The sequence below is a fragment of the Quercus robur genome, chromosome 6 (genome assembly GCF_932294415.1).
Source record: "Quercus robur chromosome 6, dhQueRobu3.1, whole genome shotgun sequence".
NCBI classification, from domain to species: Eukaryota; Viridiplantae; Streptophyta; class Magnoliopsida; order Fagales; family Fagaceae; genus Quercus; species Quercus robur.
In genome coordinates this window covers 25,185,709-25,257,797 of record NC_065539.1, presented here as the reverse complement: position 1 = coordinate 25,257,797, position 72,089 = coordinate 25,185,709, and the positions used below count along the sequence as shown (strand labels likewise).

Below are 72,089 nucleotides of genomic sequence, written 5' to 3'. Positions count from 1 at the left end.
AATAACCGACAAATTAAAACTACAAAAAATAAAATAAATATGGATTGAACCTAAATTACAATTCTCAAAACTTTACCCTAACCTCACTTTTCCTCCACTCAACTTCATTAACGCCTCCATCACTGCTGCTGCTATTCTTTTCCTTAGATCAGATTTGGGTGTTGCTGTTGCTGCTGCTCTTTTCCTTAGATCAAATCTGGTGTTGTTGCTACTACTCCTCCTCAGATCCTTGTTCACAGTCACACACGAGTCTGGTAAATCTAAGAAATTTCTCTCCTTTCTCAAGTTCATTTTTTTGTTTTTTTTTTTTTTTTTGTCTTGCTCTGCCTTAGCCGGTTAGCCATCTGCCCTCTGCGTTTTTTTTTATGAACTGTTGTGTTTGTGATTGTGGCTTTTTAGTTTTTATGGACTGGTCACTGGTGTGTTGTGTCATGTGTGGATCATAGACTAGTTTGTGGTTGTGGCTTTGTATTGAGTAATGTGTAATTGAGGCTTTTTGTGTGGACTGGTCACATGTGTTTGAGTGTTTCCACTGTTTGTAACTTCTTCTTTTTTGGGTCTTGGTTTTATCTATAACGAAGTAAACTGGGACCAGTAGGAGTAGGACCTGAGTGTTGAATTGACAGAATGGTGATAGTGAATTTGAATTTGTGAGACTAGTCTTTGATGAGTCATAAGACTAATTGACCAAAGTCTGGTCTTATTGTTTTCATGTTCTGGTTTTATCAAAAATTGTCTTTCTCACTTTGTGTGATGTGGCTAATATTAATAATATATATGAATTTGTGAATTTTGTCTTTGTCACTTTGTGTGATGTGACTAATATTAGTAATATATATAAACTAGTGCTTGTCTGTTTGTAATTATTTTGGTTTTAGATTTTTTTTTTTTGTTGAGAAGTCCCTTTTTTTAGTTGGTGTATAGAATTACGAAATATGGAAATAATGAAACTTTTTTTTTTTTTTTGATTTGTAGATCATGAGCAAGTCCACTACAATATTAAATTTTTTTAAAAGAAAAAACCTAAATAATTCTGAAGTCATAGCTGATGATACAAGATTGTCAACATTTTTATAATATCAAATGTTTAAGAAATATTTATTTTATATGTAGTGTTTTGTTAAGTATGAAATATATGTTAGTTTTTATTTTCATTAAAAAAAAAATTCTTTTAAGCTTTGGCCCCCCAGGTTTGAATCCAGGTTCTGTCCTTGTTTATAAATTTGGCAATGCCCCTTGACAAAATTTATACAAATATTAGCTATACGACTTGTCAATAGATGAGACAATTTAGAGTTTTTAGGGATTGCTTTAAAATGGAATTGGACCTCAAAAATTAATACTTTGTTGAATCTTAGTAAAACATAAAAATTGGAAAAAAAAAATTGAAAGAAAACACAAAAGTGTTCTTTAAAAAAATGAAAATATAAAATTCAAAACATCTCTACATTTTATTATGTATCTTTTTTTTCTTTTTCTTTTTTTATGCCGAGTCATTATTCAATTAAAGAGAAAGAAAGGGAATAAAGAAAAACCTAACTTTTGTCGCAATTGATTTGGATTTCAAAATTAACATTTGAATAAATCTTAGAACAACAAAACAAAAAAACATTTGTGAAAACGGGAAAAAACACAAACTTGAAAATGCATATCGTTGATATCAATCCTACAAAAGACAGTGGAAATTTTGGTCGATTAAGAGATCACATAGATGTCCAAAAAGCCCAAAAATATGATCTCATAGAGAAAGCAAACAAGACCAATTTGTCTAAAATGTACAAATGCTAACCCACACATGCATGATCTTATTGTATACAGTAAAAAAATTTATATTTGAAGGAACAATATTTTGTTATGCAATGCAAGGCCAGAGTATGAGTCCACTAACCAAGCATCCATCAATTCCACAATCTTGCCTCCTTTCCAATCTCCATGCCTAAAAAATATTGAAACCGATTTGTCTTTGGTTGGTCTAACATATCCTAAAAAGAAGTACTAACTATTAAATATATATATCCTATGTGGTTAAGGCTAAAAATTAAAGATTGAAGCAAGAGATATATAGCTTGGTGCACTACCTTCCTTGGTTTTAAATTATGAATTTAAGAGAGAGATTGAAGAATGCAAAGGTCTAAGAGAGAGAGAGAGAGAGAGATTGAGTTTGTTAATGTTTAATTAGGTGAATGAATGTAATTATTGTGGTCTCCTTGATTTTTGAGTTGTGTGTTGTCAATGAGTCATTTGGCACTAAAATTTAAATAATAATTAGATTATAGATATGGCGCAAAATTGGACTCCTATAGTCCTATTGTAGAAACTAATTGAATTTTCTTTGAGCTTTGACTTTATATAAAGGGCAAGGAGTTGCTGCAACCTTGGTTGTAGCGAGTCTTGCATAACGGTGGATGTGGCAATATGTTAGAATGACACATGTCCATTAGTGTTTCTCACTCTTCTCTTTCACCCCTCTCTCTTAACACTCACCCTTGTCTCTCTCACACATTCACACAATATGCAGGACTTGTTGCAACCAAGCTTGCAGCAATTTTTTGCCCTTTATAAACTAGTATGCAACTCGTGCTTACGCACGGAAATGGTTATTGTAGTTGTGCTATTGATGTTAGTTTGAGTTATTAAATATATATGACATTTAAATGTACTAAAATGGTTTTTCCTTGCAATTTTCATGATATTGGTTACGTCAAGTTTTTTATTACACTACACAATTACATTTACAAATAATCACAATTAAATATATAAAAAATTTGGTTGAATATACACATTAATTTCAATTTTTCATTAAAAAATAAACACTAATCATTACAAGAAAAATTTATATTACGTGCCTTTTTGTTTTTGATAATACAAAAAAAAGATATACATATTTTGACCATATGCTACTTCCTTCATACCAACTAAGGAAAAATATATACATATTTTGACAATATGCTACTTCTTTTATACCAATCAAAGGACAGACTCAACAATCATTAAACAACTACTACTTTATAAGAAGAATCCCTTAATGGAAATGCCTCATTCATTTAAAGCCATATTGTTCAAACTATAAAAGAAATATACAATCAAAACCAAAAAAGAAAAATATTTATTTAAGGTTGCAATTCAAAAAAACTCATTTTTTGCATAAGCCTATGCACCTTAGCTTGCTATGAAGTACCATCAACCAACTGCCAAAGGGTCTCAATAAGTCAAAATAGCATTAGGTTGAACCCTTAAATCAACTAAAGATCACAAATAGCTTTTCTACAACCTACTTCACTAAAACGGATGATACAACATTTATAAACAAAAAGAACCAAGTACAAACAAAAACAAAACTTTAAAATTACATTTATTTGGATCTTATAGATGAGAAATACCACCCAATAAGAATCATAGATGCGATGTGAAAAATTGCATCCAATAGCAATAAAAACATCTTGATTAGTTGAGCAATTGATCATAGATGTATTGAGTTAGATGCTTCACTTAAGTATGGGAATTGCTTGGAAGAGGTTGTAGCAATACATTAAACATGTCTTATCAACACATGGGAGTAAAAAAAAAAGATAAATCCAAATGATTTGCTTATCATAGAATTCAGTGCATTCACTGTAAGAGTACTCAACAATCATAAACCATAATAACAGCAAGCTAAAAACTTGTAGCTGTAAAAGTAAGAAAGAAAAAGAAATGTAGACATATTAAAAGTAATAGGTTTTACAAAAATTAATAGGTTTTACAAAAATTAGTCTCTTTTCACAAAAGGAATGAACCACGCATATCTAAACTAAATCTCCAATTCTTTTAAATCCAACTTGAGCCCATTTCTCTAGATCAACTTAGAAAAAGATATTCAAATATGCATTGCCAGATACATTTCCATGTCCTCTCCGTAGTTTCCATTGTTCAAAATAAAGAACATTCCTTTCAAATTCTACACCAAACACAAAGAATAAACAAAATTAGTCTAATTTCAAACCATATTATTTGCCATTGAAAAAAACATTTAAGATTGATGAAAATAGATAAATATATTAGATCTCAAATGAAGGCAAAAGAACTCTGACCCAAAACAACAAACACTCTCACACCACTCTTCTCGCTCCTTTTGAGTTTGAAGTTTGTGTTGATTCATATTTGCAACCACTACTTGTGCCTGGAAATACAACCACCACAAACTATCAGACCATCCCATTTAAAAGTATATACAAAATTAGGAAATAGATATTAATAGCCATCAAAAGCAAGCAATACCACTAAGTATCAAAAGAAATGGAACTTGAAAACACTTAAAGGATATTAAATGATCATTGCTTTGTGTTAGTTGTAAAAATAATAATCCTTTTGGTTTTCTAAAACCAATGAAAAAGTCTTTGTTAAAACAATGGTAAAAAAAAAAAAGAGGTTTTGCAAATTGAGATTATCCATTACCACTATTTTTTTCATTGTAAACATTAAAGCCATATGTACATACTGTTAGAAACTAAAAAGAATATGGACAGACACCCAAAGTGAGCATGTCCCTTTGTTTGCCTCAGAATGATTGTAACATCCAGGAGTTATAGAGTAATGGTTTGAACCGTTACTCTACCCCACTAAGTCTACTATTTTACTCAATATTAATGGAGTGGTGTGTATATAAACACCAACTGTGGTACCCATTGCACAGTGAACGAATTCTACATTTCTCATAGTGTTTACAGAGTGTTGTGAGGCTCTTAAGTTATGGGTTATGTTTGTATCACTCTAGTAATGTGCAACATCGTCGAAGAAACGTTTTTGGTTTGTGGATTATACAAACTGGAATTTAGAACGTGTTTAAATAGCTGGTCTGCGTGGAGGTTGGCTCTCGACAGTGTAGAACAATCTTAAAGCCCCTGTGTGATCATCGGTTTAGGCCAAGAGAGGTATGCCGAAAAATTGATTACTTATATTCCATTGCAAGTTTCTATTTCTTACATTGGTATCAGAGCGTTTATAGGTTGTTCTCGATGTCATAGGTATATATGATTAGTTCTTAATGCGTTTTATTCTTCTGAGATATGCTATGAATTTCTATGCACCTCACATGGCTTTCAATGGCAAGTTTTGATTTTGAGCATTTCGTGCCTTCAAATTAATATATGTTGTTTATATTGCATGTATTAATATATACCTTAAGTTTTGTAGCAAATTTCTAAGTGTTCCATGAGATATAGTTTAACAAAACTTAGAACACTGAAACTTTAAGGACAAAACTGCTCTTATATGATTTTTATTTGCAAAATATGATTTCATATTATGAATCTATATGTTATAAGTTTTAAATAGGTATATGGTATGTCAAAAACGGATTTGAAATGAAAAAGATAGAAGCCTTTAAAATTTAAGTCTAAAACTTGTTTTTTGCTGAAGGAAGTCGAAAGGATGAAGGTTGAAGACAACCTGCACATCACGTGTCTTTAACTTGCCGAAAGAGCTAGAGTGGTAGCAAATAAAATAAAAGCAAAAAGAGGTCCCACAATAGTTTATTACCTAAATATTGTTTGTATTTACTCAGTTACTTTTAGCATGAATTGTACAATGGGTCCATGTGCCACATTTGGGATCCTTGTTTCCTATGAATTTTTTTGTTTTTGTTTTATGCCTATTAAGCCTATTGCATTTGTTTCACCATTATTTAAATAAAATAAATAAATAAACGTAAGTACATGACCAACTCTATATCATGGTCAGTGATATATTTGCAATAATTTATTTGGATTAAAACTATATTTAATCCATCCAATTGAAACGTATACTATACAAGCCTAGCATCTAGTTCTCATGAAACATAAAAGGTATATGCTTCAATGATATGGAATTGATTTAATTTTGTAAATTATTTAATTCCATTATTATTTCTTAGTGATATATGGTAAATTTACACAACGTTAAATATTATATTTAACGCGACAAGAAAATAATTATTTCTTAGTGAAATAATGAGATGCCTATATGAATTGTTCTCATGAGTTTAAATTGTAATAGTATGTTTGACTTAATAGTTAATTGATAAAATTGGTGAATTGTTTTTAATACATATTTTTTGTAAATATGAAATATAGAATTGTGGGAGTATGGTTGAGTTGCATTATCTCCCATGCATAATTTTGCACAAATAGATTAAAATTAAGCTTAATAATAAACACTAGTGGCGCAAGAGATGATTAAGAAGCTTAGCGAATTTTCGATGTTGTGACGTGTGTTGATTATCTAAGTTTATTTTAGATCGAACGTCAAAATTTTTGAAATGTGTGTGTAATGTCCCATTTGTGAAGTTTTGTAGTGAAGTGGGTTCCAAAGGTATAGTTGCTAATCTCAATAAAGGAGAGAAACTTGATGGTGAAAATCACAATATTTGGCACTACAAAATCCAATATGTGCTGAATGAGCAAGAAGTCCTAGAGACTCTAACTCATTCGTTGAGTAAACCCGATGAGGGAAGCACTGAGCAACACCAACGTGATCTTGCTACCTATGAAAGTTGGCGCAAGAAGGATTTATGTGTGCGCTTTACAATGTTGAGCAGCATGCACAATGACTTGATTGGTGAATTTGAGCAATATACAACTGCACAATACATGCGGAAAGCTCTAAAGCTAAGATATGGAAAGACATCAGCCACTAGATTGCGTGGCTTAACAATGAAATTTGATTTATATAAAATGCGCTCTGAACATACGATGAAGCGGCATCTTAGGGCAATGTCCTCCATGATTCAAGAGCTCAAATAAGCTGGAAACAATCTTACTGAAGAACAAAAAGTTCAGGCAGTGATTTGTTTACTACCAAGTTCATGGGAGACAATGTGTCAAAACTTGACACATGATAAGAACATCAAAACATTTGATGATGTGGCTCGTTACTTGGAACTTGAAGCTGAGCACTTTGAAGCAGCCAAGCCGATTAGTTTTGTGCACATGGTTGAGACTAGCTCGCGTAAGGCATCTAAGCCTAAATGCAAGCAACCTGATTATGCTCTTGGACAAGAGAGACCTAATGGGCCACCGCCTAAGAAGGCTAAGTTTGTCAAGTACAATACTAGAGGAAAACACATAAAGAAGGACAAGTCTAAGTTGACTTGTTATAATTGCGGAAAGAAATGGCATTTTTCTCATGATTGCACTGAGCCAAAAAAGGTAACGCCTAATCCTACATCTCACCATGTTTTTGTAACTAGTCATGTCCTTGTTGCTAATTCTGCTCCTATGTGGATTGTAGACTCAGTAGCAACTGAACATGTAGCGAGTGATAGAGTGGGATTTGTGGAGAACCGTCAGATTCCTGTTGAGAGTAGAGACATCAAGGTGGGAAATGGAGCTAGTGTGGAGGTACTTGGAATTGGTACCTACAAGCTAGAGTTGCAAGGTGGTCGCACTCTATTACTCCATGACATATTGTATGCTCCAGAGATCCAAAGGAACTTAATTTCCGTAGTCACTTTGTTAAGACTTGGTTTCCGGTTTATTTTTGAGAATAATTATGTTTTATTGCATTTGGGAACAATTTATTATGGCCATGGTTTTATTTCAAATGGTTTTTTAATTTTAGATTTTGAATATTGTAATAATGATAGTTCAGTTTTTTTGACTTCATCTGATAATGCTTCTGATAATTCAATTATATGGCATGCTAGGCTTGGCCATATAGGGCAACAGAGGATGACTAGGTTAGCTAGAGAAGGCCTTATAGGCAATCTCGCTAAGGTCACTTTGTCCACGTGTGAACATTGTCTTGTGGGAAAGTCAAAAAGAAAACCGTTTGGAAAAGCCACAAGGGTATCTTTTCCATTGCAACTAATCCACTCTAATATATGTGGTCCAATGAATGTGAGGGCAAGGCATGGAGGTTTCTACTTCATCACATTTATAGATGACTATACACGTTACGGTCATGTCTATTTGATTTCTCAAAAGTCTGAGGCTTTAGATTGCTTTAGACGATTCATGAGATTGGTTGAGAATCAATTAGACGAAAACATTAAAACTCTCAGAACTAATCATGGGCGTGAATATCTATTTGAGCAATTTAAGGATCTCTGTGATGAAAAGGGAATTGAAAGGCAGTTAACGATGCCTTATACACCGCAACAAAATGGTGTGGTGGAAAGGAGAAATCGAACACTGCTAGAGATGGTTAGGTCAATGATGGCACAAGCAAACTTACCAATTTCATATTAGGGGGATGCACTTTTGACTGCAGCCTATATACTTAACCAAGTGCCCTCTAAATCAGTATCTTCCACACCTTATGAACTATGAATCGAAAAGAAACTTGACTTGAATAACTTATGGCCATGGGGTTCAATAGGTTACGTTCACAATACTTCTCATAGATATGGGAAGTTAGGGCCTAGAGGAAAGAAGTGTATCTTTATAAGATATTTTGAGCATTCCAAAGGCTATGTGTTGATAGGTGAACAACCTGATGGAAGTGTGACTGAATTGGAGTCACGTAATGTTAATTTCATTGAAAGTGAATTCCTTAACATAGATGAGGTTGAAAAAAACTTGACTCTTTATGAAATGACAGATCAAGAGGTAGCTGCCCCAAGTAGACTCGTAGAGGACAAGGAAGAAATTCCTGAAACTCCTAGAGACAGTGGGGGTGACTTACAACCTAGTGGGAGCACACCACTAGAAGTTGATCTCCACAACAACCTCAGCCACGTAGAAGCAACCGTGGTAATATTCCTCGCCGTCATTTTGAGATTGAGGGGGGAGCTTTCATGATTGCTTCACAAGATGATGATGAGCCAAAAACTATGCAAGAGGCTCTCTCATCTTCTATTAGTGACGAGTGGATGAAAGCAATGAATGATGAAATGGAGTCTATGAAGACTAATCAGGTTTGAGATCTGGTAGACCTACCGTCAGGGCGAAAAACAATTGGGAACAAATGGCTTCTTAAAATCAAACGCAAGGTGGATGGGTCAATAGAAAGGTATAAAGCTTGATTAGTGGCAAAATGATACACTCAAAAGAAAGGTGTTGACTATGAGGAAACCTTTTCTCCGGTTGTGAGGTTTGCCTCTGTTCGACTCATTCTGGCCATTGTTGCAAACTTGAATTTGGAATTATACCAAATGGACATTAAGACAGTTTTTCTCAATAGAGAACTAGATGAAAAAATCTATATGGATCAGCCTATTGGCTTTGTGACCAAAGGTCAAGAGCACAAAGTGTGCAAACTTAAGCAATCCATATATGGTTTAAAGCAGTCATCTAGACAGTGGTATCTGAGATTTCATCGAGTCGTTCTATCGAATAGGTTTACAATGATCGAAGAAGATCATTGTGTCTATATAAAACGATCCAAGGGAAGTTTCATTATTTTGTCATTGTATATCGATGACATATTACTGGCTGATAATGACATGGAGATGATTATCGCCACAAAAGGGTGGTTGTCCTCTAACTTTGAAATGAAGGACATGGGTGAGACAGATTATATTCTAGGGGTTAAAATCCTTAGGGAGCGCTTAAAGAAACTTTTAGGTTTATCACAACAAACCTACATTAAGAAAGTTCTTGAGCGTTTCCAAATGCATAATTGCAAACCCATAGATACTCTAGTTGCAAAAAATGAGAGCATAAGTCTGGATATATGTCCTAAGACTAAAGATGAAAAAGAATAGATGGTTCGTGGTCCCTATGTTAATGCAGTTGGAAGCTTGATGTATGCAATGATGTGTACTCAGCCCGATATAAGTTATGTTGGATTAGTCAGCAAATTTCAGTCTAATCTAGGACTTGCTCATTGGAAAGCTATCAAGAGGATATTAAGGTATCTTAAAGGGACAGCAGACTACATCCTTTGTTATCAAGGTTCAGATTTGCGTATTATTGGCTATAGTGATGCTGATTGGGGTAGTGACCTAGATGAACGCAAATCTACATCTGGATATGCTTTCTTGCTAAATAATGGTGCCATCACTTGGAGTAGCAAGAAACAACCCTGTATAGCATTATCGACTATGGAAGCAGAGTATGTAGCATGTTTAGCAACTGTTCAGGAAGCAGTTTGGTTGAGGAGGTTCTTTCAGAATCTTGAGGTTGTCAAGGATGCCTCAGATCTCGTTACGGTACATAAATTTAGACACTTTGCGTAAAATTGGACTCTAATTACAAATTTTAATTGGAATGAGAATGGACACTTGGAATGAGAGTTATGGTGTGGTCCATACATAAATTTAGATACATGGAGCAAAATTGGACTCCATTTAGGGGTTTTAATTAGACTTTCACTAAGTTTTGGTTTTTAATATAGGGTTGGGTTTAAGTTACACCTGGTGTAATTCTAAACAATATTACACCACTCAATATCTTGTTATAAAATTACATATTCTATATGTTCTTAACATTCATGCCAATTTTCATGTTAATTGGATATTATTTACCATTTAATTCATAAATTCATCTTTTATGCATTATTTTAAACAATAAAAATTTGAATTTAAACAATTGATTGATGACATGACTATTAATCTTTGATCACCTTGAAATTTTGTAAACATGAAGAATATATAAAGATAATGTAATCTAACGGTGGATTTGTCAAAATTCGCATCAAATTAAAAAATATTGAGTGGTGTAACGTTACTTAAAATTACACCGTGTAACTTGAACTCATCCTATATATATATATATATATATATATATGAAATCTAATTGGATTTCCTTTCAACTTTAACTTTAAATATATACTAGCATGTAACCCACACTAAATATCCGTTTGGCATGATTAATTTTGCCAACTTATTTTACTATTCAGCTTATTTTTACTACTATTTATGGGTCCCATTGCACTTTTTGATACTATTTATGGGTCTCACTGTACTATTTCAACTAACTTTTACCTTTATCTACAGTACCTTCAACAAAAAAATTTCAGTTTCAGTAGAATAAGCAGATCCCAAATAAACCCTATGTGTGGCTACAATTCTACGTACACTGAAATTTATAGATCATATGTTTAGCTATAGTATTTTAATACTTTTAGGTTGTATATTTTTTTTTTTAAGTCTCTTTTAATTTTTTTTTTTTTTTTTTTTGAGAAACAAACGTGCACACACACACACACAAGAGAGGAAGTCTCTTTTAATTGTAGCCTATATTTAACATAATCCATAATAATTCCATGTAATTGTTTTGTTAGAACTTATTTTAAAATTCTATCATAAAGTTCAAGGAGGTGTTTTGATCCTAAGTAATCTAAATACATTGGAAAATAAGTGTGAGTTAAAGATGTTTAAAGCCTATATTGTGTATCCAAGAGTTAGGCCATTTTGGATATACACCATTGTAAGTTTCTTTAAAAACCTTATTCCCTCTCCCTGTGTGTGTATGTGTTAAAAATATTTAGTATTCTAAAAAAAAAAAAAGTAATCTAAATATACTTACAATTTGGTCAATAACAAATATTTATCATTTTTTTGGATACTAAAAGGAAACTTATCAATTGCTCACATAGTGCTTCTAACATGTTACAATCTCCATAAAATGCAACATATTATCCTAGGATCAACCTTAAGGTGGTTTAGATCATATTTATACGAAAAAAAGGGATTAGATTAGGTGTACGATTTTTTTTATATGGTTCATTTAATATTGGACTCTTTTCAATAAATATCTAGGGAAAATTACACTTTACTAACTTAAACTATACACCAGATTATAATTTGCACCCTAAACTATTCGAATGCACACTTTGCACCTTAAACTATCACACTTATCACACTTTGCACCTTGGTATTACTTTTGCTGTTATGGTAGATAGAATTTTACTGCATGTGACGAGCACATGTATCTTGCTTAGGTGGAACAAGCTTAAAAGACTGAGACACCCCTCTTTAAAATCAATTAAAACAAAAACCAATTTTTTCCACATCTCTCTCTGTCTCATGTGCGTTTAATCAAAATACTTACGAATTAAAAGCAATCTAATTAGGTAATTAGGGTTTGTACTGATTTAACGAAATTGGGATTTGGATTGTTGCTTTAGGGTTCCAAAGATTGAATGATGGTAGATGTGAAGGAGTATGAGGTAGTATTCTTTAGGCTTAAAGAAGAAGAAGAAAAAATCCTAGAGAATTTCAAATACCACCTCCAAAAAATATACTACATGAACAATAATGAATCACTTTCTTCTTCCTCCTCTAAAAACCTTTCTAGGGAAGGAGAAGAAGAAACACGCCAAAGTGCAAGCCCAAGCCTAAGCAAAAGGGCCAAGACTGATGGCAACAATGAACCGCTTTTGGACAACCTCCCATACTTAAAAAACCCGAAAGGCTTACCAGTGGGCATATTCTTTTATCGTAGACTTGAATTCACCATGTAAGTTGATTTTCTTCCCTTTCTTCCATTGTGGAAGAAAATTGGCACGCACACAACACAAAGAGAGACAGATGTGGGAAAAATTGGCTTTTGTTTTTTTAATTTATTTTGAAGAAGGGTGTTTTGGTTTTTTAAGTTTGTTCCACCTAAGCAAGATACATGTGCTTGTCATGTGCAGTAAGATTCCGTCTAACATAATAGCCAAAGTAACACTGGGGTGTAAAATGTGATAAATGTGATAGTTTAGGGTGTAAAGTGTATATTTGAATAGTTTAAGGAGCAAAGTATAATATGGTGTATAGTTTAGGGTGATAAAGTATAATTTCCCTAACTTTAGCTTAAAATAAAAAATCTTATATGGTTTAGTTTTGTGCAAACCTTGATATTGTATCGGAGCTCGATCCTCCTCTTATGGTGTTGAATGCATCAAACACCAAAACAAACTCAGTTTCTTCTAATTCTTTTCCCTTAAAAGACCTTTCTAGTTTTTACCCAATGGTGAGAATCCTAGAGTCATTCTCATTTCCCAACTTTTGATGAATAAAACTACCCTACTTGGGCTAGAGCGATGCAAATGTCATTACTTACCAAAAATAAGCTAGGTTTTGTTGATTGAAGCATTACAATTTTAATGCAAATACACTGATTCTAAAACAAGCATGGTCAAGATGCAACAACATTATTTCCTCTTGGATCTTGAACACTCAAGTTGTGTTTGGTTCGATGAAAAATATTTTTGAAAAAAAGAAAATATTTTCAAGTGCTTGGTTGCATTATTGAAAATGCTATGGAAAATTGATGATGACAGAGACTGGCAGCGACATGTAGTCACTGGTGTTGGAGGGTGGCAATTGATGGTGGTAGAGATCGATGGTTGGTGATTGGAGACCAGAAACATTAGGAGGGGTGGTGGTTGGGTGGCTGATAGTGGGGGATGGAACTAGGGTTTGTTTGGTAATTGATTCCAAATAACAATTTTCAGTGTTTATATGCTGAAAACTGTGAGTCCCAAAAAAAAGTGTGTTTGGTAAGGTTATTTAACTAAGAGTGTTTAAGCCACAGTTTTCAATTTAAGGTGTTTAAAGAATTTTGAGAACACATTTAGTTTTTAAGTAACATTACTCAATGACATTGTTGTAAATATTTTGAAACTCATGGGACCCACTGACAAGACAACCCACATTATTTTCTTCTCTCCTTCATGGCTTTTTTACCTTTTCTTTTCTTTTCTCTCTTGCACGAACCCCATTGCTGGCTAGTCAACTTCTTCCTCTCCTTTTTCTTATATTCTACTATTTTTTGTTTCTTCTTCCTCTCCTTTTTCTTATATTCTACTATTTTCTGTTTTGGTTTTTGCTATGGTGCTGCCGTGTTGGTCTTCTTCTTCCAAATCAAACATATCCCATTTGAATTTAATCACTACCAATAAAACAAAACCCATAGAAACAAAATGCCAAACCCAAAAAAGAAAAGCCATATGAGTTTAATCCCCACCCACATAACACAAACCAAATCAAACATTTAGAGCAAACAAAAGAGAAGCAGAGTTGCTGGGACATAGGGCTGAGATGGATGAAGAGCACGAAGAGAAGGAGAATTGGGCTTTTTGTGAAGAGAAAAGAAAGAGATAGTGAAACAGTAATAAGTGAAATTTCTCTCTCATCAATTAAAATACTACTAAATGTATTGTTCATGTCATATAATTACCCGCTTTAAAAAAAAAAAAAGTTTGACTTACCTGCTATACTTTTTTAATTGGATATCTCCTGTTGTTTTAAATATACATTGACAAATGATTGTTGGTTTTAATTTCCACATTTTATTTAGTTAGTAGATGATGTGGTAATTTCTTATTAAAACAAAATGAGATTCCAGTTAAAAAAGCATTAGAGGTAAGCTAAACCTTAAAAAAAAAATAAAAAAAAAATAAAAAAAAAAACTCCTATACCAAATACACAATTATGTTTTTTCATATTTTAAAATATGTTGTTTGAGAACCACTACCAAACACATTTTTTGCATTATGAATACTTTAAACACATGTTTTTACAACACTTTTTAAATCACAGTTTTCACATCATTTTGAACAAATTTTTTACATTATGAATACTTTAAACACATGTTTTCACAATACTTTTTAAATCATAGTTTTGACTTCATTTTGAACAACAATACTTGCAACTGCTATCAAACAAGCCCTAATTAATAAAAAATTATCTTTTAATTGACCGTAAAATAAAGGCACTTATGGTAGAAACTTCAGGAATCGATTGCTCAATTTCAAAGCTATGCCAAGTTGTTTAAAAGAAACAACAACAAACAGCTTCATTTCTTATTTGTTTTTAATTTTTATATATTGAATTTTTTTAGTAATCTATATTATATAAAAATCATTTAAAAATGATTACGCTAAGCATTATTTATTAAAGAAAATTAAATATGACAAAATTATTTGTATACAACTTGTAAAATATGTTTTTAATTATTATTTTTACGAGATATTATTGTGTTTTTTTTTTAACTCTTTTTAAACTTCTTTATATTACATGGACAAAACAAAAACTGTCCCACATAATCTATTCATAATTTTACTATAATTTTTTTTTTTCTTTTTGGGTTAAGTTTGGATTGAAATCTTAAGAATTATGTATTATTTAAATTTTATTTTTAAGTATTTTTTTTTGTTGTTTTCTTATTTGTATTGGAAGGAAGATAAAAAAAATATAATTTAAATTATTTTTTTTACTTATAAAATATTTTGTATTTAAAAAAGTATACCTTAAAAAATCAATTTTTTTTAGAAACAAAGACACACATAAGGGAGATGGAAAAAAGGTTCTAACACAAAAGCATACTACAACTCCACTCAAAAGTCATAATAATTTTTGAAGGAGGGTAAGATAAATTATATTACACACAACACACTCTCTTAAGTAATGTGAGACAATTACTCATTTTTTTTTTTTAGAAACAAACACATACACAAGGGAGAGGGAAAAGAGTTCTAACACAAAAATATACTATAACTTCACTCAAAAGTTATGGTAACTTTTAAGGATGATAGATTCATAGATTTTAATTTTACAAGCTGTTTTAATTAATGTGAAAAACCTTTAATCTAAACTTTTTTTTTTCCCACTAGCCCCCTTTAACCTAAGCTCGGTGTGCGTTTGTAACAAGTTGAAAATTTAGCTTATTTGCAATTTCAACTTGTTTTTGTTACTATTCATGGGTCCCACTGTACTTTTTAGTACTATTCATGGGTTTCACTATACTATTTTATCTACAGCACTTTTAATAAAAAGTTTTCAATTTCAGTTTTTTTTTTTTTTTTTTTTAGAATACTAGGTATTTTTAACATACACTAAATAAAAACTGCACTTTTTAGTATTATTCATGGATTCCACTATACTATTTTATATACAACACTTTTAATAAAAAGTTTTCAATTTCAGTTTTTTTTTTTTTTTTTTTTTTTTTGAGAATACTAGGTATTTTTAACATACACTAAATAAGTTGTTTCTAAACAGACACTTGGTTTGACTTGTGGTTTATTTATTTATTTTTCCTCTCTTGAGAAACCAGTTTAACCTATACTCCTAATTCAAATTGGGCTTTTTCTCAAAAAAAAAAAAAAAAAAAAATCAAATTGGGCTTAACCTAAACACACTCGACCCACAGCCACTTGCCAAGCATAAAATAAAAAAACACAGGTCAAGAGAAAAAGAAACACAAAAAGAAAAATCAAGAGAAAACCTTGAGACGGTGCCGCATGCTACTCTGCAAATCGCCAGGACTCCACTATCCCCACCGGTAAAAAAATTTTGCTATATCCCTTGCCACTCTCATTTTTGCTTCACTTTGCAAAACTTGCTTATCATATCTTTTTTTTTGGTAAAAAAGGAATGTATTAACCAACTAAGAAGAACAAAACAACTCAGGACAAAGCCTGTTCAAGTACAACCCTTTAAAGTCAGAATCTAAAAGCCTAACTAAACCCACAGGCGAGCACATAAACATAACCAAATTCGTGGCTTGAAGACCACCTAAACGAGCAAGCTCATCAGCGCACCTATTGGCTTCGCGATAACAATGCCTAAGGCGAATCTGGGGGATCCGAGACACCAAGAGCCTACAGTCATCCATGAGAGGGGAGACAAATACATTAGAGTAGTTCGGATTGGAAATGGCATTCACAATAGCTTTAGCATCTATCTCTACTTCTACTGCAACAAAATTGTAACTAAGACATAGATTTAGCCCATCACGAAGGGCCCAAAGTTTCGCAAGAAAGCTGGTAGTCGAACTAATCTTACGCGCAAAGCCCACAATCCAGTTCCCTTCTTCATCACGGATTAAGCCTCCTCCCCCTGCTCGTCCCGGGTTACCAAGTGAGGATCCATCTGTGTTCAATTTAACCCAACCATTTGCTGGCTTGCACCAACGGACAGGTTTATATATGTGAGTGGTAGCTTCCTTATGAGAGCCAGCAAGGAAATTAAATTCCACAACCCTTCGAGAAATTTCCTTAGCTAAGTTATGGTTCGGCCTTTGCTCCTTGAACACTACCTGGTTTCTATGCTTCCAAATAAGCCAAATAGCAAAGAGAAACATTATAATCCATGGAATAGCATAACAACCAATGACCTGTTGCTTGGTTCCATTCTCCTTCAACCACTCTTGAAGGTTGCTGCTGAAGGAGGACCTATTAACCCGATTTCCACCCAACTGGTTCCATATATGCTTAACCACATTACAATCACGAAGAGCATGGAGAATAGATTCGCTAGCTGAATGACAGAGAGGGCAATGGGTGTCAAGAAGCATACCCCTATGATTGAGGCACTCCTTCACTCCGATACTATCATGGTAACACAGCCACACAAAGGATTGAATTCTAGGTAACACCTTAGCCTTCCAAATCCACATACCCCTAAAGGAATCAGCATTAACCTGGTCAGTAACTATCTTGTAAGCTGAATCGAGATTAAACATACCATTATCCGACTCTTTCCAAGTCAACTTGTCCTCCCCACGGGATGCCATAGCAAATAGAATGGCTTGGAAATCTTGCCTAATTGAATCTGGGAACTCAAAGGAAGTAGCAAACCAATCCCACCCATTAGTGGATACAACATCTTTAACCTTCAAATCCATTAGCTCACAAGGAATGGGGCCATGAATGATCTGCCTTACAGCACCAAACTTTGACCAGTTGTCAAACCAAAAGTTAAGATTACTCTCTCTGCCACAAGTCCACCTAACCCCCTTTTGGAAGATTTCTTTCCCCTTTTTCATAGCAGTCCAAACTCTAGAGCACGGGAGCTTATCTCTATTCCTAGAAGTCAATCTCCGAGTACTGCAATATTTTCCTTTTAGCACTTTTACCCATAGAGACTCCCCTTCTGTTTGGAATCTCCAATTTAACTTAGCTAGAAGGGCTAGATTCCTTCCCTTGGCAGATTGGATACCCAATCCCCCCTCTTCCTTCAGTCTTGTGACTTTACTCCAACCCACCCAATGCATTTTTTTCACCGAGTCAGTTGAGCCCCATAAGAAATTTCTATTAACTCGATCGATGCCTTCTATGATCTTGTTAGGAAGATGAGCACACTGCATAACATAGTTCGGCATCGTGGACGACACATGCTTAACAAGGATTAATCTACCCGCTAGAGACAGAAGATTCGCCTTCCAACCAGCTAGCTTCTGTTAACTCCCTATTTGGCTTTACATATTTAGACTAGTGAATGAGAGAGATAGAAAGTTGTTAATTACCTCCTTAATATATAATAGTCTAGTTCCAATAATTGTGAACTAGGAAGGATGGATATGGATACGGTATGACAAGAGTGGGAGTAATTTCTGAAAAATTATAACACAACACGACACGGTTACAACGTTTACAGGACACGGGTATGGCACCCCAAATGAAGTGTCTATGCTTTCTAGGTTGTGATTGAATGGCATTGGCTTGACCACATGTGCATAATGGACACACCCTTGTCTAGGCCTGTTCAAATTCCGCTTGCAACCGACTAAACCGGTCTGCACTGATCTAAACTGTACCCATTTGAGCTTCACCGGAGGTGTATGGTGTGGTGGTCGGAGACGATTTATGAGTACCGACAATGGCCGATGCGGCAAGCAGTTATGAGTTTTGCATTCCAACGAGTAACCAAACTGTTCGCCATGTGTGTATATATATATATATGTATATATATACAGATATATAATCATGTTTCAGTTTTAAAATACAAGAAATTTCTAGAGAGAGAGAGTACTAGTGCATTAGAGAGGACATGCATGAAATGGTGAAAGCGAGACTCAGAGGCGTGTAAGTGAGGAAGGAGAAGGAAGAAGAAGAAAAATATGGTTAAGTTAAATGATGCAAAACGACGTTGTTCCATTTATTTATTTTAAAATCTGCTCTCTAAAACAATGTTGTTTTGGAACTAATAATAATTTTAAGGCTAAAATGCAAAATTGACCTTCTAATTTTCTTCAGACTTCATTTCGGTCATTTGATTTTGCTTTCGTTCATTTCAGTCCTCTAAGTTTCAGATTTATTCAATTAAGGCATTTTCGTTAACTTTTATTAAAAATTTTTTTAAAAAAAATCTAGAAAATATTTTTCAATCATTAATTAAAATTTTTTAATTTAAAAAATTTGAAGAAAAATTTATAAAATTGAAAAATTAACCACAACATATAACAAAAGTTGATGGAAAAGCTTTAATTGAATAAACTTGAAAGTTAGAAGACTGAAATGAACAAAAACAAAGTTAGAGGACTGAAATGAAATCTAAAGAAACTTAGAGGGCCAGTTTTGCAATTTATCCTAATTTTAATTTTAGGATCAAAACGGCACCGTTTATATCAGAATTTTTATTATTATTAAAAAGTAGAACGACGTCGTTTTAGTTAAAACCTAGTTTAAATATCTGAATCTCTTTTAATTTCTCTCTCTCTCCCCTCAGCCGCTGCCATTGCCACCGGTCTCCATGGTTTCGCCTCTCCTATCTAGTCTTTGTCACAATTATTATCTAGATATTTCAAGAGAATGTTTTGATGCTTAATACCTAGTTACTATTCTTCTCCTTGCTATGTTTTCTTCCAGGTTTGTGAATTTATATAATGCTCAATATATACTTGTTTCTCCTTTCAATGCTTTTTAGAAAGATGGATAATTTGTTTGAAAATTTAGTATGGGTATTAGAGAAATATTTTGAAAATGTTTGTCTGGTTTGTTTCTGAATATTTGGGTTGTTTGATATTTCTATGTGGATTACTTGATGATTCTAAATGTCATTTGGTTTTTTTTTTTATAATTATTTGTTTATTTTATTTGGTTGTTTTATGCTTGTGTTTCCAGTCTTTATATAAAATTCATTAGTTTAGTTTGTACAAGTTGAAAATAAAAAGCTACGTGTTTATGTGCTTTCTGTCATGTTGCCTTGGATTTCTGTAATGGTGAAGTAGGGGCGGCCCTAGATATTTTGGGGCCTAAGGCGAGAATTAGAAATATATGTGTATGTGTATGTGTATTTATGTATGTGTATGTGTATGAGTGTGTATGTGTATGTGTATGTGTATGTTTATGTGTGTGTATGTGTATGTTTATGTTTATATTTATGTGTATGTGTGTTTATGTTTATGTTCATTTATATTTATGTATGTTTATATATGTGTGTATGTTTATGTATGTGTATGTGTATGAGTGTGTATGTACGTGTGTATGTTTATGTATGTGTGTATGTTTATATATATTTATATTTATAAACATAAATATAAACATAAACACATATTTACATAAACATAAATATAAACATAAACACATATTTACATAAACATAGAGGACTGAAATGAAATCTAAAGAAACTTAGAGGGCCAGTTTTGCAATTTATCCTAATTTTAATTTTAGGATCAAAACGGCACCGTTTATATCAGAATTTTTATTATTATTAAAAAGTAGAACGACGTCGTTTTAGTTAAAACCTAGTTTAAATATCTGAATCTCTTTTAATTTCTCTCTCTCTCCCCTCAGCCGCTGCCATTGCCACCGGTCTCCATGGTTTCGCCTCTCCTATCTAGTCTTTGTCACAATTATTATCTAGATATTTCAAGAGAATGTTTTGATGCTTAATACCTAGTTACTATTCTTCTCCTTGCTATGCTTTCTTCCAGGTTTGTGAATTTATATAATGCTCAATATATACTTGTTTCTCCTTTCAATGCTTTTTAGAAAGATGGATAATTTGTTTGAAAATTTAGTATGGGTATTAGAGAAATATTTTGAAAATGTTTGTCTGGTTTGTTTCTGAATATTTGGGTTGTTTGATATTTCTATGTGGATTGCTTGATGATTCTAAATGTCATTTGGTTTTTTTTTTTATAATTATTTGTTTATTTTATTTGGTTGTTTTATGCTTGTGTTTCCAGTCTTTATATAAAATTCATTAGTTTAGTTTGTACAAGTTGAAAATAAAAAGCTACGTGTTTATGTGCTTTCTGTCATGTTGCCTTGGATTTCTGTAATGGTGAAGTAGGGGCGGCCCTAGACATTTTGGGGCCTAAGGCGAGAATTAGAAATATATGTGTATGTGTATGTGTATTTATGTATGTGTATGTGTATGAGTGTGTATGTGTATGTGTATGTGTATGTTTATGTGTGTGTATGTGTATGTTTATGTTTATGTTTATATTTATGTGTATGTGTGTTTATGTTTATGTTCATTTATATTTATGTATGTTTATATATGTGTGTATGTTTATGTATGTTTATGTGTATGAGTGTGTATGTACGTATGTATGTTTATGTATGTGTGTATGTTTATATATATTTATATTTATAAACATAAATTTACATAAACATAAATATAAACATAAACACATATTTACATAAACATACATGAACACAAACACAAACACAAACAAACATACACAAATACAAACAAACATACACAAAAACAAACAAATATAAACACACATACACATAAACACGCATAAACAAACATAAACAAAAACAAACAAATATAAACACACATACACATAAACACACACACATAAACATAAACATACATAGACATAAATACACATACAGACTGAAAAAAATTAAACCTTCATATAGACTAGAAAAAATTGCAAATTAACACTAATCCTCAAACAATTTCGTTAGTTACTTTAGTGTGCTAAATCGAGCATTTATGTGTGTTTATGTTTATATTTAAATTTATGTGTGTGTATGTTTACGTTTATTTGAGTTTATACGTGTTTTTGTGTATGTGTGTTTATGTTTATGTATATGTATATTTATGTGTATGTGTGTATATGTTTATGTGTATTTGTATGTGTATGTATATGTGTATGTGTATGTTTATGTATGTGTGTGTATGTGTGCTTATGTATGTGTATGTGTATGTGTTTATGCGTGCTTATATTTATGTATGTTTATGTGTATGTGTATGTGTTTATACGTGCTTATGTATGTGTACGTGTATGTGTATGTGTATTTGTATGTGTATGTGTATTTGTAGATCTCTTTGTCTTTTTCAGATTCAGGTGCAATACCCTGATGCAATTATAATTAATGGCTGAGATTAAAAGTTGAAAAAACAACTTTCAATCTCAACCATTAAATAAAATATATTAAAGGAGAGTTAAAAAATTTTAAAAAAAAGAGTAAAAAATTTTAAAAAAATACCTGCGACAGTGCACCTGATCTCAGTTCGTCTTTCTTCTCTCACTATTTTTCTTTTCTTCTTTTTTATGCGGTACTTTGTTCTTCTTCCTTTTATTTCTCTTTATACGTCGTCTAGGCTGATAGGAGAGGAGCGAGCGAAAGCCACGTCAAGAAAGGAAATCGAAGATTGTGCTGTCGAGCCAAAAACTATGAAAATCTCTTCCTCTCAATTCAGACGATCCATTTAAGTGAAATTGTGGCTCACAAGACTTCATCAGATTATGGTGTGTGATTTTTGTTTATTTATTTATTTGTTTGATTAATTTGGATCTAAAATTAGTTCAACAAGATGATTCTTCTTTTAAAATATAATAACAAAACCAATATATGTTTTTTTAATGGTGGGTTCACTTTCAGTGTTTTTATTTTGTGATTTTGGTTGTTTTGTGGGTTTTGTGTTTTGATTTTGGTGGGTGTGATTTGATTTGTGATTTGGTGGGCTTCTGGGTTTTTGTTGCGATTTGATTTTGGCTGGGTTTTGGCCGTGGTGGTGGTCGTGATTTGATTTTGGCTGGGTTTCAGTAGTGATGCATGATTAGAGGTGATGAGTTTAAAAAGCTCCGGCCATGGAGGTTTAGAAGGAGAGCTTGGTGATCAGCCATGGAGTACGGTGTGACGTGGGTTGAGGCAGAGAGAGGATGAGAGGGAAATAGGGGTGGCCCTAGACATTTTGGGTCCTAAGGTGAGAACTAAAAATTGGGCATTTTTTTATACTTATATGTTAATTAAATTAATGTTTATTTAATATTTTTATATTATATTTTTCATAATTATTTTCATTTTCTTCTAAATTATTTTGAAGTTCATTATCAAGATTTGTTGTATTGCAAAATTGAACATCATCTTCATCTAAATTATTTTGGTGAATTTTTTGCTCATTTGTGATATTTTCATCTAAATTTTGTGTTATATTTTGTTTATTATTAATAACAAATTTATCCATTGATCCTTTTTGAGACTCAATTAATTTTTCTTTTTTTTTTTTAAGTTTTTCATATCCAAATATATATTTTCTAATAGACATTTCTAATCAAACAATATATTTATAAAGACTAAAATAAAAAAATAACTTTCAAGTGTAGAGCAAATGAGAAATAGAACTTGATTTATATAAAAAGTATTGTTGTAGTTTCACTGAACAATAACAAGTTTTTAGCAATCTCAACCTACATAAATTGAAAAAAAAAAAAAATAAGCACAAGCATAACAAAAATTTAAGCACAGCCATAACACTGACACAAGACTTATTAATAAGGCCCACCCACCAAAAAAAAAAAAAAAAAAAAAAAAAAACAAACAAACAAAAAACAAATCCTATCTATAACTAAAAAAAAAAATGCAGACTTTAAAAAATAATAATAATATAAAAAAATAACAAAAAAATTTAAAAAAAAAAAAACCTTGAAGGCCCAAACTTAACGCCCAGTCCAGGGAGGGTCCAGGCAGCCATAATGATAAACTGATAAGTGATAAACAAAGTTACAAAACCAGCCAGGGAGGGCCCAAACAAACAAAGTTATCTTAAGTTCTTAACAAATAAAAGCCCAAATATTTATAATTTTATACCTGATTCCTGAGGTGAGGTGAGCAGTTGAGACTTGAGAGAGGCGGAGAACAGAGAATCAGAGAGAGGCTGAGGTGGTTCAGCTGGAGACTGAACAGTGGAGACTGGAGACTAGAGAGAGGCGGAGAGCAGAGACTAGAGAGAAAGGTAAAATTTTTAGGGTTTTGAGTGGATTTATTTGTTTTGATTTGTGATTGTTTTGTGGTTAATCTCTTAGAACGGATTTGTAGTTTATCTGGTTGATTTTTGGTCAATGATTTTGTTTAGAACCAATGTTTAATAGGATTTACCAAAATTTTTGTTTTTTTTTGGTTAAAAGGATGTGCCAGATTATTTTTGTAATTCATTTGAAACTAAATATATATATATATTTTTTTTTCCTCTACTACCCGGTTGGTTCTTTTCTAAAATTTTGGGGGCCTTAGGCAATTGCCTAACTCGCCTAAGGGAAGGGCCGGCCCTGTGGTGAAGATAAGTTTAATGATATTTTTGTTGCTTGATGGTTAGGTTCAATATTTTTGCTAATTGGGTTGTTGCTGCTGGGTTCAGTTTCTTACACATGTTGCTTTCATTTATTTTACTATTGTTTCTGTATTTTACACAATTAATTATGTATTAGTTCATGTAAAGATTATGGTTTTTGTATGCTTTGTGGGGATTAAAGAGGACAGCTTTACAATTGGAACAACTGTCTTGTCCAAGTTCTTCTTATAGGATGTTGGCTATGAATGCGTTGATCTGGCGATGAGATTTGGGAGAAAGGTATGACTGTACGAGTGACTAATTTGCCTAAAGTGGTGGCAGATGGTTTATGAGATTACATGGGCGTTTAGGTTGTTGTGGGGAGAAGGTTGAATGTAGTTTGTGTGTATTATTTAGGTTTTATGAAGGAAAAACTTGCTAAACATAAACATAATAGTATAACATATAATTTTTGTACCTCAAAAAACTTCCTAATTATAAAAAAAGACGGTTCACAACAAGGTCTTAGGTATGTGGGGATCCTCATTGCTTGAATCAGAATAGTTAGATAGCTCCTAATCAAATGCCAAATTAGAATCTTCAATAACGGCACTTATGGCATTGCATGGGTCCTTTTGTTTCTTCTTAGCTAGTTGGATTGCATGATAGTGGTCCAGTTGCGGCTTGTTTTCCCTTTCAAGTTGATTGAGTATCTTGTCAATGCTATGCTGGATGTGCCTTCGGCATAGGCAACATGTTCTGTCGACAGTAGACCTCTAGCTCACATCATTTTCATTGTCAAAATTCTTAGGCACCCCTGTAGTCATGCTTAATGTAGTATAATGACTAGGTTCACCAAGCATAATTTGCCCAGCACACCCAAGTAGAATATATGAATTAGTCTATTAGCAAATTCTCGCTTCTTTTCTTGCCAAATCACCCCATAATGGTCTATGTGCGTTTGTAGTTGTGGCTTAGTTGGAGTTGCACACGATGCTAGATCCGAAGTCATCTTGCACCCTTCTCATTGATCTCGATCCCCAAGAACTGATTCCTCATTGATACAAATCAACAAGAGCAAGAGAAAACTACACAAGAGAGTATATATGTACTTGTGAAGTCCAATTGGTCCAAAATTCATATATAATGTCACCTTATGTTGCTAATTGCTAACCATTTAATAAGACTTTTCATTTTAATTACAGCCTTTCACATGATGCATGCTACATACGAATGTCACACTTATATGACTTGTCAATTGTAGTTTCTCATATGATGCATGCTGCGTTAAATGTCACGTTTGATGTGACTTGTCACTTCAAATACAGCTTCTCGCATGATTTACACTTCATATCAATTTTGACATTTACTATGCCTTGTCATTTCATTGTAGCTAGTTCTTTTCATTTTTACCTTGAACTGTCCTTTCTAGCTCACTCGGTGGGTGCATGTGATTAACAAGTCATTACATGTTTCTTTGCAGTGATTGATTTAGTTTGAGTAGAGTGGTGTAAAGAGAGAACAAACAAGAAGAAGACCAAAGAGGAGGTAGAGGAATGGAGGATCACTTCAAGACCCAGACTGTACCTCACCCACTTGGGTTAGTTTTGCTCTCTCTCTCTCTCTCTCTCTCTCTCTCTCTCAATGGGATGGAAGATCATATGTTTGAAACCATTTAGATGTTTTCGTGTGGTTACAGAGAAAATCCTCATTCATCTCCAAGCAAATAGAGGAAACAACCAGAGATAGATATATGGAGTCACCCTAAGAATCCTATCCATTCATTTTGGGATGAGTGGCTTGGAGGCAACATTTAAACAAATGTTGACTATCATTATTTTGGTATCTATATAAATTATTGATGACATGGCAAAAGTCTTCTGTTTTTTTATTTTTTATTTTTATAAGTAATGAAATTTTATTAGCAAAAACAGAATACATCTGGTATACAGGAAGTAGACTTGATGAACATCCCAGCTAAACTCTAAAATTCCAATGCTCCATAAATTCTAAAATGTTTGAGAAAAAGAAACTTCATGAAGCAGCCACGCATTCGAACAAAGTTCTTAGGAAGTGCAATTTTTGATAGAATTGTCCTCTCATTTTAAATGGATGGATTGTATGTTAGGAACCCAATGGTTGAGTTACCCTAAAAACTCTAAAGGAATCTATTTGATTTAAGTTTAGAGTGTTCACCATACCTATCAAAAAAAAGTTTCAGAGTGTTCACCATCGTGAACATGACGTCCTTTTTATGAAATAAATCTTGATTGCCTATCAAAAAAAAGAAAAAAGAAAAATCTAAAGGATCCTAATCCAAAGAGAAGAATTGTTTAGTTTATGTGAATTTTTTTTTTAATAATTTGATACGGAAGAAAGCAATTTTCTATTTCTTTTCTTCTTAATGCTTTAAAAAAAAATCAGTGATGAATTTAAATTGTATTAAAAAATTAATATTATGTTGGCATAATTATTTCTTTTATATTGTCGTGAACAGGACTAGGATATGTGTGAAGAATTTACCAAAATATGTGGCAGAGGATCGCCTTCGAGAGTTATTTTCTCAAAAAGGAGAAATAACAGATGCGAAGCTAATGCGAACCAAGTATAACTCCATTTATTTATTTATATTTCGTTTTTATTTATTTTTATGTTGGATTCATTGTTTGTCATTTTTTCAAGTTATGGTTTAGTTCTAAAAATTTTGCTTGTTTTTGCTTCATTTGTGGGTTTCTTTAGGTGGCAAGAGCAGCTCTTTTTTATTTTTTGGTGTTTATGTTGGATTCGTTTTTTGTCATTTTTTCAAGTTATTGTTTAGTCCTTAAAGTTTGTGTGTGTGTTTTGCTTCATTTGTGGGTTTCTTTAGGAATGGTAAGAGCAGGCAGTTTGCTTTTATTGGGTTCCGCACAGAGCCTGAAGCTGGAGAAGCAATCAGATACTTCAACAAATCTTACATTGATACTTTTAGGATTACTTGTGAGGTGCGCATTGTATCTTGTACTGTTTATTATTATTATTGTTATTATTATTTTAAAATAAAAATTTGGTAGATTTTTTTTTTTTTGTAAAACATCAGTTGTATCTTGATTAATTAGGAAGATCCGTCTATAGCTGAATTTACACTAATTGCAATTTTCTGCCTAATTTGGACAAGGAAAAAATAATTTTTTGTTCAATAGTCTAATGAATATTTCAAGCAAATTTCTGAATATTACTTTCCATTAGTGAAATTACTTATTCAATTACTGCATTTAGTTTTCTGCATTTGATTGAGTTGAAATTTAGGATTTCAATTTGAACTTGAATTTTACTGTTTTAGGCCGTTATATGTTCTTGGCTAAGAGGATTTCTGCTGCATTATTTTTGATAAATCGGTAAAAAATGAGACAAATTAAGTACATCTAATTGTCTGAAAGTTATTTTTTTTTTTTTTTTGATAGGTAATAGAGAATTTATTGATAAAAATAGAACATCGTGTCCACGATGATGATCACACTGAACTTGAAGCAAATACAAAAATCTCAAGGAGTAGAACTAAAAGAAAGCAGAAAAGCATGAATGGAAGTACATTGTGTGTAACCCCAAACTTGGGACCACTAAAACAAAGTACCAAAAATAAGAGATTTTAAAAGATCCAAAGATCTTTCTTTATCCTCAAAAGTACGGGTATTGTGTTCCTGCCAAACTAACCACAACAGACACCCTGGAACCATATTCTAGATCTTTGACTGGTGCTTTCCCAGCCAATTTCTCCGTGAAAAAAGAAGAGACCCAACCGACTTCAGCATCACCCACTATATCCCAAATACCAAAAAAATGTCACACCATAGAGCATAAGCAAACTGACAGTGTAGCAACAGATGGTCCATAGATTCCCCATTACTACAGCATAAACAACACCAATTAACAACGGACTGGCCTCTCTTAATCTTTTAGCATTGTAGATGTTCTCCTTTTGTGTTTTAAAACTTTAGATAAGATTGTTCAATTTTTTTCAATAAAAGTCTTATTACCTATCACCCAAAAAAAAAAAAAAAAAAGAAGATTATTGTAAGGTCTATTCTTAGATTAATTAAAAGAGACTCCTACCAATTTGAAAATTTCAAATTGTGCCTAATAAGCATTAGATACATATGATTTGAGTTCATAATATGTATAATAAATATATTTAGAGATAAGCACCTTGCTTCATTTGAGGGAGTTCATTTTTGGCACCTCACACCTCAACTGATACAAGGACTTGGCACCTTAACATGGACATATGGCAAACCCTTCAGAAGTATCCTGAATATATAGCTACAAACTCCTACGCAGTATTGTGTGTTCTCAAGAAAAGGCAATAGACACATTATATATCTCTTTTGCATCACTTAAATGACATATCAAGCCAATAAATGGATCTATTACTAAACCAGGCATCAACCCATATGATATACGTCCCATATTCAAGGTTTTGAATGATGCCTCAACTAAACAAAGTCAGCATTTTCCTGGTCGACCTCATTTCATGCAAGATAGTTTCAACGAAAGTAGTGATAGCTAGCTTGCCCACCTCGCCAACTTCCAAGTTTTTTTTTTTTAGCAAGTACCTCTCCCATTCCAAGTTAAGCCACTGCATTCCATCTTAAGACCAATGGACTCGTTTTTCCTTTTGAGAGAGAGAGAGAGAGAGAGCTAAACATATCATCCCACCTTTTTTTTTTTTATAAGTAACATATCATCCCACCTTAAGCATTACTTGTTTCCAAATTTCCTCTGGTAATGACTAAAGATGTGACAAAGTTTGTAAAACCTGTTTGCATGATGACATTAAGGTAGTTAAGGATAACATTGTGACATTTTTAAATCTTCAAGGACTAAATTGAAAAATAAAATAAAATCGTTAGTTCAGGGACAAATTGAAATTTGATATGCATTTCATAACAAAATCATGTAGAAACCTTTCTATTACCAGAAATCTCATAGAATCTTCTTATTCTCTATTTATTACATACATCAAGTAAACTCCAAGCCCTAGCAAAGCTTCAACCTTGAAACCAACAGCCTAGTCAACAAAACATGAGTCTCCAAGACTTATATCTTTTTTTTTTTTGATAAGTAATAAGTTTTATTGATATCAAAAATGGGCACCCTAGTACACGGGGAGTGTATAGGGGGTCAAAAAAAATTACAAGAATCAAGAAAATCAAGAAAGGAAGAGAATGATTGGTTTCGCAGAGTAGCCAACTAATCTAATGAAGTTCTAAAGAAAAATAGCTTGAGGTCTGGTATGGATCTCTCATTATCTTCAAACAGTTGAAGGTTCTGGTTTACGTCGTAGTTTTAGGGCTGATGGTAGACGGGGTGGAGGTGAATGTGTCTTGCATCTTTTGTTCGTGGATGATACGATTCTGTTTTGCGATGCAAATGAGGAGCAAATTCTATATGTTCGGATGCTTCTTCTTTGTTTCCAGGCTGTGACAGGATTAAAGGTTAATGCTTTGAAGAGTGAGATGGTTTCCATTGGGGAGGTTCCTAATGTCCATGTCTTAGCAGAGATTTTGGATTGCCGGATTGGGTCTTTGCCTATGACCTTGCCAGCAAGCTAGGAGCCCCATAACACACTGCAGCATAACCCAGCTTACTCCAAATAAACCCAAAATCATAGACCATAAATCCATAGCAACTGAACAGTGAAGAAATAGATGGTCAACCGATTCACCATTACACTTGCACATATAACACCAATCCAATATCCAAATCTTCCTTTTACGTAAATCGCCAATCGTCAAGCATTTCCCTAAAGCAGCAGTCCAAACAAAGATAGCCACTCGAGAAGGGATTTTCTACTTCCAAATACTTTTCCATGGAAAACAACAATCTTTAGAGCCCACTAGAAGACTATAATAATTATTAACCCTGAACCCCGTATTTCTATTTGGTTTCCAATACATCTTATCCTCATCAAACCCTCTTACTATAGCGCCATATATGGTATCCATGAAGCTTGACACAAGCCTCTAATTCCCGAGCATGAACACCCCTTAAGAAACTTACATCCTAGAAAAGAACTCCATTAGTGGACTTCATAAGCTCTGCCAGACTTGCCTCCTTATCTCGGCAAAATATAAACAATATAGGATAGGTGACTGCAAGATGTCTCCCCACACCAACGATCTTGCCAAAACTTCACCCTAGACCCATCACTAATATCATACAGAATATAACGTGAAAAAGAAGGCCATCCCCTACTAATATTTTTCCACAAACCAAAACAATATGGACCATAGATGGATCTGGTCACCTCTATCACTTGCCTCCAAAGGGCATCCCTTTCAATCCCAAATTTCCATAGCCACTTCCCAAGCAAAGCTTCCTTAAAAAGTCTTACCATCCTTATCCCCAAGCCACCCGAAGAAGGAGGAGTACAAACAGTAGCCCATCTAACCAGGTGAAATTTGGGCTCATCACCCAGCCCACCCATAAGAAATTTTGTTGAAGTTTCTCAATACAGTTAGCCCCAGCAGTAGGTATAGGAAATAAAGATAGAAAATAAGTAGGTAAATTAGATAGAGTGCTCTCAAACAGTGATTCTAGTTTCAGCTCTCTGTGTCAGCTGTGTCATGAAGCCTATATTTTCCTTCCAACAGTAGGATATCAATAATCCTCAAGTTTAATTAGACAACATGACCAAGCTGGATATAACAAAAATAAAATTCCATATCACAGACCAGGACTAATAAGCACACAGATGAAGATACATATAATTTTCATTACAGATCTAACCACAAGAAACCCTTTATCCCTTTCACAGATTATCCCAAACTCATCCTAAACAACTAATTCATGCATATTTTTATGAAACAAAAAATAGATTTTGTTAAACTAGAGTCGATATTTATTGAGAATTCAATTTCAAAGATTTTTGAAGAAGGGAAAATTCGTTGCAAACTAATAGTAACCTGCTGCAATGCACGTTTTAAATTGTAAAAATGGATTGTGGAGTCAAATGTTGCAATTCCAACCATCATCCGAAAGTGATTTTTTCTCTCTTTTGATTGTAGTGTGGATGGGGTAAAATGATCTTAGCCTAATTCGTAGGAAAAGCAATCTCCTTTGTTTACTTTTGGATTTCTTGTATTGTGTTTATTGCCCAAAAACATAGAGATGTCCATTGACCAACATGAAACTGATTGAAGTTTGAACTTTGAGGAAATAGCAAGCCCTTTTCCTTCCTTCTGAAGTTCTTGTTATGCACCGAATGCTTAATATATATATATATATATATATATATATATCGATGCATGCAGAATGATAATGCTTTTTTTGAAAATGCTTGTGGTTTGTCAAGTATCTAAATGCTCATTGAGACACTTGTTCATCCCCCCCACCCTCCCAACCACCAAAGAAAAAAGTTGTGTGTACCGTATATACTATTTTCTTATATATAAAATGGTTTTTATACCTCAGAGCTCAAAAATGCTTAATGAATGGAAAGTGATCTTTCCTTGATAGAGGATTTTTGAGTCCTTTTGTATACCATTTTAATATTGGATGCCCAATGGAAAACAAAATTATTTGTAAACAGGAAGATATGGAGAAAGGTAAATTTAGGTTTACATTTGACCAGACCAGAAATAAGTCCTATATGCTTAATTTCAGATTGCTCATAAAGTTGGGGATCCAAGTCTTCCTCGTCCTTGGAGTCAGTATTCTTTGAAGAAAGAAGAGAAAGCAACTGAAGAGAAGAAACTTGCTGGTGCTAAAAATTCAAGCCTTGTGGGTTCTAAAGAAGAGAGAAAGAATCTTAAAAAGGGTAGTGAGAATTATGACCCTAAGCTTCAAGAGTTCCTTGAGGTCATGCAGCCACGCATGAAGTCAAAATTGTGGGCAAATGATACATTGATAACAAATACAGCCGACCAAAATGTTAATCTCAGTGAGAAGCAAATTCAAGAAAAGGAGGAACACAATGATAAATCATTTCCAGTACATGTTGACTTAGATGAGCATGAAACAGTAGAACATGGGTTATCAGATAGCCATGAAACTAAGAAACCACATAATCTTGCTCATGATGAACTCATTTCAGATATGGATTACTTCAAGAGTAGAGTAAAACAGGAATGGTCAGATTCAGAAAATAGTGATGATGATGATAATGACAATGACAGTGATAAAAATGATGATAATAATTACAAAGAAGACAGAAGTGGATCTTTAAAGGAAAGCATTGAGAGCCAGGATGCTCGTAAAGTAGATCCAAAGGGATCGAACACTACCCTTAAAGAGGTTGTACCTGAAGAAGAGGTTGAAGAGGAAGAACATTCCCATGACTTGGACAGTGGAATATCTAAACCCGGGCACCTAGCATCAAGTTTGAAAGATGAGAAAGAAGTTGTTCTTGAGACTGGTCGTCTTTTTGTGCGTAATCTGCCATACACAGCAAAGTATTCATCCTTACTTATATCTTTTTATTGATTAATTTGTGTTTGTTTGTGTTTCCTGTCCATTATAGTTAATAATTTGTATCTTACGTTGTGTTTGTTTTGGCTTCAAATCACTTTCGGAAATGCTTTTCCGTAAATGCGGGTGTTTGGTTGTGCATGAAAAATAAATTTTCCGGAAGTTATTTTCAGTTGACCGTGTGTTTTAGTTGGTTGGACCCAGAAATTGGTTTCAGTCAAAATTTTCACTTCAAACCATTTTTGGACTCACGCACAAAGAGAGAGAGAGAGAGAGAGAGAGAGAGGGAGCCCAGATCACTCCTCAGACTGAGCTCCAGTCCGACGACCACAGACTGAGCTCCAGTCCGACGACACCAGTGCCGACTCACACCGCGCCACACCAACGTCGATCCACACCAGCGCCGATCAAGCAAAGATCGACTCCAATGCCGATCGCACTGCGCCGATCGACTCCAAAGTCCGACGACCCACACTAGCGCCGATTGCACCGCGCCGATCAAGCAAAGATCGACTCCAACGCCGCTCGATCTCGTCTCTGCCGCGCGATCTCACCTTCACCTCCACTGCGCGATCTCGCCTCTAGATCGAACCCAGTCGCCTCTCTCTCTTCCTTCTTCTCTCAATTTGACCGGATTTGATGATTTTTTTTTTTGGGTTTTGTTTCTTTTGTGTTTCTGTATTGAGGAATGATATTAATATTTGTTTGGCAGCTGAGAAAATGTGAGCAACAAGGAGAAAATGTGTTTTCTATGGTATTTTCAAGAACACAACCAAACACCAGAAAATATTTTTCAAAACATTTTTTGAAATACAACCAAACACTTGAAAATATTTTCCTCTCCCGAAAATAGCATTTCCGGAAAATAAATATTTTCCAGAAAATATTTTACATGAACCAAACACAACCTTATACAAAAAGGGAAAAAAAGGGAAAGAAAAAGACATGTTTTGTTTAGTATATGAATTCAATTTGTTTATGATGCTAACAACTATTTCTAGTTTTTATGTTCCTGCTTGGCCTTAAATGTTATCACGTTTTTCATTTTTATTTTGATGGGGTTTTTTGTAACAGTGAGGAGGAACTGGAAGAGCATTTTAGTAAATTCGGTGATGTCTCACAGGTCCATATTGTTATTGACAAAGATACGAAACGGTCCAAAGGAATAGCTTATGTCCGTTATGCAGTTGCAGAATCTGCAATGAGGTTAGATAGTTTCCCTTCTATTACTAAGAACCTTTTTTTTTGGATTGCAATGAGTTTGGGTCACCAATGACCAATTTGAAGCTTGAAGCTGGATGATACTTGTAACAGTTCCAATTTTGTGGCTCTTTTGCCTTAAATTGCAAGATTTGCATGAGATGGGTTGAGGTCAATCTTTCTAGTTTTGAGGCTTGTCATACTTGAAAAAAAGAAAAAAAAAAAAAAAGGAAGTTTTGCCAAAACATTTTGTTCATTTGATTTTTTTTTTTCCTTTGTACTCTTTGCTGACCATAAACCACACACATGAGGCATACTATAATTGCATGTTCTTGGTAGTTTCAGACCGTATAGTTCCTTGTCTTGCTGTTGTTGCCAGTGTTGGTAAAATCTCTCCAGTGCTTTTTTCCTTTAAAGCAAGGTGCATTCAAAGTAGCATGCTTTAGGTGTGCTTTTTTATATTAAAAAAAAAAAAAAAACCAATACTGAATTGTAGCCATACGATCTTAACACTATTGATCTACACCATTGATTTATAAAATTCAATTTATGGTGTGCTGCTATGCACTTCTATAGTTCTATTATACCCATTTCGGACCGCAATCACTCCATAGTCCACCATTGATCGTATATTGACTAATTCTTATTTTCTTATACTTATTAAGTGATTAAACTATTTCTTCTAAAAAAATGTGATTAAACTATTAACTAATATTAGCAATTAGCCCTAGCACATTATGGCCACTGGAGATTCAAGAAAGGATATTGACAGAATTACTCATATCTAGCTAATCCAAAATATAAAAATGACTTTACTTGCAATTTTTCTGGTAAAATTGCAAAAAGAGGTGCTTATATAAATGTTATTTTTTTTATAAGTAATAAGGATATATATTTAAGAACACTGCCTTATGCATAAAAACATAAGGCAGGGAGAACAATACAGATAGAGTAGATTAAGAAAAGAGAAAAAAGAAAGGGGAAAGACACTAAATGCAAAGGAGAGAGCTAATTCATTTAAATGTTATATGAATTATATAAAATGTCTTTTTTCAATTTGTATGATTTTTTGATTACTTGATTGTTGTATTGCCCGTTAATAATTATTTTAAAAAAAATTGTGCGTGCTTCACTTCAATCAAGCATGCTTGCACTTTGTGCATGGGATCTAGGAGGCCCTTGCGCTTAAGTGCACCGGACGTTTTTACCAACACACTTATGACTTTCTTAACATACACCTTGTGTACTGGGGATCTTTTTCTCTTAATACAATTTTATCATTCATAAGAAAAAAAACAAGTTTCGGTTCCACATATCCTTCTGCACTTTGTGATTGTTTTGCATCATAGGGTGTAGAATTATTTTCCTTTTTTTTTTTTTGAAAATTATACACAGCCTGTGGATTCCTGCTTCCTAATTGATGATGCTATTCAAACCTTTGCTCAATCTTTCCATTTTGTTGGGTGTATGTACTCAGTCCTTTCCTTGGAGAAGTATTTGGGAGCAAAAGGTTCCTTCCAAAGTCATGTTTTTTGTTTGGATTGCAGCTTTGGGAACTATTTTGACCATTGATAATTTACGTAAGAAGAAGGTGTTGATTCTAGATTGGTTTTGTATGTGCAAAAGTAATGGAGAATCGGTAGATCATCTTTTACTACATTGTCCTATTGTTTTTGAGTTGTGGTCTATGGTGTTCACCTTGTTTGGTATCTACTGGGCAATGCCAAAGACTTTGGTTGAGCTCCTTGAATGTTGGCAAGGAAACTTTGGTCATCATCATAATGGTGTTATTTGGATGGCTGTCCCTCATTGTTTGATGTGGTGCCTTTGGCGAGAGAGAAACAACTGGTGTTTTGAAGATTTTGAAAGGAGTATAGCTTATTTAAAACTGTTCTTTTTTAAAACTCTATCAGATTGGATGTCTATCATAGGAAGTCATTCTGTTTTTTCGGTCTATGATTTGATGGATGCTTGTAATTTATGTATTTGATTATTTTGGTTCCTTGCTGTATACTTCCTGTATACTTGGGTGACTCCTTAAGACTATGAATAAAATTTTCTTTACATATCAAAAAGAAGTATGTTTCACTGCTTAAACTATTTTTCTTTGTAAACAGGGCATTAGAAGAATTAGACAATTCAGATTTCCAAGGCAGATTATTGCATGTTTTGCCAGCTAAAGAAAAAAGTTCTTCTGACCAGCAAGGGTAAAAAGCATTACTAAATATTGGCCTCTTTGTACTTCTCTGTTCATATCACATCATTCTTTGCTTTCTGGTTTCACTGAAACTAGGAGTTTGACATCTATTTCTTTAGGATTGATGTTTCTGTTGCCCAAACTCCAAAAAATTTTAAGCAAAAGAGGGAGGAAGAGAGGAAGGCATCTGAAGCCAGTGGAGATACAAGAGCATGGAATAGCTTTTTCATGCGCTCTGATACAGTATGTTTTAACCTGAAACACAGTATACAATGCATGCTCAATTGTGAAGCTAAGTTTCAGTGATTTTGCAGTTTGCATTTCCATCAGTAAACTGAAGGAGGTTGCTGGTTTTAATTTTTTTATCTCAAAAAAAAAAAAAAAATACTGAAGTTTAGTAGTTTACTTTATCCCATTACTGCCTAATACTCATAGCAATAGGATTCCTTAGGAATTTACCGTGTTTTGCTGAAGTATTTCTGTTTGCATTCTATGCTTTCTGTCAAGGAATTGGGCCTCATGCTATCTGTTCTCCTGCACATAATAGGTTGTTGAAAACATCGCTAGGAAATATGGTGTAAGTAAGAGTGAATTACTTGATCGGGAAGCTGATGATCTTGCTGTACGCATAGCTTTGGCAGAAACGCAAGTGATTGCAGAGACTAAAAAAGCTCTTACAAATGCTGGAGTAAATGTATCATCTTTAGAGGAATATGCTGCTGGGAAAGTTGATGGGGTAAAAAGAAGCAACCATGTTCTGTTAGTGAAGAACTTGCCGTATGGTTCTTCCGAAAATGAATTGGCCAAGATGTTTAGCAAATTTGGGAGTTTGGACAAAATTATTCTCCCTCCAACAAAAACATTGGCCTTGGTATGCATTCATGTTTTTTTCATAGTTATTTCATTCTAGGTTTTGTTATTGAATGTGCCTCTGCAATTGAGAATTTGTATTCCTTATGTCAGCTTCTAGTTAAAGTTTACACTGATGCTCTGAGAGAGGTCAGTGTATATGATTGAGATAAAATAAACGAGCATTAAAATGGTCCTAAATTGAAAAGATTTTCATCACAGTAAAAGTGGATAAAGAGGAGTTTAAGACTGTTCTCCTATAAGAGTGGAGAGGTTGTAGTTATTAATTAAAAAAAACAAAAAAAAAAGTGGAGAGATCGTAGTTAATATTGTCGTCTGACGGTCTGAGAGATAAGATGTAGCTTAGATGTTTGTGTTTAGACTCAATAGACCGCTGGTGGTGGAAGAGGATCTAACCTGGGCCTGAGTTATTGAGGTATTGGCCTGCATTTGGCATTTGACTATCATGCATGGAATATAGGTGGAGCAGTATTATTATGGTTTAATGAGTATTTGGAAATGCTCTCTTACAAGAGTTCCTTGTCAGTTCTCGTATTTAGTCTAACTAGGTAAAGTTTTCTTCTCTGTTAGAAAACTCTGTTAAGTTTGAAGATTCAATGATCCTTTTTACTTGCAAAGTGAGTGAACATTGTGATAATTGGGAGAAGTATAAAATTATATCTCACTTTTTTGAGTGGTATATTACTAATTCTCCTTACCTATCAAATATTATATATATATATATATATATATATTACTAATTCTCCTTTGTTTATTTTTTTGGGGGTAATATTTCAGGTTGTTTTCCTTGAACCTGCTGAAGCTCGTGCAGCTTTTAGAGGTTTATTATATAAGCGTTACAAGTAAGTTTTTTTAATTATTTCTTTTTGGACATTAATTGAAGATATTCATGAATAGATATTCTTTTGCAAATAGCTGATGAAGTTCTGATTGTCCAACACATCTACTTAATAATGGCAATTTATTTATAAAAAAAATTTTAGCAGTGGATTTGGTTTGTGTTAGATTGGATTCTGCTCAGATCGGAAATGTGTCTTTCCTAGACGTAAACTGGCCCATTTGTGTATGAGATGACGATGATGATGATGAATATCTTAAAAAACCCTGGGTATATTGCTGTTGAGAATATATAAACGGAAAAAATGCCTTTTCTTTTATAAGAAGGAAGTAAAAGAGAAGCTCATCTTTAACTTAAATTACACTTCCTCTCAAAATTAGAATAAGGTGAATGGTCAACTTTTGGGGTATATGCGTAACTTAACTAATCAATTAAAAAAATGTCTAGACTCAATGAGGTATATGTGTAACTTATAAATTAAAAAAAAGAAAGAAAAGTTTAGAGAAAATTTCAAATGATTTAAAATGATGCTTCTCCATCTCATTTTGTTTTGTCCTACTTTGTACTTCCAACTATTTAGGTGAATATCATTTATTGTTTTTACATGCAAATGAAAGGCAATTGCATTCCAAAACTATCCGTTTTTGTTTTGTTCAATTTCAAAAGAGCACTTACAAAATTTTATGACGTAGGACAACCAGAACAAAACTGAAACAATAATAAAATAAATGGATATGACCTAGGAGTCAACACCTAGGCCTTGCTTGGAGTCAGCACCAAGTAGGGAAACCACTAGGAGTTAGCACCTAGGGTAGACTTGGAGTCAGCACCTAGGGTAGACTTGGAGTTAGCACCAGACCAAAGAAAGACCAAACAACCATTTTTTTCATTCATTAAAATATCAACTATCTCCTCAAGGAGTACAATAGGTTGCTTATAAAGGATTGCTAAACCCTAGTTTTAATTGGCTAGGAAACCTAATTGCCTTATTACAAAAATAACCTTGCTTCCCAAATTAAAATACTAATAGCCCAATAAACTACTAGGACCTAAAACATAAAAATAGAATTGACTTGCAAACATAAATAGTATTAAATAATAATTTTCTTGTATCTCCCGCATCATTTTGTGTTTATTCTAATCACTTTCAAAAAAGCCAGATTAGTTTAGAAAAGTAATGCTACAAGTTTGGTGCTTTATTCTATTGAATTTAAAATAAAATAAAAAGCTAGGGTAGTTTAGAAAAAAAATTCAACTGTACATTGATTTTAGAGAGTTGGCATCTATATTAGGAAGAAAGAATTTTTTTTTTTTTTGGGGATAATTTCAATAGTTGTTGGTGGAGGGATTTGAATCCTAAATGTCTCTATTGGAAACACTAGGAGGTATCAACCAGTTGAGCTACGAAGCTCTTGGCAATATTAGGAAAAAAGATCCGTGTTTAAAGTAATTTTCAAGTGTGGCAATTTGAAGTGTTTCATGTGTGGGATTCATGCAATGTTGGATTAAAATGTTTTTCATATGGTTTTAAGGGTTCACTTATTAGGTGTCATAGGGAAGATTTTCACCTCAAATCTTATGTCTTGTGATGGCAGTAAGTAAGTGCTATTTAGTCTCAGCCAAACACCCAAAATTCACACAAAGGACACTCAAACAACTTGTGTGAATCAAATATGCACAGCACAATATAAGCATAAGCATGCACAAGCAACGGAAAGCTTACAGAAAATACTCCCAACATTAATGAGATTCTTAATGTTAGGATCTTCACTCATGCCACCATCCATACAAAGAAAGTAGACCACCGATGGGACGTTCATACACGAAATACTCTTCCATGGGAAGACCTGGCACATATGCCCCTTAAGACATTGCAAAAAGAGCGAACATCAATGTCCCCACTCCTATTCAACCTCCAACTCATTCTATCACAACCCTCTCTGTGAGAGATATTAGAATAAAGAAGATTGAGAAAGGAGGCTACCAACTTGAAGCCTTTGATCGGTTTATGGGAACAAGAAGCCTTTGATTGGTTTATAGGGTTGGTCTATTCTTCGATAGTGCGGGGCTTTGGCCCAGATAAGGTTTGTTGGAAGCCAGCAAGGAGCAGAGGTTTTGAGGTTAGAGGATTTCTAGCTCCTTCTACCCTCCTACTCTTGTATCCTTCCCTTGGAGAATGATATGGCAATCGAAGGTCCCTCCAAGGGTAGCTTTCTTCACTTGGTTGGCTTCCTTAGGTAAGATCTTAACAACAGACAACCTTCGTAAAAGACGTGTGCTAGTGCTTGATTGGTGCTTTATGTGTAAGAGATGTGGGGAGTCTGTGGATCATCTTCTTCTTCATTGCCCCATAGCTCGGGAGTTGTGGTCTTTGGTTTTCTGCTTGTTTGGTATTCACTGGGTTATGCCTCATATTGTGCTTGAGTTGTTTGAGGCTTGTCAAGGAAAGTTTGTGCGACATTGTAACATAGATGTTTGGAGATTAGTGCCTCATTGCTTGATCTGGTGCATTTGGCATGAAAGGAATGTTAGAAGCTTTGAGGGTTGTGAATGTTCTTTGCTAGAGATTAAGTCTTTTTTCTTGCACACTTTCTTTGAATGGAGTGTGGTCTTTTCTCATTTTTCTTGTTCTTCTTTTCCTACTTTTCTTGATCATTGTACTTTTGGTTCCTAATTTGTGCCCCCATTGCATCCCCAATGTACTTGGCTTGGGGCTTTTTCTATTATTAATAATATTTTTACGTTACTTATCAAAAAAACTTGAACTCCCCATCATTAGTCTCAAAGAAAGGTTACATCCTAGCTCCTCATTTTCCCATCAGTCTGTCTAACCAGCATGAATAAACTGAAGCTTCTCTAGCTATTGAGCATTCATACAAGATAGGAAATACCAACTTCAACGGATGATCTCCACACCATCTGTGATGCCAGAACCAAATATGGCAACAATCTCCTACATCCAATATGGAGATAATGTAATAAGCCACTACCATGGGTCCCACGAAAATATTTCAAACTCTATCCACCCCATTCCTCGCTGTACTTTGCAGCTACTATACTCCTCTATATAAGTGTTCCTTCTGTCCTAAAGTGCCATAATCATATTCCCAATAGAGCTTGGTTAAAGGTTCCTATTTTCGCAACACCCAAGCCATCCTTAGCAATAGCAGTGTAAACCATACCCCACCCCACCAAATGGTATTTAAGCTCATCACCCATACATCCTCAGAAAATTATTTTGAATTTTGTCCACTCTATTCCTTAGACCAACCGGCAATGGAAACAAGGAAATGTAATACATTTGGGAGACTAGACAACTGACAATGTACTTTTAATAAGAGAGAGTCTTCCTTCCCTAGACAGATTCATTTTCTTGAATCCTTTCCAAAACACCATCCCACATATTTCTCGACTTGAAATGTGCTCCTAGAGGTAAACCCTGATATTTTTATGGAAGGAAAGAAAGCTTACAGCCAAGAATTTCCCCAGTTCTTCCCATTCCCTCTCCTTGCCAACTGGTACTATTTCAGATTTACTTAAATTCATCTTCAGCCCCAATATAGCTCAAAAGAACACACCTCAAAAAGAGAAAGCTGGTCATTGCACTGCAGAAAATGAGTGTTTTGTCTGCAAAGAGAAAGTGAGAAAATCTCCAGTGGTTCACCATCCACATTGCTGTTGGAAAACCCAGCGAACTACTCTCTTCGTCCCCTTCCTCATGAACTTCTGAAAATTCACTTGGTTTGCCATTGACCAAAATCAAAACACATATTTGTGGAAATGCAAAATCATATTCACTTATGCCATTTCCCCCAAACCATACCTCTTCAGCATTGGGGAATGAACTCCCCAGTTTTGGCATCCTGTAGTTTTCAGAAGCTTATTTACTAAAGGTTAGGCAAAAAGATAAAAGTTGGCTTATTTTTGAAAAAAAAAAAACTAGTTTTGTTACTTATTTGCTATAAGGTGAGACAAAAAGCAAAAAAGTAAACTTTGGGGTGCCAAATGACATGATCATATGCCATACTTTTTATGCGTGTCATATTGTCTTGACACATGTATGATGACATGGCCAGGTGACGGATTTGAGTAACACGGTTGTGTTATCCACCTATAGATTTAACTTCAATTGTCAATAGTGGCTCAGAAACAACCTTTATTTGCTTTCTTGATTTGAAATCCAACCTGGATATTACCAGTTTGAAACTGGTTTCAGGACTTCACCATTTTAAACATTCAAAAAACTTTGAATTGCAGTGAAATCCCCCTTATTTCCAGTGTGGGCTGCTCAATCCAATGTCAGGCTGCTGGCTTGGGCTGGGGCATTCACCTTTCTCATTTTTATTCTCACGCCCTTGGGCTTTGGAATTTATGTGCAAGTAGATGTATTCTAAACTTCCAAACTTGGGTTGGCTGATCAGGTTGAAAGCCAAACTTTTACTTTGAACAAGCTGCAGTCAAACCCAAGCCTACAAAATCTCCAGTATGAGCTGCCTGAAGGCCCTGAACTAGTGTCAGGATGGTTCTGTTGCTTCTCTTATCCAAGAGGCTTTTTGGGCTATAAGTCTTAAATAACCATAAATTAACATAAGTTTGATTTCTTGTTTGAGTATTTGTTTGATTTCTTACAACATAAGTTTGAGTATTTGTTTGATTTCTTGTTGTCAATGTGAAGGCATTTAATTCTATTTTATTTTTTTAAATTTTGATTGATGCATCTAGTTTTTTGGAAGTCAGACTTGCTAACCCTTCAGATTATCAACATAGGGATGCACCGCTATATTTGGAATGGGCTCCTGGCAATATTCTTACTCAATGTTCTACATCCAAGATTGATGAAAAGAATAATGCTCTTGGTGAACATGATGCCAAGAGATTCATACTGGAGCAACAAGAGGGATTAATGGACATGGATATTGATCCTGATAGAGTTGAGGTTTGATACTCATTTCTTACTTTACCTTTTAATTTATTTCATCAGTTTAGGATTTTACCAGTATTACAACCTTTGAATATGCTGCAACTTTTTAATTTTTTTGCTAAGCTAACCTCAAAGAGTATGCAGTAGTGAACATAAACTGTTGCAGGTTTTTAGGCCAATGATCATTTGTTCTTTCCTCTTAGGATAGTACACAGTGTGTTATTGCGTTTTGGTACATGGACCTCACTTTTATTTATTCACTCTAAGTATTATTGTTGTTGTGTTGTTGTTTTCTACTTGCCCAACAAGGTTGTTTTAACTCCTGGTTTATATTGTAAAATAGAGTTGGCTTGTAAACATCAGACAGGTTAGAACTCTTTTAACATTTGTATTGTTCATAACTGGTGTACAAATCTGATTCAATTAAATTATTATTGTACTTGGTACCAAATTCCTGAGCTGGGACTTTTTTCTTTTCCTCTTTTGTAAAATAAAATAAAAAAATCCATAAGCAATCTGGTGTGGGTGCATTAGTTGTCTATCACTCTATCTTCCTGTCAAATGTATGTGTGTGTGCATGCGTGTCTTTTTTCTCTATGCGTAAGTATATATATAAATTACTAAGGAAAAAAAATGTAAACAAACTGTAGAAGTAATCTGGTGTAGTTAATTGTCTATCTTTGCCAAGAGTTTGGTAACTCAACTGACTCTTCATAGTGTTTCTAACAACCATCCAGGGATCAAATCCCCCTTCCCCCAACGATCAAATTATTAATTGACCTATGAAAATCTGTGTTTCAGCTCACTCTTTTTGATTGATAAAGGTGTTGGGGCTCATCTGATTGTTCATCCATTCTAGAGTTCCTAGCTTCTCTTAGACCTGCCATGTGAAATTTTTTTTTTGTCCTTTTGTGTTCATCATTGTGAACTCAAAAGTTTTTATTTTTCTCTTATTAATAAAATTGCACTATTTAACTATTAAAAAAAAGACTCTCTCTCTCTCTCTTTAAGGGAAAAGAAAGGTGCAGCATTTTTCATGTTCTGCGATCATTTTCCATGGTCTTGGTCCAATTATCATTATATGCTGTTATTAGAAAAAGTAACATATTTTGTGGATCATAAATAAAGGGCGTTTGCTGTTGTGCTGGTCTGCTTGCACTTTTTAGCTGTTTCCTCACATCTAGTGAAGTGCTACTTGTATATTCTTTAGGCAATAAAATAATTAGGTATAATCCATGAGAGCTTGAAGCTATAAAAGAAATCACATTGACAGCTGGTTTAAGAAATTATGGCTATGTATTTGTTGGAACACTGGTTGGTTCTTCTGTTATTTTCCCAAGATGGTAATATATGTTCTAATATCATACAGCTTTTAGTTTTATGTGCTTGCACAATATGTCTGATTAATACTTTGCTTTTGGTTTTTTGTCTATTTTGCTTCAGTCACGAACTCTATTTGTCAAGAACCTGAATTTTAAGACAACTGATGAGAGTTTGAAAAAGCATTTCACTGACAACATAAAGGAGGGAAGAATTTTAAGTGTCAAGGTAATTATCTTGGTTCATAGAACTTTTAATGATCTGTATATCATAATTTTCTTATCTTTTGTATCATGTCTGGTCACATGCAGGTGAAGAAGCATGAGAAGAATGGGAAGAATGTTTCAATGGGCTTTGGTTTCATCCAGTTTGATTCTGTTGAGACAGCCACCAATATTTGTAGAGATTTGCAGGTATTAACTCAATTTCGTCACAATTAATTGTATGTTACATGGAAGCTTATTGCAACTCTTACATTTTCTCTTTCAGGGAACTGTTTTGGATGGCCATGCTCTTATCTTGCAGTTTTGTCATGCTAAGAAGGATGAACAAATGCTGAAAAAAGTTGACAAGGATAAGAGTTCAAGTAAATTACTTGTCAGAAATGTAGCATTTGAGGCAACAGAGAAAGATTTGAGACAGCTATTTAGTCCATTTGGCCAGGTAATTACTTGTATAAATCTAATCATAGTGCATTTATTTACGCATATATAATTTGGGGGCAATGTTCCTGCAAAGTTAAAAGGTTAGGAAGCTTTATTGCTATAACAGATTTTTCAATCTACAGTCTACACTTAGAAATTGACCTAAGAAATCAAGATGCAAGAACTAGAGAATGTTGTAAAAAGGAACAATGGAAGCAGTGTATTATTAAAACCTCTATAAGCTATATGTTAATGAGCCATCTCTCAACTAGCACTTCCTTCTCCCATAATTAGTGGTTGGAGGGTGAGGTTTGGGTGTGTGTGTAGTTTATCAATTAAAAAAAAATGATTTTCTTTTTTAGAGTATTTCAACCAATAGTGTCCAATTTTGATAATAGTTCTTTATTATCAGACCAAGATAATGGTCGGTTTTTGGTGTAGGCAGGGATTAAACCCTAGATCTCTTATTTAATCATTAGAGACTTTACTAGTTGAATTAACTGGAATGCACCAAAAAAAAAAAAAAAAACTCTATGAAGCTTTTTAGGTTATTTATTATTTGTAATAATTATAACTTGTGAATCATAGAATAAGAGGATGGTGGATAAAGTGGAGAAGTTCATCAGGATTCAAGAGTATTGTGTCATCAAAGAATCTATCAAGCTAGAAGGAATATTTTATAAGACCATCATGCTATGTGGTATTGAATGTTGAGCTATTAAGAAGCAACATGTTCATAAAATAAGCATAGCTGAAATGAGACCAGTAAAATGGATAATGGAAAATACAATGAAATATAGGATTCCCAAATGAGGAAAATTCACCTAAAGATAGCGGTGGCCCATTTAGGTATGAAGTTGCTTCCAAATGGTAACACCTACATTCCAAACAAGACAACTCAGTAGTAACTCATTCCCCCCTTTCCTCTCCCACTGATTATTCTAGGTTACCATTATTGAGCAAATTTTTTGTGAATGATGCATTGTTAAAGTATAACAAATTAATGTTCTTGTGTATTGACTTTCTTGTTGTTGAACAGATTAAGAGCCTAAGGCTGCCAAAGAAGTTTGGAAATCATAGAGGGTTTGCTTTTGTGGAGTATGTTACAAAGCAAGAGGCACAGAATGCACTTCAAGCACTTTCAAGCACACATTTATATGGTCGACATTTGGTAAGTTTTCTAGATGTGTAACTTTTTGCTCCTTCACACAATAGAGAAATCGCCATAACTGCCTGTCCCCTTTCAGGTTCTTGAGAGAGCAAAGGAAGGTGAGAGCTTAGAAGAGTTGCGAGCTAGAACAGCTGCTCAGTTTACTGAAGATCAAAATGGGCTTCAAAATCCGACTAAATTGTCCAAAAAGAGGAAGAACATGGCTATCTTGGATGAAGGAACAATGAAGTTCAAAAGGATTGCCAATTAGTGTTTCTTCACTATTGTCGTGTATTATAATTGGGAAGTGAGTTATGTAGTCGTATTCATGGTAGGTTATACATTATTTTATATGTTATGCTGGCCCCATTTTTGCTTTGCTGGGAGCTGGTTTTGTTAGTTACACGAGCAGGAATAAAAAAAAGAAAAAAAAAAGAAAAATTTATATTCCTGTTTCAAGGTTCATTTGTTGTCTTAAAGTTGAGCTGCCTTTAGGTAGGACATTAGATTCAAGCTTGGTTAGACCTAGATAATAGAGTATTTGCATAACACTAGGTGTGAGTTAAGTCAAAATCATTTTTTGAAGAGAGTTTTAACTTACAGCGTCTGCTCTTGAAGATAACTTTTTATTATCAGACCAAGACACCAGCCGGTTTTTGATGTATGCGAGGATTGAATCTCAAATATTTTATTCAATTATTTGAGACTTTACTATTTGAGTTAACTGAAATCCACAAATTTAGTCAAATTTGGTATAAAACTATAGAAATGAATAAAAATAAATAAATTTTTATTGGAGTATTTGGAGTGTTATTTGTGAACGCTAAAATGTTGAGCATGATGCATGACGTTTTTATGGTTGGTTAGTTATATTTTTAACAAAATGTTAGTTTTAATGGTCGGATGAGAATGCTCTTAGTTGCAGCCCATGTTCAAAGGTGACTTAACATTTTTCATTTTTGGTAGGAGGTGTGCCTTAGTGAAATTTGATGTGCTTAGCTCATTTGGAGCTTAATATGTGCTCAAATCATCATAATCATAAATAAAGGCAGCTTATTGTGAATTGGGGTGGAGTAATGAAGCTCTTCAGCTTCTATATATAGTTCAACTGTTTGAGATTCTTTTATTTATGTAGGATTGGATACATTAGGATTGGGAGATAAACTGATGAGCATGCAGAGGTTATAAGAACATCATATCTCCAAGCATCCCTAACAACATGGGGCAAGGAGGTTTATAAGAAAAGGAGCTTGGAATAGCACTTAGCATAAGCAACTATTGCCATCCCTTCCAGTGTAGCAAAAATTACATTTAGAAAAAAGACTCAGTAAAACTTAAAATATCATAAATGAGAGGAACAATATCCTAGTGGAAGTCTTTTGTATTGCCATTTATAGCATCAAAACAAGTTTTTGCATCGCCTTCCATCATGACTCGTTGGAACTGTTCCTTTTCAACTAACTGTAGGGCCTAAATGTTGGCAAAAGTTTTTGCAATCAGCAGGACACAAGTATGAATCCCGTTGGCTTATGCTTTCAAAATGTTACCTCATTCGTCATGAGTGATTACTTTTATAGATGCTGAATTGGTCAATGTTGCATCCACGTTAAACGTTGCAAAGCTTGAGTGGGAGGTTTTCAAATGGTAACTTACTTTGAATTCAATTGAGCTTCTGTACTCTCAGTGGCTAGGTTGAATTCTTGAGTTCTCCTTTCAACACGATTATCCGGTATATTCATTCTTGTATATTTGAGGTGAATGACTCAAATGATTTAATAGGGATGATGGGTCAGTGACTAGCTTAACAATGTCAATGATAAAAGAGACATTAATATGGTTGATCCGCAACCCCCAACTGCCAAACCAAATTGCTTTAGCCATTGGGCATTCAAAAAAGATATTAAGGAGCAACCACATCAGCTCATGCAAATTTTTTGTCTATTTTACACAAAAAAACTATTTTTTATATTTTACACACTAATTTTTACGAAACACCCACATCAGTCTATCTATTCTACATATTTATTCAATAAAATATTCAATCTTTTACAATTTTTTATTATTTCCTCACTCACTACCCCTCTCTCTTACAAACCCAACACTACCAAAAAAATACTAAAATATTAAATGCACGAGTTACAGTAACCATGCATATATGCACAGTTCTTGTAGCTTGTGCATTTATGCACAATTTTACATCCACTGATGTGAGTGTTTTTTTGCTCAAAATGTGTAAAATGGACTACTTTTGTATTTTGCATGATTTTGCATGAGCTGATAGGGGTTGCTCTAATAAAAGATTATGTAACATCATCGTGCAATGGGCACAAAGTATCCATAAAACTCAACCTTTTAGCAAGACTATCCTTAGTAGGTACCAATTCAGTACCAATCCTCCGCGAAAACTTTGTCATCATTTCATGTAGCTTAAAAAATTAGCATCGAGGATGTAAAAAAAGTTCTATTTTGCATCTTCACACACTACTTTATCTATTTTATCAATCCATTTTACAACTCACCCTGCATCTCAGTTTCTATTTTTAGATATAACTCATTAAAATAATATAAACTACACAATCAAATAATATAAATTTTTTTTTCTCTCTCTTCTCTTCTATCTCTCTTTCCTCTCTCTTCCTCTTTGTCTCTTTCTCTAGTAAACCCACACAACCCACCTTCCATCAAAACTCAGCCACAAACACCAATTCTTCACAGTAGCCACCACCAGCACAACAATCAAAACCAAGTAACCAATCACCACCAGTACAACAATCAAAACCAACCACCACCACCACAGCCAATACCCATCCCAAAATTAAACCCCATAGCAAAAAAAAAAAAGAAGCCTCAACCACAACAGCCACCACCACCACTTGGAATCCATCATCAACACCTTAAAAAACCACCAAAATCACAAAGAGGGAGAGGGATGAGACATAGAGACCCTACCAAACCCATAGCCCCTGCTGAGCCCACCACCCATAGCCACTGCACAACCCACAACAACCACCAAATAGCCCACCATTGAAACCCACCATCATCGAGACCCATCATAGTAACCCACCACCAAAACCCAGCCACCGATTCAACTCCACCACCGAAACCTAACCCAACAACCACCAAATTGCCACCCCTAAAACCTAGCCACCATTGAAACCCACCATCACTAAGACCCACAATCGAAACTCACCCACCAATTCAACTCCACCAACGAAACCAACCCAGCAACCACTGAATCTCCACCGCTAAAACCTAGCCACCACAAATTTGATCCAACCAAAATTGTGTCAGACAAGAAAAGATAGATTAGAGAGAAACAAAGAGAACAAAGAGAAGATGGAGAAACGAAGAAGAGAGAAATAGAGAGAGCAGAGGGAGAGACGGAGAAGAGTGAAATAGAGATAAGACAAAGAAGATGGAGAGTCAGGTGAGAGAGAGAAGAGGGAGAGTTAATAAAATATTAGTTTTTAAGTTTACATCCTGTGAACAGTGAGGTTGCATGTATGCAACCTTACTGTAGGAAGGGTGGAAAAAATTTTGGGTTTACAAATCCGGATGGAGCATGATTTTAAGGGTTTAGAAGGTAAAATAGCAACTGGGGGGGGGGGGGGGGGTTGGGGGGGAGGGAGGGTGTAAACCCCCAATGCTAGTGCTCTTAAGTAATATATGTCAACTAAAAGAGAAAGAGCCACATGCATGACTTGATATCAAAGTTAAGATACAAGCTTAGAAAGGTGTTAGGCACCCAAGCTTACTTTATCCAAGGATTAGCCACCACTTATATGATGAAGGCCATAATCAACTAAGGATCTAACGAAGTTGGTTCCCTTGTTACAAGGAACAATTATATATTTTTTAATCATGCACATGAACTACCCAAATCACGTAGTAGGGGATGGATTGACCTGATTCTAGGGTTTGTAGTATTTATTCTTAGGAAAGTAGTGTGAAACTGAAAATAAAAGAGAACATGCATGGATGGTTCTGTTGCACCACAATTAAACTTGGAATAGATAGAAAACTAGGTTCTTTTATTCAAAAAGAAAAGTGTCTACGGATGCACCCTCTTACGACAACAACCCTAATCTACATATTTAAACTAAAACAAATGAAAAAAAAGAAAAGAAAGCAAAATCAAAGAAATGTTGAAGTTAAATTTAGAAAATAAAGAAATATTGAATCTAGATGTAATTTTTTTAAGGAATTGACAGGCCTGAAGACCACTTTACTTATTTGGCCAATCCTAGAATCCTTGTCAAGTACAACAACAAAAAACATTATCTTAATGGTTTTTGTTTTTCCTACACTTAAAAAAAAAAAAAAAATTTATATATATATACACACATACTATTTTGGAAAATGTTCTCCAAATTTGGAGAAAAATCTTTCAAACTCCTCATTTATCTTTTTATTGGATGTGAATTTTGAAAATCTAACTGTTGGATTGAATATTCTTATTATATCCTCTATACTTGCAAAATTTCAAAATGATCAAAGATTAATAGCTATGTCTTTAATCAAAATTTTAAACTTCCAAGTTTTTGTGATTTAAAATAAGTTTATTAATTGAAATAGTAAATAACATCTAATTTGAACGAAATTTTATATGAATGTTATGAACATTGAGCACATACAATATAAGAATTAGATTTTCAAAATTCACATCTGATAAAAAAATATAGGAGAAGTTTGAAGAATTTATTTGGAGAAAAACCCTATCCTACTTTTTTTTAAAGATTAATTATTTGAAAATAATTTTTATAAACACAAACTTAGATTTCTAATCAAGAGTCACAGATCATTTTATTAGAAAGACTAAACAACCAATTAGAAATGTCACAAAATCCCCGCTATTGGGAGATGTATCTTACACTCTCTCAATTTCAAGTAAAGTAGAGAGGACAATTCTCTCTCTCTCTCTCTCTCTCACACACACATATATATGTGTATAGTTTGCTCAGTATATACAGTGCTTTAAATAATCACGATCCTGGCATCTTGAAATCTCTAGATATATACCTGGACTGAATTGGTTTTTGATATCCATATAAAATATGCATACTATGAGATTCATGTGACGTGTGGCTCAATCAGCTAAACTCATTGTAAAATTTCTCTCCTAAAATGTGAAGATATGAGGTTAACATTTTTATTTAAAAATGCTAGTATGTCAGTTAGCTAGAATATACTATTTTCGAGTTTAATAACACATTTTACCCCCCTTCCAAAAAATAAAATTGGAAACATTCCTCCTGTATCTTGAATGATGCTGCACACCTTGAGTAGGTACTTTAATTATCTATGAATTTCCACATAAAGTAAATTGTTTACTTTTTCACCGATGGATCAATTAAGAAAAACGTTCTATAGCCACTACTAAAAAAGTGTCTACGGACTTTTGGCTAGTAGTTTTGAGGTAAAATAAACCTTCTTTTTTTTTTTTTTTTTTTTTTTTTTTTTTTGTGTGTGTGTGGATAAAAGTAGCATATTGGCTTATATATCGCTAAAAATTCATAATTGTGGGAAGAAATACAAAGAAAGAAAGAAACAATAATGTATCAGTCTTCACTTCGTTTCATTGGAAATTGAGAAAAATTCATTTCAGTACCAATATTTTAATTTTTAGAATCTAATAATGTCCAAATTATCATATTGTTTTAAATTTTAAACTAAGTGACACCGAATACAATTAAATATCTACTACTTAATCCAAACCATGAAATTGATCAAGTTCAAATAGAGAAGATCCTAAATTCCTAGTAGGTCATGATTGGTTTAAACTCTAGTTTTGTTAAATGCGATTAGATTAATTGAAAAAAAAAAATCAAAGGTATGTATGGGATAATTAGTTCCATCTTAATTACCGTGCTAATATTTTGTATTTCTTTGCTATAAAGTAGGAAAAATGTCAGCATCATCTAATAATCTTATCTAGTTGATTATTGTTAGAGTAGTATTACAGGTACTACAAGTTTTATTACACTAGTCTTATAAACAGATGTGTTATCAATTAGAAAGAGACAATTCAAAATTCAGTTATGAGATTGTTGAAATCTCCAATCACATTCATTGTCACATCAGTTTGTAAGGCTCATGTAGTAAAACTTGACATCTTCCTCTCTTTGAGGGAGTAATCTAATCTTTATTTTAAAGCTATTTTGGGTTTAAGATCAATGTCTTTCATACTCACATTTTGACTAGTTCTTGCCTCATCATCATGTATCTTTCATCTATAGATTCCCCCCTCCCAAATTGAGTATCTTCTAGTTTTCATGAAAGATAAACGCTCCTCCCAAAAAAGGTTTACATTCGAGTAATAATGCTTTTCATTTTTAGAACATGACTTTATGTTAAATTTATATGGATTTTATATGATTTTATATGACATTTACATCTCATATATTAGAGATTTTTTTTAATAAAAAAAAACTTGATAATTACAATGCAAGTGGGGGAATTTAACCACACGATCGAAAAGATCAGGAAGTATTAGAATTTGAATCTACAATTGAAAAGATCAAAAATTGCCAATTAAACTACAACCTTCTTGACTTATATTACTTTTATTGCCTTTATTTTTATGTTTTTTCAATTAATGAGATATTTATACACACATGAAATATATAAAGACCCTTTTTTTTGATACAAAATATATAAAGACTTGAATCACTAGTGTTTGAGCCAACACAATTTATAACCTTGATTAAAGAGACCAATTAATAATAGAAAATGCTAAAAATATTACAAATTTTATTATATTAAGCTTCTTAATTGATGCAACAATAAATGTGGTTGGTAAGTTTTAATAATTACCTGGTAACTAGTTTGAATTTAATTTATTATTTTTAAAAGTTTTTAATTTAATTAGTTGACAGATTAGTTGTAAAATTAATTAATGCAGTAAAAGTTGCGGTAGAACTTCGGAATTTAGTGGGGAACATTGCCACGTCAGATGAGGGTATGGGTCCACAAGAGATAGGCCGCCACAATACGGTTAGCCGAGTGGTCTTCCAAAAGAACGAAATTGACCTTTACACGCACACACAGAAAGGCGCGCTATAGAAATGAGGACAGACTGTTTTATTACAACAAGAACAAAAAAACGGACAGAGAAACAGAAACAGAAAAGAAATGAAAAAAGAAAAAAGAAAAACGGAGGAGCTCCATCATCCACCACTAATGTTTAATCATCTAAATATCAGACACGGAGAAGCATTCATTCAAAATATTACCAATCAATTTCTTCGCCTCCGATTACGGTGTCCCTCCCGTCCACACACACACTCTCTCTCTTCACACTTTCTTACATGCATATATATATATATCATCCTCCCTCCGCCACGTGTCCTCTCACATCCAAACAAACAAACAGAATTCTCTCTCTCTCTCTCTCTCCATTTATTTCTAACTATTTCGGCGCTTTCTTTTTGCCTCGATATAGGTATATATCGCTACCTTTTTATAACAAACTTTCCCCGCCCTTCTCTTTCTCTCTCTCCTTTTTTTTTTTTTTTTTTTTTTCCTGGTCCAACCAAAATATTGGCGATTTTCTGTGTTTTTGGTTTTGGTTTTGGTTTTCATTTTCCTTTTGCTTTTGCTTGTTAACGAAGGCGAAGGCAAAGAAGGCAAGCTATACCAACTTCTATCTAGCTTTACATTTTGTTCAACCTAGCTAGCTAAAATCAATCAAACGTGATCGAGCTTATTCATTCGTTACTCTCACAAAAAATATATATATTCGGTCACATTCAATGTCGTTTTCTTGAGCTTTCCGTGAACTTTCCCGCTAAATTTTCACCATCTATCTAGATCGATCGCACTACTCTTCAAGCAATTCGATCAATGTTTTCTTGTCTCGATCGCTAGTAGTCATTTTCTGTACGCTCATGGATTCTGTATTTATATATGATCGTTTTGCCAAACGGAAGCCTTTAATTATTGAGTTTGTTCATATTATTATATACAAACACAGATTACATTATATATGTACGTATACGTATAGGTGTTGGTTTCTGATCTTTGTGAATTCAATTAATATTGGCAGGGCGAGATAGTTTACGTGAATTTCCTTCGCCGAAATCACGCAGAATTTAAGCAATGTCAGAGTTGGGGCAACAACAGGCTCTGGCGAGGAGGCCATCTCGCAGCGCTGCCATGACTACGTTCTCGACGGAGGTGTTCGACAACGAGGTCGTTCCTTCTTCTCTCGCCTCCATCGCTCCCATCCTCCGTGTCGCCACTGAAATCGAAACTGAGCGCCCTCGCGTTGCCTATCTCTGTAATCTACTCCTCCCCCATCTCTATCCCTATATATACATGCATGCACATATTATTCTCTAATATATTATCTTAGCTCTTAGAGATAGGGTTGAATTTTTGGTTGTGTGAGTTTGTTTTTAGCTGAAAGTGTTTGGTGATTTTGGAAGGTCGATTCTATGCGTTTGAAAAGGCGCACAGGTTGGATCCAAGCTCGAGCGGACGTGGCGTGAGACAGTTCAAGACAGGGCTTCTTCAACGATTAGAAAGGGTAACACTAACACGCACACATACACACACCTTCTTTTTCCTTTTTTATTTATTATTTATTGTTTATTATTTATTTATTTATTTATCCGAAAAGCTAAGTTGTTCCTTAAAAAAAAAAAAAAAAAAAAAAAATCTGCAGAGTATTTATTAGGTAATAATTAATTGATTAATTAATTATGGATTAGTTTTAGTTTTACCTCGAGTGATATTAATATTATTAATATATGTATATGTAATATAAGCGGCGAGACGTGTTGAAGGTGATGGGCAATTGTGATGATCAGATGTGCTCAATCGCATTATAGCTTGGGTAAAATCGGGATGTGGTAGGATGGACTTTTTTATTCATTAAATTCCAAAGAAAAAACTTTTTAAATTACATTTTTGCCAATGATTACCAGTAAAATTACTAACGTGACACTGCATTTGGATCCATTCGTTTGAAGCTTGGGATTTGGTCATATTCGAGTATACAATAATTATTATAATTACCAATTTACTATGTCGTTGTTGAAGAAGATTTTATGCATTTGCTGCTGAAAGTGGCTGAATTCAATCAAATGGGGTTATTTATTTTTCTAAGACAACTGAATTCACAACTTTCATAGTGGTGAAAAGCTTAACACCTTTTTCTCAGAAGAAGAAAATATTATCCATAAATCTATTTCAAGCGTGAGGTGAGAGAATTGATTGGAGTGTTTTTGACTGACTGATCAGGACAACGCTTCTAGTCTTGCCTCTCGGGTAAAGAAGACAGATGCAAGGGAAATTGAAAGCTTTTATCAGCAATACTATGAACACTATGTTAGAGCTCTTGACCAGGGGGAACAGGCTGACAGGTATGTGTATATATATTCAAATGATTGTTTTTTATTTAGCAATTTTTTTTTTTTGGGGGTTTGTTTGTTTTCTCTTTTATATTTTCCGCGATCAGATATCGGTTATAATTTGCATTTCGAAATTCTTGACAGAGCCCAACTGGGAAAAGCTTACCAGACTGCTGGAGTGCTTTTTGAAGTGCTTTGTGCAGTTAATAAGACTGAGAAAGTTGAAGAAGTTGCTCCTGAGGTTTGTACAATTAATAGTCATTGCTACTTTAATAATTAATTTATCCTGGAAAATTGAAAGTGGGTGTTTTGCTGCATTTATCATTCTTTGTTGTTGCAATTAATGTCCACAATTTAATTTGATGCCATGGCATGCACAATGAGCAGATTATTGCGGCTGCCAGAGATGTACAAGAAAAGACGGAAATTTATGCACCATATAACATCCTTCCTTTGGACTCAGCCGGTGCTTCACAGTCTATCATGCAGCTTGAAGAGGTTTTTATTCTTCTCTTCTGCTGTGGTTGACTGACTGACTCCAGTATCTTGTTTTTCAATGCCTAGTTGGCATGGCATTCAAGTTTGTTGCATTCTGTTTATACCAGGTTAAGGCTGCTGTGGCCGCACTGTGGAACACTCGTGGCTTGAGCTGGCCCAGTGCTTTCGAGCAACATAGGCAGAAAGCAGGAGATTTGGACCTTCTTGATTGGCTAAGGGCCATGTTCGGTTTCCAGGCATGTTAAGGAATTAATTATTATTAAGGATTCTGAGAGCTAGAGTCACTATGTGACCTTCAAGAAGTGTCTAATGCATTTGGTTTATTTTTGTGTCAACAGAGAGACAACGTCAGGAACCAGAGGGAGAATTTGATTTTGCTACTTGCAAATGCTCATATAAGGCTTCATCCCAAGCCTGAACCCCTTAACAAGGCATGCAACAATTTCTCAGTTTAGAATTTTACATTTTCAACATTCTAGCAATTTAGAGTCAGCAATACGTATCTACAAATATCAAATTTAGATATTTGTACTCTTGTCAAAGTGCAATTTTCAATGTTTGTTGTGCAAAGTTGAAATTTTGAACTGAAATGGGATGTTTATGTGTGTGTGTGTGTTTTCAGTAATTTAATTTCTGACAATTTGAACAGTGTCTCAAGAAATTATCTGGTTCATTCTTGGGTCACAATTTTAAATTCATATTTGTTCTGAGCATCGTCTTTGTGAGTAGCTGCCATCTGTATGACTTTTAAATCTTGGACTGTGGTTAAACTGTTCTTGTGTTTCTTTTAATTTTTATGCAGCTTGATGAGCGCGCTGTTGATGCAGTTATGACCAAGCTCTTCAAGAATTATAAAACATGGTGCAAATTTTTGGGACGAAAACACAGTTTAAGGTGAGAGAAAACAGTCTACAGTTTCAAATTGAGCTTTTTATGCATGCTCTGGAACTTATGATGCTAAAATTGACAAATCTCATTCCGTATAGGCTCCCTCAAGGACAGCTAGAGATACAGCAGAGGAAGCTATTATACATGGGTTTATATCTTCTCATTTGGGGTGAAGCAGCAAACGTTCGGTTCATGCCAGAATGTCTATGCTATATATTTCATAATGTGAGTACTGTCCTAATGTGTGTATATTTCCTTCTTGGTATTTCTCTCATATGAATACAAAATCTTTTTGTAGTATCTTCTGTGAATTATTATGTCTTTGATAACGATGTAAATTTTACTTTCAGATGGCATACGAACTCCATGGCCTATTGGCTGGAAATGTCAGCATTGTTACTGGTGAAAACATTAAGCCTTCTTATGGTGGGGATGATGAGGCTTTCCTGCGGAAGGTTATTACACCCCTGTACCGTGTAATTGAGAAGGTATGTTATTGCAATGTCCTGTCTACTCTGTTCAAACTTAAGATCTGTCTTTCTGATACAAGAGTGCTTCTAACGACATTCCAGGAAGCTGAGAAAAGCAAAAATGGAACAGCTCCTCACTCTGCTTGGTGCAATTATGATGATCTGAATGAGTATTTCTGGTCCGTATGGGCTTGATATCAATTTTCAGATTGAATTTTAAGATTATAATGCTTGTTTGGGTCTCTTCATTAGATTTAGCATTTTTGTTTTTTACGTTTTTTCCAGGTCATCTGATTGCTTCTCTCTCGGTTGGCCTATGCGTGATGATGGTGAATTTTTTAAATCAACACGTGACATTGTGCAGGTTCTCTTTATACTTTTGAGCTTTTCCTAACAAATATCTTAATTTAGAGCATGGGCTCATTTCTTAATGTAACTTCTATGCCAGGGAAGAAAGGCTTCTAGAAGAAAATCGGGAAGCACAGGAAAATCATACTTTGTTGAGACCAGAACATTTTGGCACATTTTTCGAAGTTTTGATAGACTGTGGACCTTTTATATACTGGCTCTACAGGTATTTAAGTTCAACAGTGGAAATACTAACCTGATGTTTCTTTTGTCGGTTCCTGGTTCAGTTTGCTTGTGTCAATACTGAAATATCTTGATCTCTTTTATTACAGGCAATGATCATTATTGCCTGGAAAAAGATTAAAGTTGAAGATATATTACAATCGGAAGTCCTACTTGATCTATCCACTATATTCATCACGGCAGCCATTCTTCGCCTCCTTCAAAGTATGACCTGTTCACTATAAGCTGACAGCTCATTTCTTTTCAATTTTATTTATTTATTTTCTACAAATAGCCTTCTTGAATGTTATGGAGGTTGCATCTCTAGAATCCAAGCATCTTACATTATGAAGAAACTACTTAGTACTAAGAGATTTAAAATTTTGGAGAGAAATCTATAATTTATCTTAATACTTCAAAGAATTATAACTTCTTATTAAATTTAGGTGAGCCTCTAAAAGTAGGTAATATAAGAAGTAGGCAAAAAGAGGAGAGAGAGAGACTGAATACTGAATTTACTTAAATATTATTTTAAATTGTGAGAAGGACCAACTGATGCAATATTGCACAGTTGTCTTGCTACTATGATGCATGAAATTTTGTCCTTAAAATATCCGTGTGTAAATGTTGTTATACCTTTTTGTTTCTTTGGAATTCATTCTACTTGAAGCTTAGTTTCCTGAAGAAATAAATTATGCTGGAAGCTTTACAAATCTAGAACAAGTTGATTCTTAGATCAGATTTGTTCAATATCTGTGAGTAATATGCGGATTTTCATGTAAGAAATATTTTCAATGTAATATTCAGTATCCTGCACTGGGAATGACCTTTTAATATCCAGTATCCAAATGTATTTAAACCTTTGAAAGTGGTTTAGATGTTATTTATGGAAAAACTATTACGAGGACTGGATATGAACACAATTTATCATTTCTGCATTTCATGGTTATTGCATTGTTGTGGAGAGCCTCCTTTCAAGTGGGTCCACCATACATCACTTGGTAAAAGAACAAACTTTCTTAGATGAGGCAGAAATGTGCACTCAAGGAAGAACATTCCAACCTCCTTCAGTGCTTTCTTTATTACATTATTTCACAAAATTTCTGAATTAATATTGACCTTTTCAAGAAACAGGCAGTACCACATTTCTCTAATAAATCATTATACCTTATTAATTATGAAATTTGGTGACCATTTATAGTAGTCAAGAATGTTTGCAACTTGTTTCTCCAAAAAAAAAAAAAAAAGGAATGTTTGCAGCTTGACCTGAGATTTTATATAAAATTAAATAAGAGTTGCAAATAAGATCTGAGATTTTCCTTAATCTATCTAAGTTGAAACATTTTGGATGCAGTTGGAAAGTAATTAATTTCCATATCACCATGAGTAAATCCTGGGATTGATATGAGTATTTTATGGTATTAATGAATAGTACTTATTATAAAATTGATCATTTTTTTTTTGTTTTTTGTTTTTTGTTTTTTTTTTTTGTAGAAAGTAAACATATTATCAATGTGTAAATTTCATATTTGTAAATTTCTATTATCATATTTTGTAAATTTCATTGTTAATCAGTTCCAAAGTAACATGTTGATCATCCATATCAATGAGAAAAATGTAGTTTTTTGGGCTTTGTTTTGTCATGAGCAAGAGCCATTTTAACCAATTCACATTAATCCCTTTTTGTCTTCCTTGCTTTCATCTTATGTTCATTTTCCATACTAGTGTGAATGTCATCACTCCATGTGTTAAGTTGGACCCATCTGTATCTGTTTTTGTTTCTGGTGGGCTTGAGTCCCAAATTATTTAGGCGTGGATTTAAATATGAATTTATGTATAGTTGGGAATCTCCACCTCAAAGATTAAGGTGTGAGCCAACAATGTATTTCAAGCTCACATACCAGCATTCCCATCTGGGAATACAAAATGCATTTTTATCAATTTTAGATGTTACTGTAGCATCAAATTCACAAAAAGAGTCCCACATCTGGGGATGCAAAATGCAATTTTTTTTGCATTTTGCTACTATTAGATTCACAAAAAGAGTCCCACACTACTATTTTATTCTACCCCCAATTATTTTAATCTCAGAAAAGGAATAGAGTATGGGGGTAAGGTGTATTGGTCATTACACTTCTATGCATGCTCTTGCTTTCAGCTGCCATGGTAGTTATATTTGAATCAGATATAACATTATGATTCATCTAGCCGTATGATGTCTTTTATCTTGTATACTATGCCATCATCAGTTTGTCAAATAGAGGTAAGCATTTGAACAAGGTTTTGTTTTTTTAATTTAAATTTAATTCTTTTTTTTTTATAGGTATTTTGGACCTCATTTTGAACTTCCCAGGATATCATAGGTGGAAGTTCTCTGCTGTACTAAGAAATATTCTCAAGATAATTGTTAGTCTTGCATGGGCCATTATTCTTCCAGTCTTTTATGTCCACTCCTCTAAATTTGCCCCTCAACAAATTAAAGATCTTTTGTCATTTCTTGGTGAAGTGAAAGGCATTTCTCCTTTATACATCATGGCTGTTGCCATCTATTTGCTCCCGAATTTACTGACAGCTGCTTTATTCATCTTCCCAATGCTCCGACGTTGGATTGAGAACTCAGATTGGCATATCATTAGGTTCCTCTTGTGGTGGTCACAGGTAGTTTATGTTGCCTGCTCTTTTTATCACCTTGTATATATTATATCATCTTTCATTTGTTCTTACCAAAAAATTTTATATGGTAAGAAGTTGTTTGTGTTATGATTATTTGGTAAGATATGGTGCTTAAGCAAACCAATTGCATGAGACAAAAATATGAAAGTATCTGTGGGAAGATCACTAAATAATGTATGAAATGATAAAAAAAAAAACAAAACAGAGCCAGATATTCTGCTGTGTTCTCAACTGAAGACAATATGTCATAGGTTCTAGTTGTGGGTGCAAAAGTATGGAATCTAAACACATGTTGCTCATTGTTATGAAGCTATTAACTTTTTGCAACATCAAGTAGACTATTTCTATTAACACATTCAAACATATACTTTGCACGTGAACCTTTACATTTTCTGGTATGCTGTAGATCAACAAAGACAAATGATAGTTGAGTTATGTTCATTTATTTTGAGGTATACTCTTAAAGATAAATTCCAGTTGCTTAACTATTATTTAGTTAAAAATGAACAAAGTCTCATCCAACCATTTTATCTTCTAATTACAGAATCAGAATATTGCCTCCTGTATATTAGATGGTTCTCCTACTTTGAAGGGCAAATATCAATAGAGGAACAAAAAAGTTAACATTTTATTTTCTTTTTTCATTTTAGCATAGTTCTGACAGATTAACACTTGACTGCAAATGATGCCGACAGAATTGAGTTCCAAGTTTTGTTTTAAGTGAATACATTAAAATGATACCATGATTTTAGAAATAACATTTTCCAGGTAGAGGCTTCATATATATAGATTAGGGTGAAATTTACTTAATGTCTACTTCTTTGGTTTATCTATTGGATGTATAAGATCTAGCATACTATGTCAATCTTGAGCATATCAATCAAGATGCTACCCTATTATCCTGGTCTCACAGCAGCATACATGACTTTCTTGCTCTCACATAACTCAGTTAATTTTTATATCACCAAAGCTGTAATATTTTCATTTTTATAAACCCGAAGCTGTAATAAATGCTGTTACTTCTCTTGAATAATATGTTTCTTTTTATGCAGCCAAGAAGATATATTGGGAGGGGCATGCATGAAAGTCAATTTGCTTTGATAAAGTGAGCATGATATGGAAACACATTAAACTTTATTCCAATAATTTACAGTTCTGTATTTCCTTTGTTTGGTTGGTTGAATTTTGCTTCATTGCCGAGATTAAATTTCCAATTTCAGGTATACTCTTTTCTGGTTCCTACTTCTTTGTTGCAAGTTTGCCTTCAGCTATTTTATCCAGGTACTGGTTGGTCAGTAATTTGTAGCATTTCTATATAAATGAGATATTTGGGGTTATGGATTTTATGATAACCAATTTGTCTCTCTATTCCCTAGATAAAACCTCTGGTGAAGCCAACACAAGACATAATGAGGATCCGTCGTGTTAACTATGACTGGCATGAATTTTTCCCTAAAGGTATCTACATGCTGTTGCTTGCCTTTTTTTTTTTTTCCTTTTTTTCCCCCCCCCCCCCTGTTTTTTAGCTTAGTTTCCAGTTTTATGCTAAATATTTTCTTGTCAATGCAGCTGAAAAAAACTACGGAGCAGTCGTGTCACTTTGGGGACCAGTGATCTTGGTGTGTGAACTGTATCTTTCCTGTGTTTAGTCTGATATTTTGTTACTTTGCTCAGTTTGTGAGGGGATGAACACATCCTACGTTGTCCTTTGGTAATTCATCTCATATTTATTTACAAGTTCAATGCAGATCTATTTCATGGACACTCAAATTTGGTATGCCATTTTCTCAACTTTATATGGTGGTGTTTTGGGGGCCTTTGATCGTCTTGGAGAGGTGACAATTTAGAATGCTTCTTTTTTCTTGTCCTAAATTATTCATGAAATCTTCTCTCATTTTAGATGAACACAATCATACATCATTTAAAGTGAATTGTCTGCCATGTTATTTTCTTTTCATGCTTTTGCCTTCTTTCTTAGCGAGCTTAGAAATTGGCCAAAGCTAGATTAACTGGACGTTTTCCAACAATACTTGGGTAGCACAACTAGGTATTGGGGCTCATGATAATTGAACCTAAGGTCATCAGTATAGTTACTTGGATTGTCAGGTTGTAAGATTTCCCATATTGTCAAATCCATTTTGATTTACCCCCATATCAAATTGTCTAGGATCATAAAAAATTTGCCAGAGAAGAAAGATTAATCATATCCTGACTGCATGATAATCTCAAATTACATCTTCCTTTTGGTGAAGTATATACTGTTTGAACAAACAAAAGTATGGCTATATTTTCAGATGCCATGCCCTTGGGTTGGTGTTCCAAGCTCCATTGGATGCTCTCTCACTCTCTCTCTCCCTTCAATTTGTAAATGACATCCTTTGGTTGACAGGTTTACTGAATTATGAAAAATTTAGTACATGACCATCATTTTCTTTTAATTGAATTGAATAGCTTAGTCTTTCAGTTGAGTGGACCCCAATGCTTGGGGACAGCAGTTGTAGCTGTAGTAGCTTTAGTCTCAGTTCTATCATTTTTACAATTGGGATGACTCACTTCTTTTGATGTGAAAACCTAGGATTGATTTAACTTTATGCATTCATTAGGTTAAATTATGGTAGTGACATTGCAACAAGTACTTGGCTTGTTGACTTGTACTTACTCTTTTGACTTAAACTTTGAGGGCAGTTTGTGTTCATCTTCTTTTCTCTTCTTACAGATACGAACTCTTGGCATGGTAAGGTCAAGATTCCAGTCCTTACCTGGTGCATTCAACACATATCTGGTGCCTTCTGATAAGTCACAGAAAAGGGGATTCTCTTTAGCTAAGCGTTTTGCTGAGGTTGAAATTTTTCTTTCAAAATTTTTCACATTATTAAATACCCTTTGTTGAGTGGAGTCATATATGCATACTCTATGTTTTTATTTAAAAATTTCACGCCTTTATAGGTAACGGCAAGCAGGAGAAGTGAAGCTGCCAAATTTGCTCAGTTATGGAATGAAGTAATATGTAGTTTCCGTGAGGAAGATTTACTAAGTGACAGGAAAGGCCCCTGAACCTAGTTACACTGCCTTTTCAGCCTAGCTATATTTTTATCCATCATGCAGTTAAAACTAAACAGGTTCCTTTTTAATCCAGGGAGATGGATCTTTTGCTAGTTCCTTATTCATCAGATCCTTCCCTCAAAATAATTCAGTGGCCGCCTTTTTTGCTTGCCAGCAAGGTCAGCATAATTGTTTTTTTTTTTTTTTTTTTTTTTTTGGGGTCAAAATTTGTTGTACCTGTTACCTATTTTTGTTGTTGACTGTTTTTCTACATTGAAGATTCCAATAGCATTGGATATGGCTGCTCAATTTCGATCTAGAGACTCTGACCTTTGGAAACGCATAAGTGCCGATGAATATATGAAATGTGCTGTAATTGAATGTTATGAATCTTTGAAGCATGTCCTGAATGCCTTGGTGGTTGGTGAAACTGAGAAAAGGTTGTTATTGACACCTCTTGGTTCCTGATTATTGATATAAATATCTTCAACTGCTCCTAGTCACTACAATATTTAAGATTCAAACAAAATTTGTTTTTCAGGTGTAAGTCAATTTTATATTTTTTCAACTTTCATGCTGACAGCATTCTCAGAGCATAGGATTTTATTTGATATTCATTTTTATCAAACTTAAATTAGCTAGTTAATACATTTGGAAAATGTATGTAGTTTGGCCTTGTCTTTTCTGGGTCCTTGAATTCCTAATGTCTCTAATGAACTCTATTTTTTGAAAAGGAAAATTTCTTCAAATCTTATTCAAAAAATAAAGAGAAGTGCTACGTCTATAACATTTTCACAATACTTTCACAACAAATCATAGGTGGTAAGTTGTTATTGGTTCTAATTTAAACCTACAACTAAAATTACTTTTTGGCCCACCAATAACAACATGTGCCACTTATGATTTGTTGTGAAAATGTTGTAGACATAGTATTTCTCAAAAATAAAAGGAAAAGAAAGGTTTTGGTCAAATTCCTATGCATTGGATATGCTAGTTATATAACAAATTTCCATTATTTGTTGAGTTGCCTGACACCATCTCATTTTAGTAATTGTTGAATCATATAAAAATAAAGTTTCATACTATCTGATGCAAGATAAAATTTGACAGAAGTGTTTAGTTTATATTTCTCTCGTTTGTATGAAAGTAGTATAAATCAAGATGCATGACAGATTTTTTCCCATTTGTATCAATTCTAGAATCTCTAACATCAATAATTATATAACAGGATAATGGGCATCATCTTTAAAGAAGTTGAAAGTAGTATTTCAAAGAATACGCTTCTCTTAAATTTTAGAATGGGCTCTTTGCCTACACTTTGTGGCCAATTTGTGGAGCTTGTGGGGATCTTGGTGAGTTTTTACGGAAAAGTCTTTATCATGTCTTCAGTTTGTGTTTGATTATGCATGATAATCATATAATAGAAAATTTCCTCTCCCTTTTACTTTGCAGAAAAATGGTGATCCATTGAAGAAAGATAGAGTGGTGCTGTTGCTGCAAGACATGTTAGAAGTAGTTACTCGTGATATGATGGTGAATGAGATCCGGTTGGTTAGCTTTGTTGCAATCAGTTTTAGTAATTTATTTTAGAAGTTTATTGCGATAATTAAAATGTTTTCTATATAAGATAATAATGTTTGCTTCTCATGTAAAATATCTTTTAGTGAACTGGTAGAAGTTGGTCATAGTAGCAAGGACTCAGGAAGGCAACTCTTTGCTGGAACTGATGCAAAACCTGCTATATTGTTCCCTCCTGTGGTTACCGCACAATGGGAAGAGCAGGTATGTTATTTAAATTTACTTACAGTAACTAAACCAATAAATATTTAATAAAAGCAACTCAATTTTATTGCTGATTTTGTTTTTTAGATAAGACGACTCTATCTGCTCTTGACGGTGAAGGAATCTGCTCTTGATGTACCAACAAATCTTGAAGCACGTAGAAGGATTGCATTTTTTACAAATTCATTGTTCATGGACATGCCACGTGCCCCACGAGTTCGTAAAATGCTCTCATTCAGGTCTGATTTATATTTCTCATATATTGGCTTAGAATGTTTGTCAACTCCAATTGTTTTGTTCTTTCTGAAAAATTCAGTCATTGGAACTATCGTCCTTTGCTTATAGATATGCCATGGTGCTCATGGAAATATATGAAGCTCATTCAAAGAACTTATTAGGATTTTATGGGGCCCACCACCCAAAAAATGAGAAAAGTTGTTACAAATTATTGAGTGAAAGGACTATGCTTAGTGAAATTGATTAATGAATTTTATTTGTCTATCTATATCAAGAATTATATTTTGCTTGCTATATTATATGCAATTATAAATGACTCACAAAACTTAACTTCTTCTATAAGATACACAAATTTACTTTCTGGGTTTTCCAATATATTATTTCCTGAATTATCACTTGTGTTATATGGTTACTAATTATTTTTCTTTGGCAGTGTCTTGACTCCATACTATAGTGAGGAAACTGTCTATTCTAAAGCTGACCTTGAGATGGAAAATGAAGATGGTGTATCAATTTTATATTATCTGCAAAAGATTTTCCCAGGTTTGTGATACTACAAATATCGTTGGTCACATTCTGTTTAATATAGCTTAACTTTTTTAAAAAAAGTGAATTCATTGAGATTGGTATTACTAAGTTAGAAATCCTGTTGTGACTTCATTAGATGAGTGGAATAACTTCATGGAGCGATCAAATTGCAAAAGAGTTAGTGAGATCTGGGAAAATGAAGAGAACATATTGCAACTCCGTCATTGGGTCTCCTTGAGGGGACAAACTCTATGCAGGACGGGTATTGATACATTATAATTTCCATTAATCATATTCTATCTTTTTGTCTTTGGTCTTATAAATTTTAGCACTGCAGTTAGAGGAATGATGTATTATCGACGGGCTTTGAAGCTTCAGGCTTTTCTTGACATGGCTTCTGAAAGTGGTAAGTTCATAACAACATTTGATCAAGAATGGTGATCATGTATAAGTCATGGAATTTCAAATGCCTTTGTACCTGAGGAGGGGGTATATCATGAGACCACTATATAATTTTCTGTACCTGAGGTCTCAACTTTTTGCTCATGTATGCGTTGTTGATGTACTTGATTATGTATTTTTTCTCCTTAGATGCAACCTAGTGACTGTCAAGTGAAGTGTTTATCTTTTGGAGGTAAATTATGTTAGCTTCTGACTCATTTTTTTATGAACAGAGATACTGGAAGGCTACAAAGCTGTCACAATTCCTTCAGAGGAAGATAAGAAAAGTCAGAGATCCCTATATGCTCAATTAGAGGCTGTGGCTGACATGAAATTCACATACGTTGCTACCTGTCAGAACTATGGAAATCAGAAACGGAGTGGAGATCGCCGTGCAACAGACATTCTTAATTTGATGGTTAAGTATGTTCTCCATCTGGTGAAGCTGATAGGGTTATGTAGTACAATTTCTTTGAAGATTTAATTGCTGCACTGAGCTTGTTCAAGAATCTGATTGCCAATCCTTTCTGTACAGTAATCCCTCTCTTCGTGTGGCTTATATTGATGAAGTTGAAGAGAGAGAAGGTGGAGTACACAAAGTTTACTACTCTGTATTGGTCAAAGCCGTCGATAATCTTGATCAGGTAATTATCCTTTGAACTTTAAACAGAACACCATATTGAATTACAAAAACAACCACTGATCATTTGTTGTATCATTTTTTAAAGGAAATCTATCGGATAAAATTGCCTGGCTCAGCAAAGATAGGAGAAGGGAAGCCTGAAAATCAGAACCATGCTCTAGTTTTTACTAGAGGGGAAGCTCTTCAGGCTATTGACATGAACCAGGTTAGCGAATAGAAATTTGAAGTCATCAAAGTGACATTATTGATTCTTTGGGCCAATGGTGGTGGTTTACTTAGTCAATATCTTATAGGACAATTACTTGGAAGAAGCTCTTAAGATGCGTAACCTTCTGGAAGAATTTAATGAGGATCATGGAGTTCGTCCTCCTACAATTTTGGGTGTTCGTGAGCATATCTTTACTGGAAGGTTGGATGAATTCTTTTTATTCATATCTATAGTCTGTTTGTTAACATTAAATTTAGTGCTTTGTTATTTCTGAAATTTTATAAAATCTGTGCTGCAGTGTATCTTCATTGGCTTGGTTTATGTCAAATCAAGAAACATCATTTGTCACCATAGGTCAAAGAGTTCTTGCAAGACCTTTGAAGTATGTTCTCTCTCACGTGCTTTCCTTCCTTGTGTTAATTAAGTATTTTAAGGCAATTGCTTATCAAGTTCTTGTTCATCTTGAACAGCAAGCCAGAATTTATTGGTGATTACATAGTTGAGAATAGACTTCTGATGAATGAATAGTGTTCTATTTTTATCGAGTGGTGATTATAATTATACATAGGTTATCAAAAAATTTGCCATGGGTGTGAAGAGTACAATTTATTGAGTTTTGTTTAGCAGTAACTTTAATAACCTCTCTCATGTCACATTTTACCTACCCTTTTTAATGTTTTATTGGAATGTCACTTTTTCCCTTTCATCCATGTGAATTATTTTATTTGGTTTCTACAGACTGCATGAAGCTAGGTTGGATTGGCAATAATTTTTTGTTTTCTGTTGTCATGAAAATCATTTAAATAGTTATGATTCAACACATTTTATGTATTGTGCCTTATACTGTATTGCTTAATTTTAGGATTCGCTTCCACTATGGTCATCCAGATGTATTTGATAGAATCTTCCACATCACCCGTGGTGGAATCAGCAAGGCTTCTCGTGGCATCAATCTGAGCGAGGACATCTTTGCTGGTAGCATTTTTAAAACATCCATTTTCTCAGAGATACATGAAATTTACTTCATTTCTTAACATGTGCTTTCCTATGCAGGTTTCAATTCAACCTTAAGACGGGGGAATATTACTCACCATGAGTATATCCAAGTGGGAAAGGGTAGAGATGTCGGGCTCAACCAAATCTCACTCTTTGAAGCAAAAGTAGCCTGTGGTAATGGAGAGCAGACACTGAGCAGGGATGTCTATCGATTAGGGCATCGTTTTGACTTTTTCCGCATGTTGTCGTTTCATTTTACGACAGTGGGATTTTATGTCAGCTCAATGGTAATTTTTGTTACATGCACTGTCTAAGATGAAAGAACATCAATCAAATACTTCAGAAAGCTGAATGAATTTCAAATTTTATGTTTATTAGTTGCACTGTTCAAATACTAATTCCCAACTAAAGTAAGCTGACCTCAAGTAGTTAATTAGGATTTGTTCAATTGAGCAATTTAAATGAAAAATGAATAAAAGAAAAAGAAAAAGTTAAGAAGCTGAAATAATATATATTTCCAAGTATGTAGTAAGAACCAACTTTACACGAACATTCTTTGTTTTGTAGGATGCATCCATATCTAGCAGTCAAATTTTATAAGAAGTTCTAGTTATAGGGGAACAAATGAAATTAGTTATGGAAACTGTGTTTACCAGAAAGTAAGAATGGAAGGTATTGCATCTGGAAACAACTAAATTGGATTGTACTTGTAAGTAATCAGCATGAAATGCTCCTTATACCATACAATGCTTATGGTTTTCATGAGGTCCCCCCGCTTCCTGATCCCTCACCCCCCTTAAGCATGTTATTTGTATTTTGAATACTTTTCTGAACTGAAGTTTAATGTCAAGTTATTTAAACTGAAAAAAGGCTGCTTGTAGTTCCTTACAAAATTTTATTCCTTTACTTTGGTGTACCACTTCAAAAAATTGTCAGTGTGACGTATAAGGTAGATGTTTTGCTGAGTCCAAGAGCTACATTCCCTTATAATTCATTGTTGAAAGGTGAAATTAAGTGCCTTTCTTTTTTTGATAATAGAATTCATTGCCGTTATGGAGTAACCACCATGGCTCAATCTTTTCTGTGTCATTTCAGCAATTCATGTGAAACAGTCATTACTTGTGTTAGAAACTTAGAATTATAATTAAACAATTAAATTTACCATTTCATAATAGTGTTAGAGTGATTAAACAATTAGATTTACCAATTCCTAATAGCTTAATCTTTTGGGAGAATTGGTTATTTATTATTGTATCAGAGTGAGAATTCTTGAGTTCAAACCTTGTCTTCGCCTTGCCTCCTGTTAAAAAAAATTAAAAATCCCATGTGTTAGGCATCACTTATTGAGGGGGATTCTAGACCCACATGTGAGAGGGAAAGCAAGAATTATGATTAAATTTACAATTTCCTAATAGCTTATGCTTTTGGGAGAATTAGTAATTTATCAACATGAATATGAAGGAGCCACTTATTGTTCAGTGCTTAGATTTTTCACTTAGAAAGTTTAACAATTTATTTTGGTTACATATCTCATTTAGGAATTTTCTTTAGTTAAAAGGGTTTCTTTCTTCTTGTTATGCAGATGGTTGTAATTACAGTTTATGTTTTCCTATACGGAAGACTTTACTTGTCATTGAGTGGACTGGAGAAGGCAATAGTTAAGTTTGCCACGAACAAGGGAGATGAAGCTCTAAAGGCAGCCATGGCTTCACAATCCCTTGTTCAAATAGGTCTTTTGATGGCCTTGCCCATGTTCATGGAAATGGGACTGGAGAGAGGGTTCAGAACGGCAACAGGTGACATGATTATCATGCAGCTGCAGCTGGCTGCAGTTTTCTTCACTTTCTCACTTGGAACAAAAGTCCATTATTTTGGGAGAACTATCCTGCATGGTGGGGCAAAGTATAGGGCAACCGGGCGTGGTTTTGTGGTTCGGCATGAGAAATTTGCTGAGAACTACAGGATGTACTCAAGGAGTCACTTTGTGAAAGGGCTGGAGCTTATGGTCCTGCTTATAACTTATAGGGTTTATGGTTCAGCAGCTACTGATTCTGGAACTTATATCTTCTTCACCATTTCAATGTGGTTCTTAGTGGTTTCTTGGTTGTTTGCTCCTTTTATTTTCAACCCTTCGGGCTTTGAATGGCAGAAGATAGTGGATGATTGGGATGATTGGACAAAGTGGACAAGCAGCCGAGGTGGTATTGGTGTTCCAGCAATCAAGAGCTGGGAATCCTGGTGGGATGAGGAACAGGAACACCTACAGCACACTGGATTTTTAGGACGGTTCTGGGAGATTGTTCTTTCTCTCCGCTTCTTTCTCTATCAGTATGGAATTATATATCGTCTGCATGCAACAGATGGAAACAAGAGCATCATAGTAAGTGTATTGCTGGCTATTGACATTTACTGTTATGTATACATGAATTTAAATTGAATTTGCTATCAAGAATTTAGTTTCACTCAGATTATCACTTATTAACAACTTCAATTCTTATAATAAGTTCTCTGCACTTGGTTTGAAAATTTAAAATTTACTTACAATGACAGTAAGTGATAGTAAAACAAAGACTTAGGATTCAAATACTGTTATAATTGATGCACTATGGTGCATGGAAAGGAAGAATCTGGTTACATCTCATTTCTATTTATATGAAAGTTGATCTCTTTTTTAAAGAATATGATCTCAGTGGACTATACATCCTTTACCATGTGTCTAAGAGAATAATATAGAAATACATAAATGCTGCTGCCTGCTTTTCTCCTGCATAGATGAGTTAAAACTGGGAAAAATTTTCTTGATATGGCTTAGAAGATCATGAACTAGAGGATTCTGACAAGTAAACAAATTAATTACCCAACAATGAAATCTTCTTTCTAACATGATTTTTGGTCCAGATTTATGGTATGTCTTGGCTGGTCATTGTAGCTGTCATGATCATCTTAAAGGCAAGTCTAAAGCTCCAGAAACTTATGTAAATGTAAAGGATTTTTTTCTGGTCATGGCTCTGACTTTTATATCATTAAATGGTGCAAATATGAACTGCAGGTTGTCTCCTTGGGTAGGAAGAAGTTCAGTGCAGATTTCCAGCTGATGTTCCGTATTCTGAAGTTATTACTTTTTATTGGAACCGTAATCACTATTGTTGTGCTATTTGTTGTGCTTAAACTCACCGTTGGAGACATCTTTGCTAGCCTGCTGGCCTTCTTGCCAACAGGATGGGCACTACTGCAGGTATATTACTCATTTGAATTTAAAATATATATATATATATATATATCTTTCTCTGTACTCCGATATAAAGTCTATCTCTGCTAACCCAATAAGATAGTTGGATGGGACCCTGTGTGTGTGTGTCTCTGTGGAACAACAATAATTATACCACCACCATTGTTGGTTTTCCTCTCTGTTTATGTGTAATGCAATCAATTTTGTTAGTTGGAGCCCTTTTGATGATGTGAGTAGCATGGTTCACTAATTTTAACATGAATTACTGACTAACTCTCTGCATACTGAAACTTTATTTGGATTTCTTAGTTCTTTATAATGAATTTCGCACATTCAAAGGTTTAAAGCATTATAGATGAATGAGTAATTTTTTTTTTCAATTAAGATTAGTATTGGTACAAGCTAAATTCTATTTCCTCATCCATTCCAATCCATAACTTCTCATAATAATTTTTTGTTTCCATGTACATTGGATTGAAGTCAGTGTTAGTTTACTTGTGTTCAAGATGTTTATTTCACTCTTTACCCTAGTGTTGGTTTTGTTTGACAGATATCTCAAGCATGCAAACCATTGGTGAAGGCCCTTGGCATGTGGGGATCTGTCAAAGCTTTAGCAAGAGGTTATGAATACATTATGGGGTTGGTAATCTTTGTACCTGTGGCTGTACTGGCCTGGTTCCCATTTGTTTCAGAGTTCCAGACCAGGCTGCTATTTAACCAAGCTTTCAGCCGAGGGCTTCAGATTCAACGAATTTTGGCTGGTGGCAAGAAGAACAAGTAAAACCACCCACGCAGCATGGTCTTTGCAAGAGAGAGAGA

The 72,089-nt window shown here is 34.0% G+C and overlaps 2 protein-coding genes across 2 annotated transcripts in view; both read left to right on the top strand.

The window, feature by feature from the left end:
* The first annotated feature begins 23,636 nt into the window (after positions 1 to 23,636).
* LOC126733364 (multiple RNA-binding domain-containing protein 1) lies at positions 23,637 to 46,312 on the top strand. Its single transcript, XM_050436627.1, has 16 exons — positions 23,637 to 23,812; positions 25,611 to 25,727; positions 26,625 to 26,732; positions 26,994 to 27,108; positions 31,769 to 32,556; positions 33,647 to 33,778; positions 35,890 to 35,979; positions 36,089 to 36,212; positions 36,517 to 36,840; positions 37,617 to 37,681; positions 42,445 to 42,613; positions 44,042 to 44,146; positions 44,230 to 44,331; positions 44,408 to 44,581; positions 45,602 to 45,733; positions 45,810 to 46,312. The coding sequence occupies exons 2-16, from the start codon at positions 25,684 to 25,686 to the stop codon at positions 45,981 to 45,983; spliced, it is 2,646 nt and encodes an 881-aa protein (XP_050292584.1). The 5' UTR covers positions 23,637 to 23,812; positions 25,611 to 25,683; the 3' UTR covers positions 45,984 to 46,312.
* A 7,482-nt stretch (positions 46,313 to 53,794) lies between these two features.
* Positions 53,795 to 72,089, top strand: part of LOC126733363 (callose synthase 5) — an 18,652-nt gene continuing 357 nt past the window's right edge. Inside the window, exons 1-42 of the mRNA XM_050436626.1 lie at positions 53,795 to 53,990; positions 54,139 to 54,239; positions 54,956 to 55,077; positions 55,210 to 55,306; positions 55,453 to 55,563; positions 55,671 to 55,799; positions 55,902 to 55,994; positions 56,366 to 56,457; positions 56,550 to 56,676; positions 56,802 to 56,939; positions 57,024 to 57,100; positions 57,207 to 57,285; positions 57,370 to 57,495; positions 57,602 to 57,716; positions 59,815 to 60,149; positions 61,217 to 61,269; positions 61,385 to 61,445; positions 61,541 to 61,622; positions 61,734 to 61,783; positions 61,913 to 61,999; positions 62,881 to 63,003; positions 63,111 to 63,206; positions 63,302 to 63,385; positions 63,486 to 63,646; positions 64,435 to 64,558; positions 64,659 to 64,753; positions 64,871 to 64,988; positions 65,076 to 65,227; positions 65,659 to 65,768; positions 65,890 to 66,015; positions 66,091 to 66,159; positions 66,428 to 66,617; positions 66,730 to 66,838; positions 66,923 to 67,042; positions 67,131 to 67,246; positions 67,344 to 67,427; positions 67,908 to 68,020; positions 68,099 to 68,328; positions 69,624 to 70,421; positions 70,940 to 70,990; positions 71,091 to 71,276; positions 71,821 to 72,089. The exon at positions 71,821 to 72,089 is cut by the window's right edge and continues 357 nt beyond it. Of these exons, the coding sequence (XP_050292583.1) occupies positions 53,810 to 53,990; positions 54,139 to 54,239; positions 54,956 to 55,077; positions 55,210 to 55,306; positions 55,453 to 55,563; positions 55,671 to 55,799; positions 55,902 to 55,994; positions 56,366 to 56,457; positions 56,550 to 56,676; positions 56,802 to 56,939; positions 57,024 to 57,100; positions 57,207 to 57,285; positions 57,370 to 57,495; positions 57,602 to 57,716; positions 59,815 to 60,149; positions 61,217 to 61,269; positions 61,385 to 61,445; positions 61,541 to 61,622; positions 61,734 to 61,783; positions 61,913 to 61,999; positions 62,881 to 63,003; positions 63,111 to 63,206; positions 63,302 to 63,385; positions 63,486 to 63,646; positions 64,435 to 64,558; positions 64,659 to 64,753; positions 64,871 to 64,988; positions 65,076 to 65,227; positions 65,659 to 65,768; positions 65,890 to 66,015; positions 66,091 to 66,159; positions 66,428 to 66,617; positions 66,730 to 66,838; positions 66,923 to 67,042; positions 67,131 to 67,246; positions 67,344 to 67,427; positions 67,908 to 68,020; positions 68,099 to 68,328; positions 69,624 to 70,421; positions 70,940 to 70,990; positions 71,091 to 71,276; positions 71,821 to 72,051 (5,742 nt within the window). The 5' untranslated portion in view covers positions 53,795 to 53,809 and the 3' untranslated portion in view covers positions 72,052 to 72,089. The remainder of the gene's footprint in view (positions 53,991 to 54,138; positions 54,240 to 54,955; positions 55,078 to 55,209; positions 55,307 to 55,452; positions 55,564 to 55,670; positions 55,800 to 55,901; positions 55,995 to 56,365; positions 56,458 to 56,549; positions 56,677 to 56,801; positions 56,940 to 57,023; positions 57,101 to 57,206; positions 57,286 to 57,369; positions 57,496 to 57,601; positions 57,717 to 59,814; positions 60,150 to 61,216; positions 61,270 to 61,384; positions 61,446 to 61,540; positions 61,623 to 61,733; positions 61,784 to 61,912; positions 62,000 to 62,880; positions 63,004 to 63,110; positions 63,207 to 63,301; positions 63,386 to 63,485; positions 63,647 to 64,434; positions 64,559 to 64,658; positions 64,754 to 64,870; positions 64,989 to 65,075; positions 65,228 to 65,658; positions 65,769 to 65,889; positions 66,016 to 66,090; positions 66,160 to 66,427; positions 66,618 to 66,729; positions 66,839 to 66,922; positions 67,043 to 67,130; positions 67,247 to 67,343; positions 67,428 to 67,907; positions 68,021 to 68,098; positions 68,329 to 69,623; positions 70,422 to 70,939; positions 70,991 to 71,090; positions 71,277 to 71,820) is intronic.

What these genes read in the sequence shown, in the direction of transcription:
- LOC126733364 (XM_050436627.1), top strand. Translation starts at nt 25,684, where the DNA reads ATGGAGGATCACTTCAAGACCCAGACTGTACCTCACCCACTTGG. An exon ending in GCGAAGCTAATGCGAACCAA is followed by an intron (nt 26,733 to 26,993) that starts GTATAACTCCAT and finishes GGGTTTCTTTAG; the next exon opens with GAATGGTAAGAGCAGGCAGT. An exon ending in TTGATCCTGATAGAGTTGAG is followed by an intron (nt 42,614 to 44,041) that starts GTTTGATACTCA and finishes ATTTTGCTTCAG; the next exon opens with TCACGAACTCTATTTGTCAA.